Genomic DNA, 69,984 nt, shown 5'->3' with positions numbered 1-69,984 from the left:
CCCCGCCCCCCCAGCTTCGGAGCAGCTGGAGTGGTGAGACGCACGTCCCACGGTCCCATCCACGCGGACGGGCCATGTTTTGAGGAGAACTCTGTCTCCTGCTCAGAAGGGATGTAGAAAAAACATCCCCAGCCCAGGCCAGATCCTTCATTACAGTCAGTGTTTGATGATAATTCTCTCCCCGAAGATTGGGGGGTGCTATGCTGAGTGGCGTTTGTTCGTGATACCTAAGGCTGGGACAAGTATTGAGTGACTTGGGAGGTAAAAGCTGGTCCTGAGGCCTACTCGGGGGTCACCTGGCTGGTTTTGCTGCTTTTCTGGGCCTGGGGCTGAAATGCAACTGAGGCCTGGCTGTTATGTCTAGCCAGCAGCCCTCCTGAACCCCGGGAGGGCTCGCACTCCCTCCCCTGCTGAGGAATCCAGCTCCCTCCAGCCCAGGGCTGTCCTCCCAGCCCAGTCTGGCAGGCTGGACAGATGGCCTAACTCCATGTTCAAAAGGAGAAAGCGAAGGCCCAGAGAGGGCAAGGGACTTGGCCAGACCACACAGCATCAGGGGCGGGACTTGGACCCAGCTCCTGAGGCTGAGGATAGAGAGATGTTGGCTCAGGTGGACCCGGGGACTGGGCAGGGAGGCAACGGCACCCCTACCAGGCATGGGGGTGGGAAGGGTCAGCCTCTTGGCCTAGAAGGCTGGGGAGGGTGCACAGGCAGCTCCGGGAGCAGACGGGTCCGGGGAGCAAGTCCCCGAAGCTGTGGGGGGCAGGCAGTGAGGCCGGGGGTGGGCAGGGACCACAGGAGGCCACAGGCGTCTGACCTTCGCAGTTTGCTGAAAACATACCTGGGTTTCAACTATTTGTACTTATTCTGCTCAGTAGATGTTGTGTTGCCTATATTTGTAGATTGAGGACTTGCACCGTTTCCGGAAAATTCTCTTCATTGGCCACCTCTCCTGCACCCCTGCCTTCTGGTTCTGCCCTCCGTCTCGGGGCCGCTCACTGCCGGGAGCCGGTCCATCCTTGCTGTTTCAAGGGACCTGGCATATATGGCATACTGTTCTTAATATGTTTGCTCACCTTCTTGGCACTATGTGTTTTAACCAAGGTCACCTCTCTGAGAAAGGTTGTTCCCCCAGGTAGGGATTTTCCCCTGAAGTTAGGGAGGGAATAAAACCCCTTAACTAAGTGCCAGGCGGGTAATTAATCACTTTAACTACGAACAATGATGCTTAAGCTACATAATCTTTACTCCCTGGAATGGAGATAAGAAACGCCCTAACCTTTGGAATAGAGATTGATAGGATTGGAATCAACTTGTATAAATACAGATGTAACAAGACAACAGGACACAGAACCTAGATACAGAACCTACACAGAACCTAGAGACAGAAGAACTTCGCTGGAGAGAACATGGCAAAAGATCCTGGACAGAAACTGGCAACAGAACCTAGAGACAGAACCTGGCTACAGAACCTGGATAGAACATGGCAAGAGAACCTGATTAGAACCTGGTGACTGAACCTGGCTGGAGAACCTGGACAGAACCTGGCTGGAGAACCTAGCGAGGGAACATGGCTACAGAACCTGGCTGGAGAACCTGGCTGGAGAACCTGGCTGGAGATCCTAAACAGAACTTCGCTGGAGATCCTGACCAGAACTTGGCTGGAGATCCTGGCTAGAGATCCTGGCTAGGCTGCTGATCAACTGAACGCTGTCTCCGTGTCATTCCTTCTTCGCCGACTCCGTCCACACCTTTGGGGACCCCTGGACCTGCTGGGGTTGGACCCCAGCAGCTCACATGTTCAGGGTCTACTCCCCGGGCCCCATGCCTGCAGTCTCCACGCGTCTCTTCCAGCTGACTCTCCATCGCGTCTCATCTGCTGTGCGGGCCCCTCTCCAGCGAGAATGTTATTTTAAAAATCATATTCATAATACAAACAAGTCCTGTTTGGTTTAATTTCTAATCAGCCTGGCCATTTTTTAGGGTCTCTTGTCCTCTGGTCACTATTTTTATTTCATCCCGTATGTTTCTAAACATTTGAAAGTGGTTGTTGTTTTATATTCTACTAGAGGCCCCGGTGCATGAATTTGTGCACGGGTGGGGTCCAGCTGGCCCGGCCTATGGGGGCCAATCAGGGGGCGGGGATGGCCAGGGGGAGGGCCCGCGGGTGGTTGGGGGGCCTGTTGGCCGCCACAGTGCGTGTCACAGTGACAGGTCATTCTGGTCGTTCTGGTGTTCCGGGCGCTTGGCTTTTATATAGAGAGATATCTTGTCAACGTAGGAACATCCACAGCTGTAGGGGATTTTCCTAGGGGTTTATTTGAGCCCCAAATGACAATTGTCGGGAAGCAAGACCTCCAATGGCCCTGGAGAGGAGTGTGCGGTCTCTTTTATGCATGTGGGATGGAGGAGGGAAGGCAAGGGAGAAGGAATGTGCTCCCTGAGGCGGTCAGTCCACCTAGACGCACAGAAGCCCTGGGCAGGCTGCTCCAGGCAAAGGTAAGCTAAGGAAGTTATACATCTGGGTCGTGACTGTCCACCAGGACCTGCCCCGACAGGAATTGAAGATCAGATCACCCTGTGAGGTTACTTTCCCTAAAATCCCTTTTTGTCCACAATCTGATATTGACCACCCGTAGGCGTTTCCGGTGGGGGGTGGGGGTGGGGGGACTATGTCTACATTTCTTGTGTCTTATTTCAGCTGACTCACTCACAGTGGCTGGTTTCTGCGTGTGTGTGTGTGTGTGTGTGTGTGTGTGTGTGTGTGTGTACGTGCCGTGCGTGTGCTGTGAGTCCGCACACTGTTGAATTTGATCTGGGAATCAGAGGGGCCTACACCGGGGATGTTTTCCTCCAAAGAGAATTCGCACCTGCTTCTGCCAGGACCCAGCCGCCGGCCGTCGCGGTGGAACTGGAAATGTCAAACCCGCAGAGGAGTTTCCTGAGTTGACTTGAGCCAAACGGAGGACATCGCCAGGAAGCAAGGTCTCAGCTGCTCCAGGGAACGGCCGCTTTGCGATTTCTTTTAAGGCGGGAACATGAGCAGGAGGGAGGACGCCAGGTGGGGGGTGCATCGCAGGGGTTAAGATTACACGCTCTGGAGGGTGATGGGGCAAATTTCAAAGGCGTGTTAACCTAGAGGCGCACTGAGGAAAAAGATAAAGCTTTTGCTAACAAGCTGGATGCCTGGGGCGTGGCTACCCACCATGGCCTGTCGGTTCGGGATGTATGTTGTGTCCCATCGCCCCTTCTGTGTCCACATCACTGGCCTGGGACTTTCGTGGCCCCTGGGAGACCTCGGCTTCATGTGGGGCTGCCGGGGTTCCTCAGCGTCACCCCTTTCTTCCTTGTGCCCTTCTCCCAGCTCTGCTCTGCGGGGACGTCCTCTTCCTGGCCCCTCAGGGCCGTGCTCCGTGGCCCCAGTGTCCCCTCCCCACCCCCCATGCCGCTCTCCACTGTGCCGCACCCTGCTCTGGGCCCCGGTCAGGCCTTGGTCTGTCCCCCAGTTTGAGAATTGCCACCTGCAGGTGCTTCTGGCACACACCTGCGGATTCCCACCTGCGGGCCCTTCCCAGCCAACTCTTTCTCTTCTTTTTTTTTTCTTTAAAAAAATATACATTAAAAAAAAATTGATTTCAGAGAGGAAGGGAGAGAGAGAGAGATAGAAACATCAATGATGAGGGAGAATCATGGATCGGCTGCCTCCTGCAGGCCCCACACTGAGGACTGAGCCCACAACCCAGGCCTGTGCCCTGACCGGGAATCGAACCCTGACCTCCTGGTTCATAGGCCGACGCTCAGCCCCTGAGCCAGGGCGACTTTTCCTCTCCTTGGGCTGAGACTGGCCTCAGGCACCTGGGGAGGCAGTGTGTGCGCGTTGGGGGCGACGGGCAGTCCCTCCCAAGGCCTCCCCTCCCTCCTCTGGCCCTGCTCTTGGTCCTCCCTCCTGACCCTTCCCATCTCTCCTCCTCCCCGCCCGGCCCTGGTCCTCTTTCTGTGTCTCCTTCTCACCGTTTCCTCCTCTTTCTTCCCCCCTCTGATTCTCTCTCCCCATCTCCCTCTCCCTGCCCCTCCCTCTCCCACTGCAGACCCTGCAGCGCCCCCCCAGCCTCCAGGGAGCCCCCCCACACACACACACACACAGCTGCCGCTCCAGGGACGGAGACCGCAGACCAGGGAGCTTTGCGTGTGAGACCAACCAGCTGGAGTCTCCCCCGAAGCTCGTTTCCTAGGAAACTGGGGGCAAACAAGGCCAAACAATGGAGAGGCCCTGGAGGGGTGGCCAGCGGGCTCCTGCGGGGCTGTCCCCAGGGCTGAGCCTGAGCCGATTCCAAACCCCCTCTGATCAGGGCTTCCTGCCCCCAGAGGCGGGGGGCGGGGGGGGGGTCTCAGGCAGGGGACCCCAGAGGTCCCCTCTGACCCCGGGGACCCCAGCAGGTCGGGCAGGCAGGGGCACTGGCCTGATGGAAGAGTCCGGTCTGTCCTCTGGGAGGCCAGCAAGAAGCCCAGGGCAGAGGCCCTCTCCCCCGCATCGGTCTCCCACTTCCTGCCGCGCCGGTGACTGTGGGCCCTGCCGTGCTCCCGGGAGAGGACCCTGGTCAGCCAGCAGAGCGCCTGCCGGAGGTGTGAACGGAACCGGTATCAGGGCCCTCAGCCCGGCCAGGCCAGCCGCCTGGAACGCTCCCTGCGCAGCGGATTGTCCCAGGGGTGCGCCCGGAAGGCCAGTCAGAGCCCAGATCCCAGCTGTGACCTGGAGCTGAGGAAGGGAATGGCGGCCCCAGGTCCCCAGGTCCCCACGGTGGGGACGGTCCCAGGTGAACCTCGGGCGCCTTTGGCCGGGCCATTTCTGGCGCGTGGGATACGCGGCCATCGGAGCTGATCAGCACTCCCCCGAGGAAGAAGATGGGCGCCCTCTCCTCTCCTGGCTGGGGCATTGGAGCCCCCCACTAGGGAGCACCCCAGGGCTTGGTGTTGAGGGGGTTCAGGACACGCCTCCCTGCAGCATGTGCGTTGACTCTGAGCTGAAGGCCCTGGAGAAGCAGCAGGTGCAGGAGGGGCTCTCTGTTTCCTCCGCCCATCACCCCCCCTTCTACCTAAAAGTGGGCGGGGCAACCTCCCCGGAGAAAGAGGCCTCCCTGCCCAGGAGGGGAGCACTCTCGCCAACCGGGACTGGTGCCCAGGACGAGATGGGCCGGTACAGAAGGGGGAACCCTGTCCTATTAGCTCCCCCATGTGCTGGCGAGTCATCGTCCCACAGCTCCCTACCCGGCCCAAGCCCCTGCGTCTGGTCACATCCCCATAAACGCATTGCTCTCTCTGCAAAAGGTACTTGAGCTTGGGGCCTACAGCTTCGGGGGGTCTGCGTTGTCCTTTTGGAGGTCCCCGCGCACAGGAGAACGCGGTGAAAACCCCGTGTGCTTTTCTCCTGCTCGTCGTGCTGCTGCTAATTCCCAGACGCCCGGGCCAGCGGGTCGGGGTTTCCTCCCTGCAGTTTGAGCTCTTCGTGAGGCCCCACCAGCCAATGAGTCCCCTTTGTGTCCAGGCGAGTGGGAACTGGGGTTCCTTTTCTTTTTGAAAAAGAAAAATGTATTTTTATTGATTTCAGAGAGGAAGGAAGAGGGAGCGAGAGATAGAAACATCAATGATGAGAGAGAATCACTGATCGGCTGCCTCCTGCTCGCCCCCCACTGGGTGTTGAGCTCAAAACCAGGACATGTGCCCTGACTGGGAATTGAACCGTGACCTTCTGGTTCACAGGTCGATGCTCAACCACCGAGCCACGGGCAGAGCGGGTTCTGACACTGACAATAAAAGATCCCTTATATGTTCCAAGGCCCCAGTGGGTGCCTGAAGCCAGCGATGGTGCTGCACCCTGTGTTTTCTCCTGTACGCACACACCCGCGATAAAGTGTCACTTGTAATTTAGGGCCAGGAAGAGATCAGCAGCAAGAACAGGTTATAACACGGCCCGAGAACAGCAGTGGCGGCAATCAGGGCATGTGAGTCTGCCCTCCCTCGCAGAGCGGCTCTGGGACCTGGGAGGCGGCCAGTGACTGGCGGGCGGGCGTCTGCAGCCTGGGTGCCCCGGACAAAGGGAGGACTCACCTGCGAGGGGGGGGGGGGTGGGCGGGGGGGGCGCGGCCACAGAGCTGGACGGCCCAGGTTTCATCATGCTCCTCGGAGCGGCAGGCAATTTAAAACATGAATTGCTTATTTCTTGATTTTTCCATTTAATATTTTCAACTGCGGGGGTAACGGCAGAAAGCGAAGCCTTGAGAAAGGGGGGCCACTGTCCTCAGGGCCCCAGGGCTCCCAGCCCTGAGACAAACAGAAACCAAAAGCATGTCCTCCTGCCCTGGGTCCTGGCCGTGGCCTCCTCCTGCACAAACTGCCCAGGAGCTGTGCGTGCCACCCGCCCCGCCCCCTCTGGCCACTGCTCCCTGCAGCCACAGGCGGGCATGCTGGTGGGGTGGGTACCCCAGGGGCCATGACCCACTGCCCCAGAGAGAGTGTAAAGACGGGCCAGGTAGCCTTTGAAGTGAAAGCGCGTTTATCAGTGAAGCAGAGGCAGAGGGGCCGCGCCCAGGCAGAGCAGCCCCCTTTCAGCATTCGCCTCCTTCATGGAGGTGCATTTAAGGGAGGTTGGGGGGAGGGTGTTCAATGAGAGGAGCAATGAGGGTTCTTCCTGGGAAAGGGGTGGAGATTTCCCGGAGTTCGCGGGCCATTTCGTGTCCTTATCTAGATGTCGGATACCCTCCGAGCCCGACAATGCCTCACAGTGAGCCATGGGGAGGCTGGGTGACCTTTAGGTGAAATGAGTCACCATGTTGGATGGAGCTGGTTTTAAGCCATAAACCCAGTGTGTGTGTGGGGGGGGGGGGGGGAGGGGAGGCGGGACGGGGGCGGGGGGGGAGCAGGGGGGTGTCTTACTTCCTGTGGACAGTGCCTGTCGCTTTCATCAGCTGCACCTGTTGCCCACATGCCCCGGCTCTCAGTCATCCCCTGGGCCCTCCCCCAGGCTGCTCCTGCCCCGGCTGGTCCGGGAATGCTGTCCGCCTGGGCTCTGGGCTGGTTCTCATCTCCTCTCCCCTCACCACTCCCAGGGCAGTGTGTCCACCAGCCCGTCGCCAGCCCAGCCCCGTGGGCTCTGTGACCTCTGGGCGACATCCGGAGGCAGAGGAGCCGGCCCAGGGGCGGCCCATCACAGCTGGACTCGCCGGGCTCCCCAGGCCGCTCCGCTCCGCCTGTCCCCTCTGCGGGCTGCGCCCTAGACGCCCTGAGCTGTCAAACCAAGGCCTTCCTGGAGCAGAGCCGGGCACTCCCTCCTGGGTCCTGGATCAGATTTCAGCGCGGCTGACACCCTGACCTGACGGGGACAGCTCAGAGGGCGCCTCTGCCTGAGCTGGGGGGGCAGGCGGCTGGGGCTCACAGCACCCCGGGGCCGGCCTCTCCACTGCAGAGTGGGGGCAGGAACCTCCATCGCACCTGCTTCACGGCCACCTGCAGGCAGAGCAGGACGGGCCTGGCCCTGCCCTCGGGAAGCAAGGTTAGCTTTCTGTCCGTAGAGACCAAAGAGAGGGGCAGGGCGGGGGGAGAACCGGCCAGACCACCTCCTCACAGAAAGGCCCTGGGAGCTGACCCTTTGGGAGAAGCCACCTTCCTTCCTTCCTTCGTTCACTCGGCAGACGCGGGGCTGGAACCGAACCCGGGCAGCCCCCGGGAAGGTCCTGGTCAGTGGGGCCCAGAGGGGAGAAAGCAGGCCATGTCCCCCCTGTAATCGGGGTCCCGGGGGGGGGGGGGGAGGGGCAAGGCGGGCAGACCTCTGCCGCCCCCAAGGAGGGAGGCAGGGCTGGGGCACAAATGGGGTTTTAGCCTCGGCCCAGGATGGCCGCCCCGGCCACCACCTTTCCAGGCAGGCGGGTTCCCGGCAGACGAGGTGCCGACCCGACCGCAGGCTGGGTGGTCTCGCCACGGCTCCCGGGCCACACACCTGTTGGGCATGTGACTGTGCGGAACATGCAGGCAACTGTAACACATGGTGAATGCTCGTGTACCTACGCGTAGAATGGACACAGTGGACGTGATAGAAGCCCTGCCCGGCGGCTCAGTGGTTAGAGCAGCAGCTCTCAGACCGAAGGGTCCCAGGTTCGATGGGTGCCTCCTTGGCAGGCTCCCCAGGAGGGGGATGTGTGGCAGACAGCCCATGGACGCCTGTCTTTCTCTCCCTCCTCCCTCCCTTCCACTCTCCATAGAAACCAATGGGGAAAATGTCCTCGGATGAGGATTTTTTAAAAAGCGCTAGCTCGGCCAGTGTGGCTCAGTGGTTGAGTGTTGACCTACGAACCAAGAGGTCATGGTTTGATTTGAGGTCGGGGCACATGCCCGAGGTTTCAGGCTCGATCCCCAGTGTGGGACGTGCAGGAGGCGGCCGATCCATGATTCTCTCTCATCATGGATGTTTCTATCCTCTCTCCCTCTCCCTTCTTCTCTGAAATAAATAAAAAATATATATTTTAAAAATGGCTCACCTGTGCTGGGCACTTGCCCTGAATGGATCCTGCGGGGCTGGAGGCCGCTCTGGAGTCAGGGATGAGTGTGAAGGCCGAGCCGTCACTGTCCGCGACTGTGGGCTTTGTAAGCACTGGCCACGTAGGCAACACTCAGTTTATTTTTACATTTTAATATATTTTTATGGATTTCAGAGAGGAAGGGAGAGGGAGAGAGATATAGAAACATCAATGATGAGAAAGAATCATGGATCAGCTGCCTCCTGCATGCCCCCCACTGGGGATCGAGCCCGCAACCCAGGCATGTGCCCTGACCGGGAATTGAGCCGTGACCTCCTGGTTCATAGGTCGACGCTCAACCACTGGGCCATGCGGGTTGGGCTGGCACCTTTTTTTGTTTTTTTTAAATATATATTTTATTGATTTTTTACAGAGAGGAAGGGAGAGGGATAGAGTCAGAAACATCAATGAGAGAGAAACATTGATCAGCTGCCTCCTGCACACCCCCCACTGGGGATGTGCCCACAACCAAGGTACATGCCCTTGACTGGAATCGAACCTGGGACCCTTCAGTCCGCAGGCTGATGCTCTATCCAGTGAGCCAGACCAGCCAAGGCTGGGCTGGCACCTTTTAAAAAATTCTCACCCGAGGACATTTTTCCCATTGATTTCTAGAGAGAGTGGAAGGGAGGACAGAGGAGGGGGAGAACAACATATCCATGGGTTGGCTGCGCTGGCCTGGGGGGCAATAGCAGGCACAGAGCGTCTCCCATGGCAACGCCTTCCGAGCATCCCCTGCAGGATGCAGGCCGCGGGCTCTGCCTGAGGAGGTGTCTCTTGGGCAGGATGTCCTGGCATTTGTTGGTCCGTTTCTGGTTCTCATCATGGATTTGCCTTGAGCAGCGAAGGCCTGTGAGCCGCCTCTCTCTGCTGTGGGGAGCCTGCTGGTGCTGGTGCGGCCGTCTGCATGCCCTGGCTGAGGCCCGAGGGCTTCTGCTGCACTTGCCTGGGGACCTCCTCGGGCTTCCCCTTTCTCCTGCGGGTTCCTTTTCTTACTTCTGCTTCAGCTCCACCTTCCTGTTCCCACAGCCCCTCATTGGTCAACTCCTCAGGAACCACCTGTAGGCGTCCTGACATCATCCCCAGGCCTCACACCACTGTCCGCTGAGCCAAACCCGCGAGGGCAATAAAAATACCTTTTAAAATATTGGCCCCCCCAAGATGGCAAACCCAGACTTCATTGCAGTCTCCGCCCTCCTAGGTCTGTGACCTTAAGCCAATCAGCCTGGAATTTCTGGACCAACCCCCGCCCCCCGCCCCAGGTAATCTGCCTGAGACCCCTCATCCTTCCCCGAGATCGGTGCTCCACCTGAGGCACCCCTCTGGATTGGATGAAAAGTAAAGTGATAGACACGTACACCTGCTCCATAGGTGGGTACGGGGTAGTTCGCAGTCAACAAGTAACATGCAACAGGAACCAGGAGGGGATGTAGGTCCCCCACCAGGTGCCCTGGCGCTGTGCTGGGAGGTCTGGAAGGGGGAGCCACCCTGACGTTCCAGAGGAATGTTATCTTAGAAGATAAGAGAAGCTCAGTTCAGGCAAAGATCCACCTTTGTCCTTGTCCAGGACACGACTACCTGACAAGAAGCGCTTTTAGTTAAAAAGCTTTACTATTTGTGGTCACTTCAGGTCTGAGTTTGCGAGGCTGCCACACAGGCCCTCCCCGAGCTGGTCAGTTAGCCTGTGGCAAATTGGGCGCAAATCCCTCCCTCTCTCTTCCTCTCTGAAATCAATAAAAAAATATTTTTTAAAAACCAATGAAAAGATATCCTCAGATGAGGATTAACAAAAAAATAAAACAAATAAATAAAATTACACTTAAACAAAAGAAAGCCAATTTAAAAAAATGATCATAAAGATTAAAAAAACAAAAACAAAACCCCAAGAACCACCTCCCCTTTGTTCCAAAACACAACCTAAGAGGCACAGGAGGAGTTAAAGGCACAAGCCCTCTGGGACAGAGACCCCAGGGGAGGAGGCAGGACGGGACTTGGGAAGCTGGAGGGAGGCGATGGTCCTACCTCTCAAGAAGCTGGAGAGGCCAGTGCTGGCCAGTGCAGGCCGAGTCCCGGGCGCGAGCCCTGGGGGGGCCCCTCCCGTGGGCGTCCAGGGTAAGTGCGTATACATTTTCTCCCCACGACCCGCATGGCTCAGGGTTCAGGATCTGGAAGAGGGGCCGCACATAAATGAGACAAGTAATAATTTGGAAATATTGGGGGGCCAGGCGGGTAAGTCCAACTCAAGGGGAAGGACTTCCTCTGGTGCTCAGGCCTCGCCAACCTTTTATTGGTTTGGGATCCACCCATAGCCCTCAGGCAGGCAATTTCCGGTAACAGGCAGACTAGCCCCTCAGCAAGGATTAACATAATAATAAGTGGGGAAGTTGCTTCCATTGTCTGGACTAACAGTGGGTGCACCGCCCTGACCTTTGCCAGGGCTTCAAGGGCCACCAGCCTTCCGTTCCTTGTCCACACCTCTCTGCTAGTGAGGACAATCGGCGGCTTCCCACAGGTCCCTCTGTCTCTGTCTTCATCGCTTCTTCTGAGAACACCGTCCTATTGGATCAGGGCCCATCCTGTGACTGCATTTTCCTTATCACCTCTTCAAAGGCCCATCTTCAAACGCAGCCACATTCCGGGGGGGCGAGGGCTCCAACACCGACACTGGGGGGACACAAGTCAGCCCCGAGCAGACAGTAAAATAAACCCCCAGGGTTTCTATCACCCAGGAAGCGTCACTCCCTCTTAAACAACCCTTGGGGAGGAAGGAATCACATCCAAGCGGCAGAAGGCCTAGAAGACAGAACCGAAAGGACAGACGCTGTTCACCTAACGCAGCGGTCGGCAAACTCATCCGTCCACAGAGCCAGACATCAACAGCACTTCTTCAACACGGACTCGCCCAGGCCGCAACCCACCTCTGCGCGTGGCCACGAGGTTTCAACCGCACTGTACGCGCCCGCACGCGGCATTTGGTGGAAGAGCCACACTCAAGGGGCCAAAGAGCCGCACGTGGCTCGCGAGCCGCAGTTTGCCCACCAGGGACCTAACAGAACAGGAGGAAGGATGAGAGCAAATCGAGGCTTGAAGAGGTCCGGTTTGTGTCCAGTCTGCTTTATCGGCGCTGTGGCCACACGCTAACTGACCAGCTCGGGGAGGGCCTGTGTGGCAGCCTCGCAAACTCAGACCTGAAGTCGCCACAAACATTAAAGCTTTTTAACTAAAAGCGCTTCTTGTCAGGTAGTCGTGTCCTGGTCTCCTCCCGGACAAGGACAAAGGTGGATCTTTGCCTGAACTGAGCCTCTCTTATCTTCTAAGATAACATTCCTCTGGAACGTCAGGGTGGCTCCCCCTTCCAGACCTCCCAGCACAGCGCCAGGCACCTGGTGGGGGACCTACATCCTCTCCTGTTTCCTGTTGCCGTGTTACTTGTTGACTGCGAACTACCCCGTACCCACCTATGGAGCAGGTGTACGTGTCTGTCACTTTACTTTTCATCCAATCCAGAGGTGACCCCACTTTGCTTTCTCCCGCCTCCCTAATCTATCGCCAATAGATTTCATGAAACCCACTTAACGTATCCTCTTTTGATTATAATGTATAAAATAAGGTGGCTATATTTGCTCCCCCCATCCCCCCCCACACACAATTGATGACAGTTTGGCTCAAATAAACTCACAAAAATACTCTATGGGTTTAAATGTTTCTTATGTTTGACAGCACAAGGATTTAATTGCAACACTGTTCATAATAGCCATCCCTTCCTACACACACGCGCATACACACGCACACACGCACGCACGCACGCACACGTGCACACACACACACACACACACACACACGGAAAGAAACAAGCATTTAAAAGGTGTCCATCAATAAAGCACCATTTAAACAACCACACAGCAGCCACACCCAGAGGCACCAGGCGGCAACACGCAGGGGCACGACCACAGCGCCCACCCGCCGTCCGCTAAGAGCTGCCCCTGAGGGGCATTTGGTAGCTGCGGTTGGGGTGGAAAGGAGGCTCACCACTCCCCTCCAAACGTTTTGCATTCTGTGCCCTATGCACGTATTACCCACCCCAATAAATCACTCTACACTTGTTGTTTTTGAAGTATTTTTAATGAACGCATTTTAATTTTTCTGTTGTTGTTAATCCTCACCTGAGGATACTTTCTCATTGATTTTTTAGAGAGAGTGGAAGGAACGGGCAGAGACGGAGAGAAACATCGGTGTGAGAGAGACACATCAATTGGTTGCCTCCTGCACGTGCCCGACTGGGGCTGGGGATCAAGCCTGCAACCGAGGCACGTGCCGTTGACTAGAATAGAACCTGGGACCCTTCAGTCTGCGGGCCAACGCTCTATCCACTGAGCCAAACTGGCCAGGGCTAATGCACACATTTTAAACGATAGCGCAGTTGTGAGCAGAAAGTTCTTTGTCCAGGGGAGGAGGGCCCTCTTTGCTGGCTGGGGGTTGGGCTTTGGTCCGATGCTTTCTCTGCATCTATGGATGTGATCAGATGCTTTCTCTCTCCTGCCTGTGACGTGCTGGCTTCTAGGAACGGGCTTTTGAATGCTAAACGAGCCTTCGTGACCGGGATACATCCCACTGGCTGTGGCCGGCGACTTTTTATGCATCGTTGGGTCCAGGTTGCTAATCTTTCACTGGAGCTTCTTGCATCTGTGTTCGTTAGAGGCATTGGCCTGTCGTGCCCCTTCCTCCTCCCGTCTGTATCGGGTGTGGGCCTCAGGGGGATGCTGCCTCGCAGACTGTCCGGGAGTGTCCCTCTGCTTCTGTTTCCCGGAAGACATTGTAGAGAGTCACTGTCATTTCTTCCTCGAACGTGTGAACCCGTCTGGGCCTGGTACTTGCTATCTCAGAAGCTCATGAAGGGAAACGTTCTATCATTTTATGATTAAATCTCCATGGGGTTGTTTTTGTGTGTGTGGGGCGGGGGGGGGGGGGGGGGGCGGACTATGATCTGAAGGCATATTTAAAAGCCTCACTCAGGAATTTCTTTTTAAAAAAAATATATTTATATTGATTTCAGAGAGGAAGAGAGAGAGAGATAGAAACATCAATGATGAGAATCATTGATCAGCTGCCTCCTGCAAGGCCTCCACTGGGGATCGAGCCCGCAACCCGGGCACGTGCCCTTGACCGGAATGGAGCCCGGGACCCTTCAGTGCACAGGCCGACACTCTATCCACTGAGCCACACCGGCCAGGGGCGTCGGAGGAGTTTCTTAGCTATTTTTTTTCTTCCTTTTAAGTAGGACCAAAGGGCCAGGGGGCATGGAGTTGGCTGACTCCCTTTTCCCAGTGTTTGCTTTGCCACCTGAGGAGCGTCCCAGGTGAAATCTGAAACCAGCCCCCAGCCTGGAGGTGCGGAGAGGCTGGGGTGGGGGTGCAGGGTTGATAAGCCAGGGGACGCACAGGCCTGTCCTGGGCCGCGTGAGACCCGTAGGTCTCCACACCGTCCACCAGGACCTTCCAAGTTTATGCAGAAGCCTCAGCTGGTTCCGTCCCGTAGGCCGCCCAGATGGTCTCAGCTGCCCCTTGCCCTCCCAGCCGGTCCTGGGAGCCCAGGGAAGGCAGCAGAACACACATCCCCAGGATGGGGAGCCGGCAGAGCCTCCAGCTGCCCAGGTCCAGCTCCCTCAACACTGTCCCCCTTGTGACGGGCTCGTGCTCGGGTGCCCCGGGTGGTCAGTGAGGGGCTTTACTGGCAGCTACCTGGCTGCACCGGAGGCAGTTGCCACAGCAACAGTGTAGACACATGTAAGAGAAAACAGGTTAAGCTAGCGATTCCCAAAATGAGGAATAGTTTCTCCCCCCAAGAGCCCCAGGATCTGAGGCAGTGGTTTAGTAAGTCCCGGGCCCGGGTGGGACTACTCAGGGCGCTCACTCACGTCCGGGTGGTGTCCCGACGAGGACCGGTGAGCAGACACAGCAGTGCACACGCGTTCTGTTTGGACGATGCAGCGAGCGCGTCTGAGGCCTCCCCGTTCGGGAGGCCGGCTTCTCGCATCCGGGACATAGCAGCGTAGGGACGGGCTGTGGCTCTCCTTGGACGGGCTGCGAATGCAGTCAGGGCTGGTCTATGTGTTAGGAATGCCCCCGGCCAATGGAGGGCAAGAACGGCGGACGGATCACTGTCCTGGTGAAGGCAGGAGGTGCCCACCTGGCCTGGAGGAGAGGGGCTGGCAACTACTGTTCCCGTGGGCAGGTTCTCCCTTGTGCCCAGGAAGCCAGGGTGTAGGTGCCCAGCCTCCCAGGTGGAAGCCACAGCCAACGATTTGTGCCACACAAACACCCCACATCTGAGCGTAGCCGCGCGCCCCCCCCCCCCGCCCCTCCCCCCCGGCCGTATGTCACGTCAGCCGTCTGATGGGCTGTGGGGCAGTGTGATGGACAGTGAGTGCCAGGCCAGTGTTGGATGGGTGTGGGGAGGATCCCATGGATTAAACGTACTGGTCCTAGCTGGTTTTTCCTTCACACAAAGGAAGTGCATCACTCCTGCTTGGAGTGGCGATGCCCAGATACCCACCAGGCGATCCTGGCGAGCTAGAGAGGGGCGCCCACACCCCACATTGGTCTGGTTTCTGTGATGGGCGTGCGAGTGGCCCCGCGTGGAAAAGGCAAGGGCAGAACTTACAGCGTAAAAACAACTGGGGCCTCTGAGTGAAGACTCAGTTTTCTTAATCATCAAAGACCCGATGACGGTGGTCGGAAGCACAGGAATTACTCCGATGAAGCGCTGAATCTTTGCTTTCTAGGCAGGTAACTTAGGAGGCAAAGGAGAACTTTCCAAAATCTTATCTGGAACCGACCAATAGCCCAAGAAAGCCTTGTCCTTCCAGCAGGTAGAAGAACATTGTTCGCTGTACGTAAGTGCATTATTGACAGCGAAGCTCAGTTAAAGAGAGCTCTTTTACAAGATAATGTTGGAGGTAGGAAAGCATCACATATACATAACATTTACCCACAGACACACGGACACACAGACACAGACACAGATAAACATGTGGACACACAGACACACAGGCACAGAGAGACACACAGGCATAGACACACACACAGGCACAGACAGACACACAGACACAGACACAGATAGACAGGCACAGACACACACAGATAGACACAGGCACAGACACACACATAGATAGACACACAGATGCTGGGGTCCCACCCCAGCAGGTCCAGGGGTCCCCAAAGGTGTGGACGGAGTCGGCGAAGAAGGAATGACATGGAGACAGCATTCAGTTGATCAGCAGCCTAGCCAGGATCTCTAGCCAAGTTCTGTTCAGGATCTCCAGCGAAGTTCTGGTTAGGATCTCCAGCCAGGTTCTGTGTCCATGTTCTCTTGCTAGGTTCTCCAGGTTCTCCAGCCAGGTTCTGTCCAGGTTCTTTTGCCAGGTTCTGTCTCTAGGTTCTTCAGCCAGGTTCTGTCTCTAGGTTCTGCCTCTAGGTTCTTTGGCCAGTTTCTGTCCAGGATCTTTTGCCATGTTCTGTCTCTAGGTTCTGTGTAGGCTCTGTGTCTAGGTTCTGTGTCCTGTTGTCTTGTTACATCTGTGTTTATACCAGTTGATTCCAATCCTATCAATCTCTATTCCAAAGGTTAGGGCGTTTCTTATCTCCATTCCAGGGAGTAAAGATTATGTAGCTTAAGCATGATTGTTCGTAGTTAAAGTGATTAATTACCCGCCTGGCACTTAGTTAAGGGGTTTTATTCCCTCCCTAACTTCAGGGGAAAATTCCTACCTGGGGAAACAACCTTTCTCAGAGAGGTGACCTTGGTTAAAACACATAGTGCCAAGAAGGTGAGCAAACATATTAAGAACAGTATGCCATATATGCCAGGTCCCTTGAAACAGCAAGGATGGACCAGCTCCCGGCAAATTCCCCCTTTTTTATTTTTTAAAAGCAGGCATTAAAAAGAAAAACCCCAAATGCTCTCTTGTATCCATTTTAAGAGTAAGATTGGTGCTTTCCGCTAGTACCTGAGTCCTGATCTATCACCCCAGGGAGAGCTTGCCAATCCTGCACTTTCCCGGGATGGAAAGACTGCAGTGGGATTAAGGATAAGGCTCCTTGGGCCTACCTCCTCCCATGCCTTTACATTTACCTTTCCTTCCTCAGAAAAGCATGGACATACTTCTTGTATAAAACGTTCTGTCTGACTGGGAGTAACCTTAATTCCTCTGCTAGCAAGCATATGTGTTAAAAGATCAATACAGAGTCTTATTTCTTTAGACTCAGTATGGCACATCTTCTTAATCTAAAGATCAATACAGAGTCTTCTTTCTTTGGACTCAGTATGGCACATCTTCTCAATCTAAGTTCTGTACTATCCACCTTCTTACCCTACTTATCCTCTATAGGGGGGTCTGCAGTACCCTGGTGGAGTCCTATCCGTCCCGAGTGTGGGGTTCTCAATGGGGGGGGCTTACCTAGGGGAATCCTGTTCCAGGGGTTCCCAAAGGTGTGGACGGAGTCGGCGAAGACTATCCACGCTCTTCCTACGGTGGAGCCCTATCCGTCCCGAGTGCGGGGCGCTTACCTAGGGGTCCCTGTTCGGGCGCCAGATGCCGGGGTCCAACCCCAGCAGGTCCAGGGGTCCCCAAAGGTGTGGACGGAGTCGGTAAAGAAGGAATGACATGGAGACAGCGTTCAGTTGATCAGCAGCCTAGCCAGGATCTCTAGCCAAGTTCTGGTCAGGATCTCCAGCGAAGTTCTGGTTAGGATCTCCAGCCAGGTTCTGTGTCCATGTTCTCTTGCTAGGTTCTCCAGCCAGGTTCCCCAGGTTCCCCAGCCAGGTTCGGTCACCAGATTCTGTAGCCAGGTTCTTCAGCCAGGTTCTGGCTAGGTTCTCCAACCAAGTTCTGTAGCCAGGTCCTGTCCAGGATCTTTTGCCAGGTTCAGTCACCAGGTTCTAGTCAGGTTCTCTTGCCATGTTCTATCCAGGTTCTGTAGCCAGGTTCTGTCTCTAGGTTCTTCAGCCAGGTTCTCTTGCTAGGTTCTGTCTCTAGGTTCTTTGGCCAGTTTCTGTCCAGGATCTTTTGCCATGTTCAGTCTCTAGGTTCTGTCTCTAGGTTCTGAGGCCAGTTTCTGTCCAGGATCTTTTGCCATGTTCTCTCCAGCAAAGTCCTTCTGTCTCTAGGTTCTGTGTCTAGGTTCGGTATCCAGTTTCTGTCCAGGATCTTTTGCCATGTTCTCTCCAGCGAAGTTCTTCTGTCTCTAGGTTCTGTCTAGGTTCTGTGTCCAGTTTCTGTCCAGGATCTTTTGCCATGTTCTCTTCAGCGAAGTTCTTCTGTCTCTAGGTTCTGTGTAGGTTCTGTGTCTAGGTTCTGTGTCTAGGTTCTGTGTCTAGGTTCTGTGTCCTGTTGTCTTGTTACATCTGTATTTATACCAGTTGATTCCAATCCTATCAATCTCTATCCCAAAGGTTAGGGCGTTTCTTATCTCCATTCCAGGGAGTAAAGATTATGTAGCTTAAGCATGATTGTTCGTAGTTAAAGTGATTAATTACCCGCCTGGCACTTAGTTAAGGGGTTTTATTCCCTCCCTAACTTCAGGGGAAAATCCCTACCTGGGGAAACAACCTTTCTCAGAGAGGTGACCTTGGTTAAAACACATAGTGCCAAGAAGGTGAGCAAACATATTAAGAACAGTATGCCATATATGCCAAGTCCCTTGAAACAGCAAGGATGGACCGGCTCCCGGCACACAGACACACAGGCACACACAGGCAGAGACAGACACACAGACACAGACACAGACACAGACACACAGACACAGATAGACACACAGGCACAGATAGACACAGGCATGGATAGACACAGGCACGGATAGACACACACAGACACACAGACACACAGACACAGGCACTGACAGACACACACAGACACACAGGCACAGACACACAGGCAGAGACAGACACACAGGCAGAGACAGACACACAGACACAGACACAGATAGACACACAGGCACAGATAGACACACGGACACAGACACACAGACACAATAGACACACAGGCACAGATAGACACAGACAGACACACAGACACACACAGATAGACACAGGCACAGACACACACAGACACACAGACACACAGGCACAGACAGACACACAGGCAGAGACAGACACACAGACACAGACACAGACACAGACACAGACACACAGGCACAGATAGACACACAGACACAGATAGACACAGACAGACACACGGACACAGATAGACACACGGACACAGACACAGATACAGAGATACACATAGACACACAGGCACAGACAGACACACAGACACAGACACACAGACACAGACACAGATAGACACACAGACACAGATAGACACACAGACAGACACACAGACACAGATAGACACACAGGCACAGATAGACACACGGACACAGATAGACACACAGACAGACACACAGACACAGATAGACACACAGGCACAGATAGACACACGGACACAGATAGACACACGGACACAGACACAGACACACACAAGGACACACGGAGACTCCAGAGCTTCCATTTCCAACCTTCAAATCAGGTGCCAACTACTAGTCCCTGCCCCTCAGCCACCTCCCAGCGCCCCGGTGGCTGGCGGCTGGGTGCAGTCCTGGCCCGCGGGGCTGGCCATCAGTGGCCAGTGAGGAAGTCAGGGCATCCCCTGCCCCACGTGCCCCTTTGGCGCGTTGATCACTGAGTGGAAGGCGCCTGTAAAACAGCAAATAGAAGGAGCATCTCCACCAGGGAGAAGGCAGCATTCTGAGCCGAGGCACCGGCAGACAGACCTTGGTACAGTCCCTGCCCGCCTGTGGTCTCGCCCTGCATTTTGTTGCTTTTCCTTCAGCCTGGTGCACACATGGCTTGGCCTCCTCACTCCTCCGGCTGCGTTTCCTGGGGCTCCCCGCGGGGTGAGTGCCCTGTGCGGGCTGCACGGTCAGCCTGCGTCCGTCCGTCAGGCCAGCTGGAGCCCTGAGCGGGCAGAGGGACAGCTCCCCCCTCGCCGCGGAGGACGGGCGCTCGTGGTGTGTCTCAAACGCTGGCTTCGCCCTCTCCCTGCCCACAGCCCACGTGCCTGCGAGCGTGGGGGTCCCTGCAGGCGTTCACTCCGGCTGGTGTGCACCGAGCCCCCACAAGCTGTCAGCCCCGGCCTGGCTGTGCCCCCAGCGCTGGCCCTTCCGGCCGGAGCCGGCCTGTGCCCGGGCAGCCGTGCCGGTCGGCCTCCCTCCGGCTTGGGGGCCACTGGTTTGCCCTGTGACCTCCGTTCTCTCAGTTCTCTGAAAGCTGTTGACTTTCAGCTTATTCTGCTTTTTTCTGGTGAGAATGGGAGTGATGACTTCCGATTCCTACATGCCGGACTGAAAACTGGAAATCCCCATTTTTTTAAGAGAAAACAAACACTTCACCACCCTGACGGGAGCCCCTGCCGATCCTCCAGACCCTGCTCCGCGCCCGCCCCGCCCTGGCCAGGCGTCCATCACTGTAATGCAATGGCCTCCGACTGCGGGTGCCCAGCCCTCGTCCAGTGCTTAGCTCCGATGTCCAGCTGCCTGCGGCCGCCCACCGGGTGTCCCCGCACACCTCCAACTCATGTCCAGCTGGGATTCGCCATCTTTCCCCTCAAAACAGATCCACAGTTCGGTCCCATCTCAAGTGATGGGCACCCAGGTGCCCCAGTCAGAAATCTAAGCTTTCATCTTCTTTTTTTTGTTTTGTTAAAAATACCTTAATTTTTTATTCCTGGTACCACTAGCACAATTTACAGGGCAATATACCTGATGTAATGAAAAGAAACAGAAAAAGACAAAGCTACAACAGATAAAAGACCTCAGGAATGTACATCTAATTGACACTACATTGCATTCATCAATAGCTGCACTTTTTGCAAACTGTGGCTATGCCAGTGCTGAACAAGAAGGGTTTCCTGTTTAAGCTGCAGTAACTTTTCTGACTGTGGATCATCGTTCCTCCTGTGGCAGATTTTTACAGTTCCTCCAATGCATTTGGGGCGACTGTCTCAAAGTAAACTGCAGCTTTCCTGACAATTCCTCTCGCTCTCTCCTGCTAAGAACTGTAGCCCTTTTCTGAGTTTTTAGAACCTTCTGCTACCATATCCACCACTTCCACCACCAGATCCATAACCACCACCATAGGGGCTGCCCAAGCTTCTTCCACCAGAACTGCCCCCCTTCATGGGTCCATAATTTGATTGCTGTTGTCCACTGTAATTTCCAAAATCATTATAGTTTCCGCCTCCACCATAGTTACTGCCAAAACTTCCCCCTTCATTGTAACCATCGTATCCTCCACCACCGCCACCATATCCACCACCTTGGTTTCCATATCCTGGTCCACCACCACCACCATAGCCTCCTCGACTACTATAACCGGGACCACCGCCATAGTTGCCACCATCACCTCCAAATCCATTATAGCCACCGTCACCTCCTCCATAACGACCTCTGCTGCCCCCTCCACCACCGCAGCCTCCTCTTCCACCAAAGTTCCCACCACGGCCAAAGTTCCCTCCCCGACCCATGATATTGCCAGATCCACCTCCGCGGCCGCTGTGACCCAGCAGACTGCATTTCCTGTTTGGAAAGGGCCTTTTTCGCTTCACAATTATGCCCAGTCATAGCGTGGTATTTCTGAACAACAATTTTATCAACTGTATCATGATCATCAAAAGTTACAAAAGCAAACCCTCTTTTTCCCCCGCTCTGCCTGTCCTCCATAACGTCTATGGTTTCAGTCTTGCCATACCTTTCAAAGCAGTCTCTCAAGCTATATTCTTCTGTATCTTCTTCAATGCCACCGACAAAAACTTTCTTCACTGTTCGATGGGCACCAGGCGCTACAGAATCCTCTCTAGAAACAGCTCTCTTTGGCTCTACTGCACGCCCATCAACCTCATGTGGTCAAAACCAAAGCCCCGGGAACGTTTTGTTTGGGGGTCTCTCATCACCACACAATCTGTGAGTGTGCCCCATTTCTCCAAATGTTCTCCTAAACCAGTGATGGCGAACCATTTGAGCTTGGCATGTCAGCATTTCGAAAAACCCTAACTTAACTCCGGTGCCATGTCACACATAGGAATTTTTTGATATTTGCAACCATAGTAAAACAAAGACATATTTTTGATATTTATTTTATATATTTAAATGCCATTTAACAAAGAAAAATCAACCAAAAAAATGAGTTCACGTGTCACCTCCGACACACGTGTCATAGGTTCGCCATCACTGCCCTAAACTGTCATCTGTCGTTTCAAAGCTCAGACCACCAATAAACAGTTTTCTCAACTGCTCTGGTTCCTCAGGGTCATGGCCCTCCACCCCCGGCGGCGGCGGCAGCGGCTGGAGTCGGGCTGGGGCAACCGGGCGGCAGTTTTACCTCCATTTTGAGACCGGACTCGCCTCTTCCAACTCGAGTTCAATCTCAGCTTTCTTCTTGATACTCGCCTCTCCTCGCCCTGTAGCACCTGTCAGTCACCAGGTTCTGTTTTCATTGATGAGGGAGAGAGAGAGAAAAAGAGAGAAAGAAATATCAATTTGTTATTCCAGTTATTTATGCATTCATTTGTTGATTCTTTTTTGTTAACCTTCACCCAAGGATATTTTTCCTTGATTATTTATTATTATTATTATTATTATTATTGTTATTATTATTATTTTAGAGAGAGTGGAAAGGAGGGAGAGAGACAGAGAGAAACATCCGCTTGAGAGACACATCGATTGGTTGCCTCCCACATGTGCCCTGACCGGGGCCGGGGATCGAGCCTGAAACCAAGGTATGTGCCCTTGACTGGAATCAAACCAGACACCCTTCCATCCCACGGCTGATGCTTTAACCACTGAACACCCGGCTAGGGCTCATTGGTTAGTTCTTGTATGTGACTGGGGATTGAACCTACAACCTTGGCATTTCAGGATGATGCTCCAACCAACTGAGCTACCCAGTCAGGGCGGTCACCAGGTTTTATGATGCTCACAGCTGGCCAGTGGGCTCGCAGCTGCCCAGGCGTTGTCCTAGAGCGGCCCTCAGGGCCTCTTCAGCTGATATGACTGGCCTCCTCATAGCCCCTCTCATCCATCTTCTCCTCCCCCCACTGCTACCAGGTCTCCCCCAAAGACATCCATGTGCGCCCCTCCCTGCGTGCAAACCACCACCAGCCCCAGGCTGTGCAGGATAAACTCAAGCCATTTCTCCTGGGGGAGCACAGGGCCAATGACCCTCTCCCTTCTGTCCTCCAAGTAGAGCCCCTTCCGCGTTCCAGCCTCTTCCCCACGGAAACTTCCTTTCTAGAATAGACCATCTACTCTTGCTCCCCCCTCAACACCCCCCGCCCCCCGTGTGAAACTTCAGCAGGCGATAGAATATTCCGGCAACGCTGCTCACCTGGCCACCTCCCGCCCATCCCACCAGGTCCCGTTCAGATGTCACCTCCTCCAGGAGGCTGTCCCTGGCCCCCAGACCAGCGATGCTGGCACACATTTAACCACTTGCTCTCCAGGAAGGAAGCCCTGATTTGTGGCATTTGCCAGTTTCCATGGTGTAAATTCTCCCACCATGGCCACTCTCACCCTCCCAATGTGCCCTCACTGAACGCGAGCTGGGAAGAGGCGCTCACCATCAACTCCCCTCAGCTGATGTGAGTCGGTTCCAGCTCACAGCTGGTGGATGAGCCTCGTCTCGCCTGTGAACTAGAGGGTCGCGGTTCGATTTCCGGTCAAGGGCTTATGCCCGGGTTGCGGGCTTGGTCCCCAGTGTAGGCCGTGCAGGAGGCAGCCGATCAATGATTCTCTCTCATCGATGTTTCCATCTCCTCCCTTCCTCTCTGAAATCAATATATATATATATATTTAAAATGACCAAATGATGGACTGACAGGGGCTGAGGGCTGGTGTGGGGGGACCGAAAGGAGAAGCCGTGTCTGCGAGAGCGAGACTCGCTGGTGGGTGGCTGGGATGTGGGGGAGGTGAGGGCCCAACAGGGTTGATGCCACCGTGGCGAGGGGTTGACATGGGAACCCGCAGCCTCTGGGCGGCTGCACCAGGCTCCGCTCGGAAGGAAGCCAGGCTCCCTGTGCGCGGGGGTGAGGGGAGAGGGCCCCGGGGAGGGGCCTAGCGGAGCCCGAGGGAGGGATCGGTTGAGAACCAGAGTCCCCCTGAGGGTGACCAGTCAGCAGGACAGGAGCCGAGGCCACCTAGGGTTCCTGGTCAGCTGTCTGATGCCGCCAGGAAGTCAGGGGTCAGCCTGCGAACACCGAACACCCACGGCGTTTGCAGGCGGAGCCATTTCTCTCCGGAGATCTCGGTCCCCCGAGGGCGCAGCCACCGCCACCGCCACGGGGCTGCCCTGCAGCTCCTCTGCCTCCTCACGGAGACGCAGGAATCCAGCTTTCCCTGCGCTCCAGCCTCCATCCCAAACTTGGTTACGTGAATTCCTTTCGACAACGTCAACTGTAATTACCGATTTCTGAGGGCTGATCCGAGAACAATGCCTCGGAAAGTTTGTTCTTAAAACTGCTCTGGAATGCCAGGCAGGGCCCCGGTGTCTGCCTGGCAGCCTGGCTCCATTCCTGCTCGGGAGTCTGCTGCGCTGGTTTTGGTTTCTCCCCAGGGCTTTGCTGGTGGAATTTGGAAACCCCCTCCTGTTGGTGATAAATAATCTCCCAAGACAAGCGGATGTTTGACCTCCGTCCTTGGCTGGGACGCAGGGCGTGGCTGCCCCTCCCAGGGGGACACTTCCTAGGTGACGCCTCCCCCTGGGCAACCAAGGTGACCCTGCCCTGGGGCCTGAAGGAGCCTCGTCCGGGCGGTTTTGTGCAGCCACCAGAGGCCACGAGTTTGTCCTTCTTTTCCATGACACAGTTCCTGCCCCAGAGCACCTCCCCCCTCCCCCCCCCCCCCCGCCATTGCCCAGACCCTCAGCACCCCAAGTCCCCAGCCCCCCGCTTCGAATTCATGCTTTTTGATTACATAGAGAAAGCAAACACTCCTCTCTATTTGTGTTTGCCTCTTTGTTAATCCTCACCCCAGGGTATTTTTTCCATTGATTTCTGAGAGAGTGGAAGGGAGCGGGAGGAGGGAGACAGAAACACTGATGTGAGGGAGATACATTGAGTGGTTGCCTCCTGCACCCGCCCTGACCAGACCGGGGATCAAACCTGCAACCCAGGTACATGCCCTTGACCGGGAATCGAACCCGAGACCCTTCGGCGCTGTGTGTGTGTGTGTGGGGGGGGGTGACGCTCTAACCACTGAACACACCAGCCAGGGCTCTAATTTGTTAACGACAATAAAAGAAGCAAAACACACATCCCAACGGATTAAGGTCAATAAAAATTCCAAAGAGTCATAGGACAGTCATCTTTCTTATATTACAACTCTCTTCAAATGCCTTACGCTAACTTTTTGGTGTTTCCTTATAGCCATGACCTTTCACAGGGTGAATTTATTCAAAGCAACTGTCGTTATTTCAGCGATTCATTTTTGATGCTCACATCGTTATAGCTTGGCTGGCATTGGGGAAGCTTCCAGGGCTCCCCTGTCTCTCTTTTGCTCCCCCAAACTTTCTGGGGGTGGCCTCCCTTCCCGGCCTCGTTTTCCTCCTTTGCTCCGAGGAATCCTGGCCTCCTTTCAAGGGAGGAGAAGGCAGTTGGATGCTCCTGAGCCGCGGGTCTCTGTGGCGTTGGGGCCACTCTTGCCAGAAACAACGCCCGGAGCACCTCCATGCTAGTCAGGTCAGAAGTTGACAGTAAGTCCTTTCCGCGGGTGGTTTTGTTAACAATCTTGTCATTAATCCGATATCGACAGGATCTGGCCGCCAGCGGGCGGGTCACTATGACACTGGCCAGGCCCGTGGGCTCAGTCGGAACAGGAAGCAGAGAGCAGGCAGGGGACCAGGAAGGGAAGGATCAGAGCCGAGAGAGGAGGTGACTCCTTCGGGGCGCTGGCTGAGGCGGAGAGAATTCGAGGTCACGAGGTCATGATGTCACGAGGGGGGGTGTTTTTCAATTTTTCTTGTCTTGTCTCCTTTATGAAGATGGGAGGGGCTCCCCCGCTTCTGGGCGGAGCAGAAGGTGCGGGCAGTTGGAAAGTGTCCATTAGGGTTCTTCTGTGGAGGGAAAAGAATCTAGCTCATCTGGTTAAACCGAGCTGTGTAATAGGAAGCCCGGGGGCCCCTGGGGCAGCCCCGCGGGCAGAGGCTCCTGGGGTGCCCAGTTCCCCTCTGGGTGACCCCTGGCCCGGCCTCCCCAGGGTGGGCTTTGTTCTGAGATGGACTGCGCCCCGCCCCCTCGTGTGGTGGTCAGACACCAAGAAGCTCTAGTGTGCACACCCCCCCTCCTAGTCCAGGAGAGAGACCGCGCACCCAGAGCCCATGCGGGAGAAAGGACACATCTGTCCCCCAGACTTCTACGGGAGGCCAGTTTACAGATGGGTAAACTGAGGCCAGAGCAGGGCCTCTTCCTCCATGCCCTCCCTCCCCCACACCGCCCCAAGAGCCAGGCCAGACCAGACTAGAAGGGATTTGGCCTCAGGGTCTGCTGAGGGCTTAGGGCCAGAGAAACTGGAATTCCCATCGCTGCCCACTTTAACATGACCTGGGGGCGTGGGCACGTCCCCATCTTGGCCTCAGTCTCTTTGTCTGTAAAGTAGGAGTGATGACAGCCTGACCTCGGAGTGAGCTTGACAAGCTGCTGGAGGCAGAGCCAGAAAGGGCGTGTGGGGCTGGCGCAGCTCCAGCGGCTCCCAGGAGAAAGCATCTCCTCAGTTTCTTCTCTCCGCGGCTGGATGCGGGTCCGGGGCCAGTGGCTGCCGGTCTGACCTGGGGACCTCTGCCCGCCTGCGACTCTCGCTTTACAGCAAGGAGCGGGCAGGAGGGGCTCGGCCTCAGACAGGCACCGGGACCCCCAGGGCCTGAGAGCATTGCTTTATTCTCATTTCTCCAGGAAAGGAGAGGGAGAGAGAGAGAGATAGAAACATCCCTAATGAGAGAGAATCATGCATCGGCCGCCTCCTGCACACCCCACACTGGGGATCGAGCCCAAACCTGGGGCATGTGCCCTGATTGGGAATCGAACCCTGACCTCCTGGTTCATAGGTCAACCCTCAGCCACTGAGCCACACCGGCCTGGCACTTCATTGTCACTTCTGCTGCTGCCTTCTACGCTAGCTTAGTGTCATGGTGCTCCCTGGAGGGCAGTGATTCAAAGGTTCCTTTTCAAATGCATTCATTGGAACGAAAAAGCCACCATAAAGAAAAGGTATTGTGAACAGAAAGGGCGCATGTTTATTCGTGCCACATGTGTTTGCTGAGTGCCCGCTACTCTGTTCCAGACACTGTTCCAGGAGGGAGACACAGCAGTGAGCATGGAGCAGGAACCCCTGCCCCACGGAGCTCACATTCTAGCGCAGGAGATGGCGAGAAAATAATGTGAAGCATGTCACGCGGGCGACGCATGTGTGGGGACGGCCAGGGCGGGAAGGCAGGCCTGGGGAGTGCAGGGTGGGTGTGTCCGGGTTGAAATGGGGGATCAGAGACGCTGACATTGAGGCTTGAACCTGAAGGAGGTGAGGGAGGGAGGCAGCCAGAGGAGAGGCCCTGGGGAGGGCGAGGCAGAGACAGCGAGGAGGCCGGTGGGGCTGGGAGGGTCGGGGTGGAGAAGAAGGGATGAGGTGGGAGGCATCAGAGGTTGTCTGTGTTCAGGGAGGAGCCGCTGGTGGGGCTGGGGCTGAGGAGGGATGGGATCCGGCCCGGTTCCACCATCACCCGTTGGTGCTGTTAGGACAGGGGCGGGAGAGAGGCAGGAATGCCGTGAGAGCGGTCCCTGCATGCAGCCTGGGGAGAGCCTGAGACGTGGACGAGGGGTGAGGCGAGATGCGTGGCTGCTGGCCACGCGTGGGCATCTCCTGATCGTGTCTCCAAAGCCGGGGACCTCGCGACAGCATCAGGGTCAGAGGAGCCTGGGGGTGGCCAGAGAGGAGGAGGAAGGGGAGGAGCAGAGGCCAGGGTGGTATCTGGAAGCCACGAGAGGAAGGTGCTCCAAGGAGGAAGGGAGCAGCCCGGAAACCCTGGAGGTGTCAGGGGAGGAGGATGGAAACTCACAGGGACCTGGTGACGGGCATCGTGGGACGGATTTGGTGGATTAGTGGGGGGGGGGGGGGGGCTAGTTGAGAGTGGGTATAGGAATGTGGGAGGACAGAGCCTGCAGACGGCTGGAGACCACTCTGGCAGGACGTCGGCTATAAAGAGGAGAAAGTGCCCGTCCTGGGTGGCTCAGTGGTTGGGTGGCCATCTATGAACCAGGAGGTCACTGTTTGATTCCTGGTCAGGACACATGCCGGGGTTGCAGGCTCGAACCCCAGTAAGGGGCGTGCGGGAGGCAGCCGATCCATCAGTGATTCTCACCATTGATGTTTTCTCCCTCTCCTTCTCCCTTTCCTCTCTCTGAAGTAAAAACATATTTTTTAAAAATGAGAAAGTGAGGCAGCAGTAGCTGGGGGGCAGAAGGGTCATAGCGGGGTTTCTGTTTTCCTGTCTTAGTCTTGCGGTGGGAGGGGCGTGAGAATGACTGAGGGCGGATCTGGAGGACCCGCGGGAGGCCTGGGCAGCCTGGTCTTGGGGGGATTCTCTTCTGATTCATTCATTCTCAGGATCATCCCGGGCGCCCCTCGTTGCCAGGCCGCTCCGGGGCTGGGATGGCGTGTCTCCGTGAGCTCAGGGGCCTGGGCACCCGGTCACCGCCTGAGCGAGAGGACGGGCGGGAGGAACGGACCGGGGGAGAGCGAGGGAAAGGACCGGCGGGCGCAGGCGGCAGGGGCGCAGGCGGGGAGTTCAGGGATGGACCCAGGGGAGGCCCAACACTGACACTGCCCTGCCTCAGTTTCCTTATCTGTTAAACGGGGAGAATGGGGTTATACACCCACAGAGCAGGCGGCTGGAGGCACGGGAGCGCTCCCTGCTTCTGGCCCGGGGGCCGCGGCCGGTGCCGGTCCAGCCCCGCGCGCGCCGGGGCGCCGGGAACCAGCGGGGACGACTGCGGGCGGGCGGGGCGGCGCTGACCACGCCCCGGGCCGGAGGGGCGGCGCTCGGCCGGCGGGGCTCGGGGCAGCCTTGGCCGCCGCGGGAGCCGGAGGTACGGGGGCCGCGCGGAGGGTGCGCGGCCGGGGGTCGGGACGCCGGCCGGGGTGGGCCCGGCCCAGGTGGGGAGGGATGGGAGGGCTCGGCCGCTGGCGGGCCACCTGCTCGGGGACCTGTGAGTGCGCACCGATGGGCGCGGCGGCCCCTCTGCCGCTGCCGCCTCCACCCACTGCGCCCCGAAGTTGAGCGCGGCGCGCGGCTGCACCGGGAGCCCCAGCCCTTCTGCGGAGCGCGCCGCGCCCGAGCCCTCGGGTATTGACACACGGCCGGGGGCCGCGGGGGGAGAGGGGCCGGGGGCTGCCGGGGGAGAGGGGGGGAGGGGTCTAGGGAGAGGGGCTGGTGTGGGGGAGGGGCCGAGGGCGAGGGGCCGGGGTCCCAGCGCGGGCCCCGCCCGCCCAGCGCGCCGACCTGGGTGAGCCGCGCCGCGGCGTCTGGGGCGCAGGAGGCGGGGGAAGCCTGGCCCCGCGGTGCCCGCCTCCAGGTCCCGTAAGTGCGGCGGGGGGCGCCGGCCCGAGGCCGCTGGGGCGGGAGATGCCGCGGCCTCGGGCGCACGGAGCCGGGAAGGCAGGGCTCTCCAGGTGGGGGACCGGCCTGGGGAGGAGCTGGGAAGTCGGGAAGTCGGGAAGTCAGGCCTCCGCGGTGCCTCTCGGACCCGGATCCGCGGGGACCTTCCCTTCCGGCGGCTCCTCTCCCTCGAAGCCCCCAGAGGGAACTGGGAGTGGGATGTGCGCGGCGAGGTCCGGTCTCCGTTCGGGAGTCCACCCCTCTTCACTGCCGGGCAGTGCCCTGGCCTCAGCTTCCCCATCTGATCCCTGGGGTGGCAGTTCCCACCGCCTTGCCAGGCTCCGCTGAGCCTCTGGCTCCGAGAGGGTTAAAAGCCACCTCCCTGCCGCTCTCAGGGGACACTCATCTCCCCCAGATACTGATCAGTCCATCCTCTGTGCAGGCCCTGTAGTCACCAAAGCCACTTACCGGTCACTCACTGAACGCCCTGGAGCACCTGGCGGGACCCCACCCAACCGGCCCCACCTGGCCTGGCCTTCCTGTTCTCTCCTCCGGGTGCCCCAGGGCTTCCCTTTAGTCACCTCCTCCCAAAGAAGGGGGACCACCCTGCCCAGGCCACGAAGCAGGGCCCGGGCTGGCCGGGACTGCACCCCCCCCTGCTCACGCCGGCACTCTGGTTCCCACTGCGGAGATCCCCCAAGAGGAAGCCCCGATCAGGCCCCAACACAAAGGGAAAGAAAAGGGGAGTCCAGCTGGAACCCTCTCTGTGGTTCTTTTCCTCTTGGGCCTGGGCGCCTGTCCCTGCCTGTCTGCGGGACATCTCAGGGTCAGAGGACAAACTCCCAAATGAAACTTCTTCTTTCTTTTTCATAAAGCCCATAATATATTTTTATGGGTTTCAGAGAAGAAGGGAGAGGGAGAGACAGAAACAGCCATGATGAGAGAGAACCACTGATGGGCTGCCTCCTGCACGCCCCCCACTGGGGATCGAGCCCCCAACCCAGGTATGTGCTCTTGACCAGAATCAAACCCAGGACCCTTCATTCCACAGTCCGGCGACGCTCTATCCACTGAGCCAAACCAGCCAGGGCCCAGATGAAACTTCTTAAAAGCGTGTTTTGTTTCCTCGTACCCATCGAAGCCTGCTAGCTACCTACCTGGGTGAGCGGGGTTGTGCGGAAGTGTGTGTGAGGGACCCGACCCCACTGTGGCAGGGTCTGCAGTCTCTCCTGTTACTGGCAACATCAGGGAGTGGTGACCCACAACCAGCACATCAGCCCTGCCCAGCAGCTCAGCTCCAGACACCCAGGCCTCACAGGAGGTAAGCCCCCCCAACCAAGGTCTGTGTTGGGACCAGGGCGGGTGAGAGGAGTTGGCTGTCTGGGACTGAGAGAAGGGGCAGACGAGAAAGGGAAGCATGGCCCGTGGTCCGCAAACTGCTGCTCGAGAGCCACACGCGGCTCTTTGGCCCCTTGAGGGTGGCTCTTCCTAAGCCTTAGGAGTCCCCTAATTAAGTTAATAACAATGTACCTACCTATATAGTTTAAGTTTAAAAAATTTGGCTCTCCAAAGAAATTTCAATCGTTGTACTGTTGATATTTGGCTCTGTTGACTAATGAGTTTGCCGACCACTGCCCTAGCCAGTTGGCTCAGTGGATAGAGCGTTGACCTGCAGACTGGAAGGTCCCAGGTTCGATTCTGGTCGAGGGCACATGCCCGGGGTTGCGAGCTCGATCCCCAGTAGGGGGCGTGCAGGAGGAAGCCGATCCATGATTCTCTCTCTACATTGATGTTTTTCTCTCTCCCCCTCTCCCTTCCTTCTGAAATCAATAAAAATATATTTTTTTAAAAAAGGAAGCTTGAAATGTGGAAACAGCTCTTCCCCTCCCGCCCCCCCTGCCCTCCCCACCAGCGGCTGCCCCTCTGGGTTCTGTCTCCTGCGGGTGGGGTGGAGGGCTATGCTTGCAACCTGTCCCCGGAGCTTTGCCCCCTGTGCCCTCTGGAATGCACTTCCTCCTGCCTGGCTCGGTGCTGCCGGCGCCCATCCCAGCCCATCGGAGGTGCTCGGTGCCGCCGGCGCCCAGCCCAGCCCACCGGAGGTGCTCGCCAAATGTGCTTGAAGGAATGAAGTAACAGAAGTCGGACGACAACCTCATAGTTGCGTCAGTTGGAGATAGTGGATAATGATTGTTACAATTTGCGCCTTGTGCCAGGCATATTGGCCTGTCTGGGCTCTATAAATGTTTCAAACTCCTCCCCGCTCTCAGCATTGTTTTTTATGTTTTCAACACTTACATATTGTTACGTTATATCCAGTTAATGGGTCTCAGGACATGTGGAGTGTTTATATGTGGTGCTTGCCCTGAATGCATGCGTAAATGCATATGCCGCTGGCTGTCCCGGCGTTCCGTCCGTCCGTCCGTCCATCCAGGGCATAGGAGCCTCCAGGAGGGCCGCCCCTAGAGCAGCTGGCTCTCTGGCGGGACCGAGCTTCCGGGGCCGCGGTGTGCGTCTCGTTACTTCCTAGGAACGGAATCCCTGCGTCAGAGGCTATGCAGGACCGTGGTCTCTGGGTGTTTGCGAGTCCCTTGTTTGGGCTCATCGGTGAGCTCCTTGCCTCTTGTCTCTCTGGCCGACTTCTCCCAGGTTCTGGTTCGGCGTTGATTTGTGCTGCTGCCTGTGTGTTTAAAGAACATGTTTTCTTGCTTGTTCTGCTCGATCTGTGTGTGCGCTTTGTGATAAAGGAGACATTCATGAGCTGGTGGGAAAGAGCCAGGAGAGGGGTCGGTGGAGAAGGAGGGCGGGTACATGGACCAAGGTCCCAGGGGATGCGGGGAGGGGGAGGGGCTGGCCCTGGTCCGGAGGGACCTGAGCTGGTGAGGCCCGGAGGCAGGGGCTGGAGGACACCTTATGAAATGGCTTTGATCTTCCTAGAGAGGCGGAAAGCGTCAAGAGAGGGGGTTCTGGGCCTGAGTCCCAGCTCCCCTTGCCGTGTGCTGGCCCGCTCCCCTCGGGCCCTCCCTGCTCCCCTGGGAAGAGCAGGTGTTATCACCCCTTTGACAGATTCCCGGGGGGGAGGGGAGCACCGTGTTCAGGGCCAGTCAGGTGATGCGTGGCAGGGCTGGGTGCCCTTGAGAACCCTTCCTCTGGCCCCGGTGCCTCGTGGCTGTCGGGACGCGCACCCGCCTTCCCCTGTCCGCATCTGGGTGAGCCTGTCCCTTCCTCTCTTTCTGCCTTTGTCTTCTTTCTGGACAGACCCCCGTGGGTCCAGGGGCTTCCAGCAGAAGCCGAGTGGACCCCAGGCCTAGCACAGCCCCCATCCTTTCCAGGCGGGCGCCCACAGGGCGCTCCAGAAGCCACACAGCCTCTGCATGTCACACCTGGGCAACGTCTGAGCTGGCGAACATGGAGCCCGTGGACAGGCTCCCATGGTGGGGGAACTGGCTGGATTAGAAACAGCAGGAGCCACTGGCCTGGATGGAGACACAGCGGGGAGAGGCCCCCCACCTCCGGGTGTCTCCTGGCTTCATTTGCTCCCTCCCACGGTCTCCAAGGCAACCCCGTGAGCTGAGGGCAGGCTTCCACCAACTGCGCCCCCAGCTCGGTGCCGGACACTTCGCTACCTGATCTCATTTCACCCTCTCAGCCACCCTGAGCTGCCGTTCCCATTCTATAGATGAGAAAGCTGAGGCTTGGAGTCAAGCGCCTGTTAACGTAAAAAACCATTGAAACCTGTAAAGAATTTTTGTGAGTTTATTTGAGCCAAACTGTCGACATATGCCGGGAAGCAGAACCGCAAGGAATCGAGATAGTGCTCCGGAGAATGGCAGGGTTACATCCGTATTTATACGTGAAATTCATTGGTGACACATTTAAGGAGGTGGGATTAAGCGAAGTGGGGAAACCTCTGTGATAGGATAAAAAGTAAAATGATGGACACATACTTAGGTGGGTGCAGGAACAATTAACATGATGATGAAGGAATCTGTGGTATCTGTCCTGGGACCCAGCACACCTGGTTGTGCCCCAGGGGCTCCAGAAAAAGGGAAGTCACAAGTTACCCAGACATCCTAGGGACATGTTATCACAGATGCAAAAAGACAGATAGGCTCAGTTACGGTAAAGGTTGACCTGATCAGTGAAGATATCGGCTTAGGACGTAACTGCCCACCATAACTGCTTTAGTTAAGGTTTAATTTCAGACCATCCTGTGTGGTGACTTTAGGTCTGCAGAACTGCCATGCAGGCCTCTCCTGAGCTTGTCGGGTCAGCATGCGGCCCCTTTCTTTCACACGCCTTCTTGGTCACAGTGAGACTTGGGCCTCCAGCCCCAGGGCGGTCCCAGGTGAACTGGGCTGGGTCACAGGCAGACTCCTCTTACCTGCAAAGGGGGTTCGAATCCCAGTGGTGCCTCGGTTTCCTCGGGACAGTTGGGACAATTAAGCACGTTTTTGCATGAAAACCACGCTGACCAGTGGCGGTGCCGTAAGCCCGCCAGGAGCACAGTGTTGTTGGATCACGTAGCTCCTCACCTGCCGGGAGATTTCCATGTGTGTTAACTTGGCCACCTGCCTCCTCCCGGGGTGAGAGGATGGGGCACCCGAGACTGGAGAGAACGTGGATGTTTTGTTGTTCTTGTTAATCCCAACCTGATACGTTTCCATTGATTTTGAGAGAGAGCGGAAGGGAGAGGGAGAGCCAGAGAGAAACATCGATGGGAGAGAAACACATGGATTGGTTGCCTCCTGCACGAGCCCCAACCAGGGGCCCGGGCCGGGGAGGAGCCTGCAACCGAGGTACGTGCCCTTGACCGGAATGGAACCCGGGACCTTTCAGTCCACAGGCCGACGCTCTATCCACTGAGCCACACCGGCCAGGGCGCCAGCATCTTGTTAAATGAAACATAAGGTGTAGAAGGCACGTGTACCGGTCACCTTCTGTGGGTCACCTGTGTGGGCTCTGGGTGAGCGCGGCTCCGTGTCAGGCATCGAGAAAGAGCCAGAGAGACTACAACAAAGGCCACAGGAAGACGGGCTGTCACATGCCCTCCCTCCAGGCTCCGTGGCTCCAAGTGCCTTCAAGATACAGAGCGAAGCAGGAGGTGTCACGCAGGGCGGTGCCTGGACCCCCCACCCCACACTCACACGCACCTCTCTATTAAGACCGGGCACAGGCAGCCCCACCGGCTGTGCTGAAAGTTGGGGTGTTCACGTTGTGCAAATACAGACAAGAATCGAAGGTCTGAAGACAGAGCGAAAGCCGCCCATTATCCTCAGAGCCAGGAGGAAAACCAGCATCGCATTTTAGTGGATTCTTGGCAAATGGCAGCTCTTCTTACCTATTATGGTTGGGAGGCAGCTGGGCGGAGGGAGGGACGCGGGGAAGGGGACACTGCTCGTTGCAGACGCGGAGAATTCCTAGAAGCTGGTGGCTCTGAGCCGGGAGCAGAGCTGGTTTTCCTTTCACGGTTTTGCCGTCATTGTCAGAGGTACCGAGAGTGTCAGGACGGTTTTCCTTTATCCCCCCTCGCTCGGGCATGGGGTGCCCGCCGTGTGCCAGGACCTCCCCGGTTCAGCGTCATTTAGTCTTCGGCTGGGTGGGCAGCATCGGGCTCAGCGGCCGCTTTCCGCTGCTGCCAGTTCACTCCAAGGCCAGGCTCACCCTGGTCATTCCCTCAGGACCCACCCAGCGGCTTTGAGGGTCTGCCCCTGGTCTAGGCTGTGGGTGAGGCTCAGGGTTTAGGGGTCGTGCTGCTCACTCACCCACTCATTTAAAAAATATATATATTTTTATTGATCTCAGAGAGGAAGGGAAGGGAGAGAAAGATAGAAACATCAGGGATGAGAGAGAATCATCGATGGGCTGCCTCCTGCACAGCCCCCTACTGGGGATCGAGCCTGCAACCCAGGCATGTGCCCAGTCCACAGCCTTGGTGGGAGCTGTGCTGCAATCCAGGTGGCTTCCTGGAGGTGGCTGCTCTGCGCACACAGGTCAGGAGAGACTCCTGGAGAAGGGGGGTCTGAGACTTGGGAGCAGACAACCCTGCCTCTCACAGATTAGCTACGCGGCCTTGCGACGGTCCCCTTCTCTGCGCCTTTGCCTTCCCATTTGTAGAATGAGGCTGCAGTGCTAGCGGTGTGGTGGGCCGGGGTGCCTGCTTGGTTCTTGGCCGATGGCAAGCACTTCCTCTGGACTGTGGTTGGATGGTCCTGGGCAGGGGGGAGGGGGTGGGCGGGGGGGAGAGGTATTTTGGGAAGAGGGAGGAGCTTATTGCAAAAACCTGGAATTCCCAGAGCCTGGTGGTTTGAGCAGCAAAGCAGAGGTCAGGGTGGCTGGTCAGGAAGCCGTGGGCTGGCGGAGAGGGAGAGGTGCGGGGGGGGGGGGGGGTGTCTGTGTGATGAGAGGTCCTTCCCCTTCCCCCCTCCCTGCGCCTCGCGCTCCTGGTTTATCACAGTGGCCTCGTGACTGCTTTCTTGTTGCCACATGTCTTCTGTGGTGAGTCTCAAATGGCAGCCAGGCAGGAAAGATCTCTGAGATCTAAATCACACTACGGCCTTTCCTCCTCAGGGTCTCCCAGCGGCACCTCCTCCCAATCAGAGAGGCAAGTCCTTCCAGTGGCCCCAGGGCCCCCAAGGCCCGGCTTCCCTGTTATCTCTCTGCCCTCCTCTCCTGGTATCCCCCTTCCCTGCCTTGCTCACCCTGATGTTCCATCAACACCTTCTGGGCACATGGCCCCAGGGCCTTTGCACCCACCGTTTCCCTTCCTGGACACTTCTCCCCAGGCACCCCCAAGGTTTGCACAAATGTCAGCTTTTCAGAGAGACTATCCCTGACCGTTCTGTATAAAGCCCTCCTCACCCCCGCCCACAGTCCTCCCAGCCCAGTTTCCCTGCTGCTGTTTTCTCTGTAGCATGTCTCACCACCTGAGATATTTCTTCACTTGTTCTCCCACTACAATGTCAGCTCCGTGAACGAAGCCAAAGACTGTCCGATTTGTTCCCTGCTGTGTGTGTTTCCATTTGTTCACTTGGTGCGGGGCCTGGCGCATAGTAGGTGGTCAAGCATTTGCTGCGTGAATGACCGAGGTGCTGGGAGCGATGCCAAGGGCTTGAGCAATCTCTTTCCAAGATGATGTGTTGTGGGTTTTTTTGTTTGTTTTTTTTAAATTTTGTTTTATTGCTTAAAGTATTACAAAGAGTATTACATATGTCTCCCTTTTTTTCCCCCATTGACCTTCCCCCGGCCTCCCCTACCCCCCAGTGTCTTGTGTCCATTGGTTATGCTTATATGCATGCATACAAGTCCTTCGGTTGATCTCTTGCCTGCCCCTGCCCGCCCCCCCCCCCCCCCGCAAGATGATGTTTTATATCAGGTCGAGCAAGGATGCTCGTATCCGTGTGTGACCGTCCCCCTGGCCTCATCATCTGTCTGTGCTGTTCGCCTGGCCCCCGGGGCAGGTGGCCCTGAGGTACCCTGTCCAAAGATGCCAGGGGTGACGGGCTCTGGCGGGATGGACAGAGCCGGGGCCAGAGACCAGATCCGGAAAGTCTTCCTAGAGGAGTCCGTAGGCACTGTCCTTTCCAAGCTCTTATGTCACCGATGAGGAACTTGAGGCTCAGAATTGGGGGGGAGGGGTCAGACTCCGAGGTCGCAGAGCGAGTGTGGACAGACAGAAGCCAGGCCCCTCGCTCAGCTTGCAAGACCCAGTGAGCAGGACAGTTCACAGTAAGCACAGCCTCCTTTGCAAAGGAGGCGGCCACGTGGACGCACTCACTTCCCATTTATAGAGCAGTCAGCACCGAAACAAGAAATTGTTTTTTTAAATTAAAAAAATAAAAATAAAAAGCCTGGCCAGTGTGGCTCAGGGGTTGAGCATCTACCTATGAACCAGGAGGTCACTGGTTTGATTCTGGTCAGGGCACGCGCCCAGGTTGCAGGCTCAGTCCCCAGTAGGGGGCGTGCAGGAGGCCGCCGACCAGTGGTTCTCATTATTAATGTTTCTATCTCCCTCTCCCTTCCTCTCTGAAAACAATTTAAAATATATATGTAATGAGTCCCCCCTATTGGCAGTGCTGTGCATGTGTGTGTGGGGTGGGAGGTGGGGTGGCCCTCTCTTTGGCTGCCCATTGCTTTTTGCTTTAATACTTACAGGAAAACAGGAGAAGGCGAGGCAGCCTGGGAACTTGCTCCCCAGGGGCGTGAACTGGGGACTCCTGGTTCAGGCCAGAATGTCCAGGTGCCTCTGCCATGGCGTTTCATTGGCCAAACACGATTTTATCTGATCTGGAGTTCTCCCTGCTAGAGCGCTCTGTGATCTGGGCACAGCAAGTGACCGGTCCGGGAAGCCCGGCCCCACTGGCCACCCTGGCACGCCAGGAGGTCCCGGTGTGTGTGTGTGTGTGTGTGTGTGTGTGTGCACATGCCCTGAGCAAGCAGTGGGAGTCCGGGCTCACCGTGACCTACTGCCCCCTGAAGCTCAGGGAGGGTGATGTCCTGCTGACCCCGAGAAGCCCACCCCAGGCAGCGGACCGGCAGTCCAGCCTCCAGGGCAGAGCTGGAGTGAGCAGGGAGGGGATGGCCTCGGGGGAGGGCAGAGGGTCTGAGACCTGGTGGGCGGACCTGGGTGCCGTCTTGCCTCCTGTCACTGCCTGTGCAGCCTGGGAAGGCGGGAAGGTCACCTTTCTCTCTTGGGGCCCGTGAGTCCGCAGGTGCTTTCATAGGAAGAGTCCAAGGTCAGACCGTGAGGCAGGACAAGCCAGTGACACAGCTGTGACCCAGGTTCCCAAAGGCCTCCCCCAGGTCAGTGGCCACAGTGGATCCTGGCATTGGGGGCAGTTTCGGGGTCATGTCCTTATTCATTTAGAAAATATGTATGTGAGCTCTAGGTTTGGCTCAGTGGATAGAGCATCGGCCCATGAACTGAAGGGTCCCGGGTTCGATTCTGGTCAAGGGCACGTACCTCAGTAGCAGGCTCAATCCCCGTCCCTGGTCAGGGCATGAGCAGGAGGCAACCCATCGATGTGTCTCTCTCACATTGATGTTTCTCTCCCTCTCCCTCCCACTTTCTCTAAAAATCAATAGGAAAACATCCTCAGGTGAGAATGGACAAAATGAGTGCGTGTGCGTGTGCGTGTGCTGGGCCTGTGCTGGCCACGGGGGACTAAGAGCAGCCTTGGGCCCTGCCCGCTGGCACTGTGTCCCGGGCGATCAGTGTGTCCCTGTGTGTTTGTTTAGTCAGTCCCCTCAGGAAAGACCTTGAGGTAGTTTCTAGTCGTTGGCAATTGCAAACAAATCTGTGACCTGCACAAACATCACTCCTCCGCCGGCTCAGGTCACGGAGCAGGATTGCGTGATGAAGGGCGGCTGCGGGTGACTTTGATCGGTGGGGTTCCCGTGCCCTCGCCCTCGCCGCCGGAGCGGTGCCGAGCTGCCCACCAGCCGGGTGTGGGGCCCGGCTCCCTCCCTGCGGGGAGAACGTGCCAAGGTTCTGGCCTTCGGCCGAGCCCGCAGGTGAGCGATGCTGCCTGCGTGGCCGTTTGCCCGTCTCCTGCCCACAAAAAGATCCTCGGTCCTGCTTGCGGGTGTGAGGGCCATGTTTTGCGTGGGGGGGTTTTACTTCCGTGCTGGTATCTTGGGGGGCAGGACGAGGAGAAGTTTGTTTTTTCAAGGAGTCAAGTTTATTCATGTTTTCTTTCATGGCTCCTGGATTTCATACATAATTCAGAAATCTTTGCCAACTCTAAGGTTATAAAGGAATTCACCCGTCTTTTGTTCTAAAGTTCTATGGGTTTTATTGGGATTTTATCCTGGGGCGTGTTCTGAGGTATGAACTTGGCTTGTGCTTTTTTGTGGGGGGGAATATGAGTGGAGGTTTTAATTTTTTTTTTTAAATCTTCGTGGCTGAAAGTACTACATATGTCCCCCTTTTCTCCCCACTGACCCCCTCTAGCCCACCCCGCCCCAGGCCTTCACCACCCCGTTGTCTGGGTCCGTGGGTTATGTTTATATGCACACAACGTCTTTGGTTGACTACCTCCCACCCACCCTCCCCCGCCTTCCCTCCTCGGAACTCAACTTGTTCCCTCTAGAACAGGCATGACAAACTCAAAGGCTAACTCGGGCCAAATAAACAAGGTTTAAGTGTATGTGGGACACACACACAAAAAAAACCTTTAATTTTCATAGAAACATAGGTTTATTTTGACAGAGACATGCTGAATACAAAGGGCTGAAATAAGTGAGTCATCATTAACATAAAATAATAGAACGTTTTAATACAAATTAATATTTTTTTCTTGAACATGAACTTACCAGACACTGAATAGCTGCACAAATGAATACGCGTCACGCAAATAAACCTATTTTTCTTGTTCTCTGAAAGCGAAATGTTTCCTGTTGTGCACACCAAAGTCAGTCCAAGACTAATGACGTGGCCGTCGGCTGCTAAAATATTCGCTGCTGGTATTAGTGGAGAGACATGGTGCGCCTGCGCGTGAGGCGTGTAAGGGAAATGAAGCGACACGATTAATCAGTCATTAGCGAATGTTGTAGTTTGTTATTAATAATTATATACAACAGGATACTGTAAAAATTAAGTTATGAAATTTTTATTAAAATGTTTCTTACATACCGCTGTATTGGCTGGGCTGCAAAAATATTTGCGGGCCGTGAGTTTGACGTGCTTGCTCTAGAAATGAATAAAACTATTGAAATAAAAGACTGTACCCTTTTATGTAATGATGTTTATTTTGAATTTATATTAGTTCACACAAACACTCCATCCATGCTTTTGTTCCGGCCCTCCCGTCCAGTTTAAGAACCCATTGTGGCCCTCGAGTCAAAAAGTTTGCCCACCCCTGCTCTAGAAGCTACTGCAGTTGCCAACGTCTGTATGGAAAGCTCCGCCTGCCGTACGGATGGGAGACGCTGCCTGGCTGGCCGGGCTAGTGCCGCGTGATGGCTGTGATTTCTTTGGTTCCACCGCCCCATTTGGCGGTTCTGGTGACGCTGTTGTGTGAATCACTGAGGCTGTACAGGACGATTCTCAATCTAGAAGGCCGGTCCTTCCTCGCTTGTGCCTCCTTCTCAGGCTTTTCCTGCACGTTCTCGCTTGCTCACTTTTCTGCATGAACTCTCGATCGCGTACAGTTTATACGGTGGCTTAGAGACACGCGGCATCGTTCTGAAGCTGAGTCATCCGCCCCAGAACCGTGGTTTGCCTTTCCACTCGTGCGAGTTTATTTTGTGCCTTTCGGGGACTTCCCATGTTTGCGCGCAGATTTTGAACATCTTTTGTGAAGTTGAACCCTGAGTACTGTAGTGATGGTTGTCATCAGTCGGGTCTTCTCTATCATTACAACTTCTGTTTCTGCTTGTTTATATTTAAGTGTGTGTGTGTGTTACCACGTTTTAGCATTCTTTTTTTTTTTAATGTATTTTTATTGATTTCAGAGAAGAAGGGAGGGAGAGAAGCATCAATGATGAGAGAGAATCATTGATTGGCTGCCTCCTGTGTGCTCCCTACTAGGGATCGAGCCCCCAACCCCGGCATGTGCCCTTGACCAGAATCAAACCCGGGACCCTTCAGTCCGCAGGCTGACGCTCTGTCCACTGAGCCAAACAGCCAGGGCAGTTTTGATATTTTATTATTTTAACATGCTGCTGAATTTTATTCAATGTGTTTTATTTAGGATTATTACAGTAATATAAGTGATATTGGGCAATAGGGTACCTTATGAAATCTTTTTCGGGTTTTCATATCTGTTATACTTCAAACGTTTTTTGAAGTTTTCTCTCGTATTTTGCTGCGGAACACTGTAAAAAAAACATTGGGTTTCTGTCCTTTAAGAGTTTGCTAGAAATTTTCTCTAAAAATATCTTGCTTTGGTGCTTTTGTTTTTTTTATATGTTTTTATTGATTTTAGAGAGGGAAAGACGGGGCGGGGGGGGGGGCGGAGAGAGAGAGATAGATGGATCAGCTGCCTCCTGCACGCCTTCTACTGAGGATTGAGACTGCAACCCGGGCATGTGCCCTGACCAGGAATAGAACCAGTGGCCTCTTGGTGCATGGAAGGGTGCCCAACCAACTTAGCCACACCAGTCAGGGCTGGTGCTTTTGGTTTTAATGCTCTTTTATAATTCGATTTCTTATGTTCAAGTTGGTCTGTCTGGATGATCTATCTCTTCCAGGAACAGCCCTGATTTATTATATTTGTCTAGAAATTGTTTTTTTTTCAGGTTTTAATTTTTATTTGCAAAGTACTATCCTGATTACAGTGTTTTTCTCTCCCTCTTTGGCTGCTTTCCCAAGTGGCTTTCCTCCCCATTCCTTGTTTTTTCAATTAGGTTTAATGGTGGTTTATATATTTTATTGAACTTTGTCCCAAAGAGCCAGCTTTTTGCCATATTTCTTCGGAGGCTTATCTGTTTTTCAAATTTATTTCTGCTTTAATCTTCACTAATTCCTCCCTCATTCTTTCTGTTCATTTTATGATTCTTTTTCTAATATTTTTATCTGTTCTGTTGTAATTATTACATGTGTTGGGAACTATAAACACCTATCTGACTGCTCAGCTGTGTCCCGTAGAATAAGAGTCATGCTGTTTTGATTGTCATTATTTTATGGAAATCCGACAGATTCAGTTCGTATTTCCCTTTTGATTTAAGAATTGTTCAAGAGAGGCTGTTGTTTTTCCCCCAGTTTCTGGACTTTTAAATTAATGTCCAGTCATTTATGACCTTGTGATCATAAAATAATCTGTCTTTTTTTGTACTTTTGGATGTTCTTGAGTTTTTCGGTTTTCATGAATGTCCTATCGGTTCCTAAAAAGTGCATTATCTATTATTATTAGCATAGAGAGTTTGATATGTGGTTGTATTTGACTGATTGTTTTATTGAGGCCTTTTGAACTCGTATTTATGTTTGATCTACTTTCCGTTCCTTGGGCTGAGAGGCGAATTGAAATCTCTTACGAGCGTGTTTTGTCTGTCTGTCCTAGAACCCCGCCACATCCTCCTGAACGTGGCTGCCCTGTTGTTTGGTGCCTTGTCCGTTGTACCAATGGCCCTTCTTTGGCTCCCTTGGTGATGTTTGGCTTGAATTCTCATTGTCTGGCATTAAGATTACGGCCCTAGATGTTTTAAAAAATGTTTTAAAATTGATTTTGAGAAAGAGGAAGAGAGAGAGAGACGCAGCAAGTGTTGTTGCTCCCCTTACTTGTGCATTCCTGGCTTGATGCTTGTTTGTGCCCTGACCTGGGACCGAACCCACAACCTTGGGGTATTGGGACGACGCGCTAACCAAACGAGCCGCCCAGCCAGGGCCACTCTGTTTTTGTTTGTATTTGTCTATATGCCTTTGCTCATTCTTTTCCCTTTAACCATTCCAAAGCGCTTGGTTTGGTGGTTGTCTCTTGAATGCAGGATCCAGTTGGGTTTTGCTTGGGATCTTCACTAAAAAAACTTTCTTAAAGATCAGTGGGTTACTTACTGATATGGCAGATGTCTTCGGCCTTCTTCCTGGCATCTATCTATTGCTTCTCTTCTGTGAGCAGTACTGTGTTTTAAATATGTTTTTATTGACTTTTAGAGAGAAAGGAAGGGAGATGGGAGACAGATGGGAACATCAATGGTGAGAGAGAATCATTGACCGGCTGCCTCCTGCACGCCCCCCACCGGGGACGGGGCCCCCATGCCAGCATGTGCCCCGACCGGAAACCACACCGTGACCTCCTGGCTCATAGGTCGATGCTCAGCCGCGGAGCCACGCCCGCTGGTGTCCCATTTCACCTCATGAACTCAGACTTCCGCATGTCAGGAAAGCTTTCCTGCGTTACAGTTTTAAATATTTCTTCTGTTCAGTTGAGTTTTCTTCCTTATGCCAGGCCGGCGTGGCCCAGTGGTTGAGCATTGACCTATGAACCAGGAGATCAGGGTTTGATTCCCAGTCGGGGCACATGCCCAGGTTCTGGTCTTGATCCCCAGTGTGGGGCGTGCAGGAGGCAGCCGATCAATGGTTCTCTCTCATCATGGATGTTTCTTTTTTTTTTTTTTAATTGATTTTTGACAGAAAGGAAAGGAGAGGGATAGAGAGTCAGAAACATCGATGAGAGAGAAACATCGATCAGCTGCCTCCTGCACACCCCCTACTGGGGATGTGCCCGCAACCCAGGTACATGCCCTTGACCGGAATCGAACCTGGGACCTTTCAGTCCGCAGGCTGACGCTCTATCCACTGAGCCACACCGGTTAGGGCAACATCATTGATGTTTCTACCTCCCTCTCCCTCTTCCCTCTCCCTTCCTCTCTGAAATCAATAAAAATATTTTTTAAAGAGTTTTCTTCTCTGGAAACTCCAGTTACGCCACCGTGGCCTCTCCGATCTGTCCTTTTTTCTTATCGAATTCTTTGATCTCCGTGACTATTTCTGCTCGGTTTCCGTTCAGTTTTCCTACGTTCCTCTCTACGGTTTCTTGCTCTACTTCGCACGGAGTGCGCTCTCCCTTGCGTTTCTCGCAGTTTGGCCTTCACTTCTGAAGTGCACTTGTCCTTTCCTCCCGGTTCCTTCCTGAGACCTGTCAGTCCTCACCGTCGTCCTCATGGCTCACGTGGCCTCTCCATTTCGTCTCCAGTTCTTGTAGTTCTGCCCTTTGGTCTTCCTTCGAGGTTTTTTTTTAATTCATGTTGTGATTATGGGTTAGAATTTTATTTGTCGTGCGCCAATATGGCGCCTCTGCATGGATGCTGTGTTTGTTCCTTAACAGTTTTTTCTTCTGTATCTGAATCGGTTGAATTTCCCTGGAGCAGCTGTCAACAGGAAGTCTTGGTGGAAACTGGGAGAGAGGTTTCTCTGCTGAAAGGCTCTTCCTCTGTTTTTATGGGAATGAATTGTTCCTTTAAAAGGTGACCCTTTAAAAAAAAAAAAGAGAAAGAAATAAAAGATGGGCCTCTGGATCCACTCCCCTTTGGCCTCTCAGAGCCCCACGGTTCAGGGGGCAGGCTGCCCTGGCCGGTGTGGCTCAGTGGGTAGAGCATTGGCCCCAGGACTGAAGGGCCCCAGGTTTGGTTCCCGTCGAGGGCACATACCTTGGTTGTGGGCTCAGTCCCTGGCCCTGGTTCAGGTGCGTGTGGGAGGCAACCGATCGATGTGTCTCTCTCGCGTTGAGGCTTCTGTCTCTCTCTCCCTCTCCCTTCCTCTCTGAAATCAATAAAAATATATGGTACTGAACCCAGTGGACACCACTGTCCCCTCTGCCCCTGTGATCCTGGCCGCAGCCGTGCCGGGCACTCCTGCCAGTGGGGGGGTGAGGCGTTTGTCTCCCTGGCAGGGCCAGCCAGCACCTTCCAGGGGGGCACTTGTCCCCCGTGGGGAACTGCCCTTGGCTGGAGGGAGGCCCACCCAGTTCAGGCCCCCATCCTGGGAACAGCCGTGTCCAGTGGGTCAGGGTGGGAAACCGACACCTGAAGCCGTGCGGGCGCCAGGGCTCCCGTGGGACCGGCTCTTCTCCAGCAGGTCCTGTGTGTCGTCCCCCCCCCCCCCGCCCCCCCAGGCCCTGCAGGTGGCTCTCCCACAGGGACAGGCCTGTGACTGGGCCCTGGCAGGAGCTCTGGCAATGTGACCGAGAGTGAGGGGCACAGAGGGAGCGCCCTGCAGAGGGGACCCTTGAAGCCGAGACACCTCCCCCCTCCCCCCCAGATGTCCACGCACAGCGGGTGAGACCACAAACCTCAGACCCCGGGTCAGACCCAGGGTCCGCTCACGCCTCCTTGTGGGCCGCTCCCCCGTCCTCGACTGTGATTGAGAACAAAGCTTCCTTCTTCTTTTTCTTTTTAAAAATATATCTTTATTGATTTCAGAGAGGAAGGGAGAGGGAGAGGGAGAAAGAAACATGTGCCCTGATGGGAATCGAGCCCTGACCTCCTGGCTCACAGGTCGGTGCTCAACCGCTGAGCCACGCCGGCCAGGCCCCGGCTTCCTTCGTCACAGGCGCCCGGAGGCGCCGGAGGGCACAGAGGGGCGCAGGGGGCGGCCCGTGGCCTCCTGTCCTGTCCTAACCCCAGCACCCTGGATGCCACCTGTTGGGGGAAGGGGTCTTTGCAGCTGGTGCCTTAAAGATGAGGACTGAGCCGGGTCGCCCAGGTGGGCCATGCACCCAGCGACAGAGACAGGAGGGAGACGGGGACGCGGCGAGGCCGCGTGGGGACAGGCGGAGGCTGGAGGGACCAGGCTATGAGCTCAGGAGCCGAGGGCCCCCAGACACCGCAAGTGGCGGGCACCGCTCTCCCCGCCCCCGCAAGGTGAGAGACAGCAGGGCCTGCCCACACCTTGACCTCAGGCGTGGGTCCTGCGATGAGAAAACAGGCGCCTGAGCTGAGCCCCAGACTCCACCCAGGAAGCTGTCCCCGGAGCCGACCAGGGTCTGTCCCTGCACTGGCACGGTTTTCTGGTTGAGACGTCCGAGCTGTCTGCCTCCTGCCGCCTCTCGGAAGCCCCCGAGGGTGCGGGTCAGCCGAGGAGGGACAGGAGGCGCCGCCTCCGCTGCTGGGGGCCTTGGCTGAGCCCCTTCCCTTCCCTTCCCTTCCCTGGGCCTCCGTCCCCATCTGAGCATCGGGATCCCTGGCGTTCAGCGCCCAGCGTGGCAGCACGCGGGTTCGGAGCCCAGGGAGGGCCGGAGGGGGCGCGCCCACTGCGGGGCCGAGCTGGGTGTGGGCCATGCCAGGTGCCAGGTGCCAGGTAGGGAGCCTTTCCCAGCCACTTACACCTGGACGCTGATGCCGATGCCCCCGAGGTGGGAGGCCAGGGGGGTGTGGCCAGGCCCGTGCCCTCTGTCTCCACCAGCCGTCCCTTCTCACTCCCACTTCCTGCCGAGAAAGATGGGGTGGGGGTGACGATGACGATGGGAGCCACGGGATGCCCCACAGCGAACTGCTAACTGCAATACCTCCCAGCGCAGGGCTGAAGGGGAGGCGGGAGGCAGGAGGGGGCGGTGGCAGCGATGTGCCAGGCTGTTTGATGAGGGCCAGGACTTCGGCCTCAGCTGCCAGGCCCATCCAGGGGGCCAGGAGCGTGCCTGGGGCCTGAGGTCACACGGGGATTGGGCTGCGGCCAACTTGGCCCATGAGCAGTTTCTATTCCTGGGCCCTGGGCTCCGGCACCAAATACGGTGCTGCCTGCCTCTGGCACCCTCGGCTATGGCAGGCCTGGCTCCAGGGGCACAGCCCGCCTCCCCTAAAAGCCCGGTACTTGCCCCACCCTGTGGCAGAACCCCACCCCCAGGGCCCCAGGGCCCCAAGCAGCCAGGGCCTCGCTCCATCCCTCTGTCTGTGGGCCCACTCCTCGGTATGGTTCCCGCTGGGTTAAGAGGCCTCAGGACCAGAATAGCCTCTCCCTGCGGGGGAAACTGGGGCGGGAGCACGTGGCTCTTGGTTTATATCAGGGCTCTGCCATTCAGGAACCCGTGGGGGATCCCAGGCAGCTCACCCGACCCCTGACCCCTGGTCTCCTCACTCACATGCTCACTGGTTCATTTGCTCACTCACTGATTGGCTAACTCACTGACTGACTCACTCGTTAATCCACTCACTGATCACCCATTGATCCACTCACTCACTGATTGCTCCGTCCACTCACTTCTCACTTACAGTATTCACTGACCCCGTGGGGTTATGTTCCAAATAAATAGCTAACACAAGCAAGTACAAAAATGTACACTACGTTCGCAGACTACACCAGGAGGCTACGAAGTGATGGGGGAGTTGGAATTTTAGGGAAGGTGCCTTCTGAGTGAGGGTGAGAGGGTGGTGAGGGAACGAGCTATGGGAACCGTGTTCCAAGCAGGAGGAGCAGCCGCTGCAAAGGCCCCGAGACGGCAGCAGGCGGGGGAGGGGTTGAGAAAGAGCAAGGAGGCCTGATGTGGCTGGGGCAGAGCAGGTGATGGGGAGGGAAGTGGGGGACGCGGTCAGGGGCTGGGGGACGCGGTCAGGGGCTGGGGGACGCGGTCAGGGGCTGGGGGACGCGGTCAGGGGCTGGGGGACGCGGTCAGGGGCCGGGGGACGCGCGGGACCCGGTGGACCGCCCACGCTCAGGGCTGAGCCGAGGAATGACCGGCCACCACGTGCTCTCAGTGTCCCTCTGGCTGCCGAGTGAGTGCGTCCGCGCGTGAGCGAGTGGAGGAGACGGGCATTTTCCTGTGTGACTGTGCACGGGGCTCAGGGGAGAGGAGGTGTGCAGGCCCGATGGCACTTGGGGCGGTCCCTCCGGCCAGCTCCCTTCTCGTCCAGTGTCACCTCCCTCTGGCTGCATCTCCGCCATCATCTAGTTTATTATCCTCGGCTCCTTTCCAGTGCTCTCCCTCAGGCTGAGCGCCCCTCCAGGGCAGGGCTGCGCCAGCCGGCCCCTTCCCGCTGGGGGCCGAGCGAGGGCGAGGTCAGTGAGCATGGCAGCCCAGGCCCCGGAGAGCCCGCGGCCGCCTCCCTCACTCTCTCTCATCTTTTGCAGATGGATTTGCGGGCACAGAGAGCGGGTGGAAGGGCCGCGTTCCTCTTGGCGGAGGAGGCTGACTGCTGAGCCAGGGCGTGTCTACAGGAGGCTGCCAGCTGCCCGGATCCCCGCCTCGCCGCCATGGGCCGCCCAGGCTGGTCAGTTCCAGCTCTTGATGTTGTCTCGGTTCCCTGCCCCGGGCCCTGGGGGAGGGCCGGCCCACTGCTCACATCCTAGGCGCCTGGCACCGCTCTCTGGCCACAAGACCCAACTGTCCTGGGAGGGGTTGTCTCCAGCCCCCTGGGGTCCCCAGACTGTGTCTGGCCCCTCCACCCCTGTCAGGCCAAGTTTCCCAGCCTTCTACAGTAGAAATGATGCAACTGCCCCCTGGGGTTGCTGAGAGCCCGAGGGGAGTGGCTTTGTCTCTGAGCAAATGGTGGCGGGTTCTGCTAACAGTGAGCAGAGTCCAGGCCCGTGAGCTCGGTCTCCCCCAGCGCCAGGCACGGCTGTGCCTTGGCTGCGCTGACTCGCTCCCAGGCAGGATGGTGCAGTGGTGAGAGCAGCCTCTGGAGCCAAGTGGCCAGGGTTCACACCCAGGTCCTGCCACTTGCCGGCTGTGGGATTCTGCGTGAGTTCTCAGACTTCTCTGCGCCTCGTTTTCCTCACCGGTAAAGTGGGGGTGATGCTTGCCAGCCGATAGGGTAGCGTTAGGATTTAACGAGTGAATATCTGCTAAATGCTGACAAGGTCGCCTGGCATGCGCATGGTAGACAGGCAATATTTATTGAATACTAGTAAGCCCTGCACACGAATCCGTGTGCCAGTAGCTTGCCAGTAGCTCGCTGCCGCCCTCCTGTAGCTCTCTGCCTACTGCCCCGCCCTCCTGTAGCTCCCCACTGCCACCCCCATAGCTTGCTGCCCTGCCCGCTCCTGTAGCTCCCCCCCCCCCCCCGCCCGCTTGTAGCTCGCTGCCCCGCCCTCCTGCTGACCCGTGATCCAGCCGTCATGCGGTCGGTCGTTACGCTTCATGGCGTGATGACCATTTGCATATCACATCTTTATTATGTAGGATGTGAGTGAATGAATGAATGAATGCATCCACCCCATCAGTGGGTGCTAGTGTTCCTGTCCTGCAGGTGGGAAGGTTGAGGCTCAGACAGCTGAGTGACTTGCCCCAGGTCTCGCCTGCTGCTTCAGACAGACTTGGGGTCACCCTTGGGGATGAAGTCCAAGCCTATCCCGTTCCTCCCAGCCACCTGCAGGGCACCCAGGAATGTGCTGGCTGCCGGCCCAGTGGGCACTACCCAGAGAGTGAGGGCCCAAGGGCAGCGGTGCCAGCAAACGCCCCTGGCCCTTCCAGGGAAAGCACCGCCCAGGGCCGGGCTGGGGAAGCCAGGGGCCCAGGAGACCCCCGTGTGTCTGAGCCGGGGCCTCGGACCTGGCGAGCATCCCCACGTGCCTACAGTTCACCCGTCCTGCCCATGAGCGAGCATGCATGCCAGCGCCGGGCCGGCCAGGCCCAGGCTCCTGCCGCAAGTCCCCGGGGCTACTCGACAGCCTGCCCTCTTGGAGCAGCTCCAGGCCTGCTTTGCGGAGCTGAGGGGCCGGACAGGGCCTGGCAGAGAGGCCTGTGGCAAAGGCATGACTTCTGACAGCTCCTGCGCCTGCCGGACCCCGCCCTGGCCACCGATGGCCACAGGTTGTAGGTGGCACTGGCCCCGTGCTCGGGGAGTTCACTGGTGTGTCACAGAGCGTGAAAGGGACCAGCCCTCAGTCCACGGCCCACCGCGCCCAGGTGAGGAGGGAGAGGGGCAGTGAGCAGCTGGCAGGCCGGCGGGCTCCGGAAGCCGGCGCTGGCCTCGGCGCTGGCCGCTGTGTGTAGGAAGCGTATTCTCGGGTCAGGGGTGCCCGCAGCCCGCCCGAATGTGGTGTCATCTCTTGCAGACCAGCCAGTTCCTGCTGGAGGCTCCTGGCGGCACCGGGGAGACCATGCCCAGGCCCCCGGACTGCCTGCTGGGGCTGCTCCGGGGCACCCCGAGCCAGCGGGGCTGCACCCTCTTCCTCATCAGCTTCAACTTCATGTGCTTGGTCTCCGTCATGATCTACTGGCACATCGCGGGGGAGCCCGGGAGCCCCGCACAGCTCTCTAACCTGCCGGTCGACATCCCCTGCCCCCACCGGGAGCCCCCCCGGCGGCCCTCCGGCACCCCACCTCCGGGCAACATCTTCTTCCTGGAGACCTCCGACCGGACCAACCCCAACTTCCTGTTCATGTGCTCGGTGGAGTCGGCCGCCCGGGCGCACCCCGAGCGGCAGGTGACGGTGCTGATGAAGGGGCTGCGCGGCCGCAACGGCTCCCTCCCGCGCCACCTGGGCCTGTCGCTGCTGCGCTGCTTCCCCAACGTGCGGGTGCTGCCGCTGGACCTGCGGGAGCTGTTCCGGGGCACGCCGCTGGCCGCCTGGCACGCAGCCAGGCAGGGGCGCTGGGAGCCCTACCCGCTGCCCGTGCTGTCCGACGCCGCCCGGCTGGCGCTCATGTGGAAGTTCGGGGGCATCTACCTGGACACGGACTTCATCGTCCTCCAGAACCTGGGGAACCTGACCAACACGCTGGGCACCCAGTCCCGCTACGTCCTCAACGGCGCCTTCCTGGCCTTCGAGCGCCACCATGAGTTCGTGGCGCTGTGCATGCGGGACTTCGTGGCCCACTACAACGGCTGGATCTGGGGCCACCAGGGCCCGCAGCTCCTCACGCGGGTCTTCAAGAAGTGGTGCTCCATCCGCAGCCTGGGCGAGAGCCACGCCTGCCGCGGCGTGCGCGCCCTGCCCTGCGAGGCCTTCTACCCCATCCCCTGGCAGGACTGGAAGAAGTACTTCGAGGAGATCAGCCCCGAGGAGCTGCCCCGGCTGCTCAACGCCACCTACGCCGTCCACGTGTGGAACAAGAAGAGCCAGGGCACGCGCCTCGAGGCCACGTCCCGGGCGCTGCTGGCCCAGCTGCACGCCCGCTACTGCCCCACGACGCACGAGGCCATGAAGATGTACTTGTGAGGGGCCTGCCGGGCTGGAGAAGGGCCCCAGCCTCCCTTCCTGGGGGGAGGGGCCGAGATGAGGGGTGAAGGGTTATTGCAGGACTTGCTGCAAGCCCCGAGGTGTGCTCCCTCCAAGCCAGCGTGGGGCTGGGGGGACACCCCTCGGCCGGCCCGAGTGCTGTCTCAGGGTCCAGGCGACAAGTGGTGGGGAAGGGCCCCGGCCAGAATCAGCTGGAGAGAGCGGGGCGGGGGTGAGGGGCACCCCAGGCCTGTTGGATCGCCCGTGGGCGCTATGAACATCACAGCATCTTCCTCCAGGCATCCCAGGGAAGACAGGCCGGTTGGGCCGAGGTGCCGTGAGGGGAGCAGCCTGAGAGGAGTCCAGGGAACGGGGGAGGAAGGCGGCCGTGTGGGAGAGCAGTGTGCAAACCCGGCCTGGCGGGCCAGAACCTGAGCCTGAGCCTGAGCCCGAGCCGGGCGGCGCTTTGCTCCTTCCTGGTTTTGTGTTTTTGTTCTCAGAGAGGCCGAGGCTGGCAGAGGCCTGGGGAGCCTGTGGGGGGAGGCCCTGCCTGCCGCCCATCCTGTATTCCTTCCACAGATGTTGCAAGGGGACAGCTGCCCACTCCAGGGGCACCGGGGGTGGGGTATTTTTGGCTCGGGCACAGCATTTTAAAGGAAACACTCCCACCCTGCTGGTCATAAACACAGGCAAACAATAAACATAACAAAAGTGATCGCCCACAGCCAGTGCTTTGTGGTCGATGAAACACACTCGCTGGAACTGCGGGCGGTCGGGCGGGAGGAGATGTCCCTGAGGTCATGCAACCTGCCTGGATCGGAGGCCTGTGCCAGAGGGAGATCTGCTCTGGAAGGGCGGAAGGGCGAGGCGGCAGCTGGTGGGTTTTGAGGAAGCTGCTGGGAGCTGGGCGGCCCAGCACAGGCCCCGGCGGGAGGGGGGAGTTGCTGCCAGGAACTCGGGGGCTCTGCGCGCTGCTCTTTGCCAGCGGAGGGGGGAGTGTTTCGAGGCCTCTGGGTTCTGCCTGCAGACTCTTGGGCAGGGGGTAAGCTCTCTGGCTCTAGAAGCAGGTGATGTTTTCGATGCAAACAGTGGATTCCATGTCAGTTTATTTCCCCAACCACATTTCACCTATCTTAATTTCCTTTAGAATAAGCAGGTTTTACTTTAATAATTCAAATTACACACACACTTAACAAGTGAGATGACCTCGTAGGGCCAAGCATCGTTCAGTTAGCCATTTGGTCGTCATGTAGGGAGTGACTACCTCCTGGGCCCAGCATTCAAGGCTCTCCATGATCTGGCCCCGCCTCCCTATTGAGCTTTGTCCTCCATCCGGACTAAACTGTATATTCTGGGTTTTTTTTTAACTGAATGTTCTTGACTCCCTTCCCCACCTCACGTCCACATGTTGATACTCTCTGTGCCTTCGCTGCTGCCTGCAGTGCCCTTCTCAACCATCTTCATCTTCACCCACAAACGCTTGCTCCTTCCATGAGACTGATTGATGTCCCCTCTGGGAGGCCTTCCCCGATTGCCCCTCCTCCAGCCCCACAGCCCCCGGCACCCTCCATGACCTTTGGGTTCTTGGTCCATTCCTCTAAACTTTTTTTTTTTAAATGTTTTTACTGATTTCACAGAGAGGAAGGGAGAGGGAGAGAGAAACAGCAACATCAACGATGAGAATCATTAATCCGCTGCCTCCTGCACGTCCCCTACTGGGGATCGAGCCCACAACCTGTGCCCTGACTGGGAATCAAGCCGTGACCTCCTGGTTCATGGGCTGATGCTCAACCACTGAGCCACACCGGCTGGGCCATCCACATCTTGAAGGGCAGAGCCGTGTCAAGGCCCCCTCAGGGCCACTCCTGGGGTGGGACTCGGGCTCCCCGTGGGGGACACCCATGTTGCTTTGCCAGGGCCTCCAGAAGTTCCTATAGGTCCAGGCAGCAGCTTTGGACCCCACTTCCCTGGGGACAGCAGGAAGAGAGCCTTGGGCCCTCAGCTCCCCGGACACTAACCCAGAGGCCGGGCCGGGCCGGGCCGGGCCGGGAGCAGCCGCAGCCGGCTCTGCAGGACGCAAGCCCCTGCATGTTTCCAGGCCTTCGCAGGGGACGCGGTCCAGGAGGCAGCCTGGGCCCAGCCTCCTCCCGTCATGCCAGGCGGCCAAGCGGGGAGAACTCAGATGTTCCTGGCGTCTGGTCTCTGTGGGCATGGCCTACCGCAGAGGTTTGGGGTTGACTTTCCATCCATCCATCCATCCGTCGGGACAGTGGGGGGCGGGGCGGGGGGGTGGGGCGGGAGGGGCTGTGCCAGCTGAGCCAGCCCGTTAATGCAGCAGCTGAACACCTCGCCCAGCTGCCAGGAATAACAGCAGCATCCTGGCCTGGAGCGAAGGCCGGGGCGGGTGTGGGCGGGGCGAGACCCAGGACCCGAGGCAGGAAGGTGACTTCTGCTGCCCTGGCCAACCAGCCTCGGGAGCCCTTGCCTCCCCCACCCCAGTACTAGGTTCCTACCCTCCTCTGGGCTTGGAGCAACTGTCCTAATGCCCAGGGCAGGGTCTGGGAGCCCAAAGCCCCCTTTCCCTGCCTCCTGGCCTCCTGCCCCAGCCAGAGCTCTGCAGAGATGGATGGTACCTACCTCCTAGCAAGGTTGTGGCCATCACATGAGCCAGCGCGGCCCCTGGCGTGGAGCACATTATTACAACACACCTCCACCCTCTGCGTGGGGAACTGGGGCTCAGCAGGGAGGCCGCAGCGCTGGGGTTAGGACCGGGGCGTGGCCACCCTGAGGACTAGCTAGGGCAGGAAGGAGGCCAGCCGGGGGAGCTGGAGAGGGCTCCTCACCTCCCTGTGGGGCGCCCACAGAACAGAGCCCAGAGCCCTCCTCCAGCCCCTCTGCTTGGCTCTGACTCCAGGGAGGCCCTGCGCTTTGTTCCGTCCCATCCCAAACCCAGTGCCGGGTGCCTGGCAGCCTTAGGCAGCCCCCCGCCTCCCTCCCCCTTGGAGTAGGAGTCAGCTCAGTCCTCAGCCTTAGGCGGCCCCCCGCCCCCCTCCCCCTTGGAGTAGGAGTCAGAGCTCAGTCCTCAGCCTTAGGCGGTCCCCCGCCCCCCTCCCCCTTGGAGTAGGAGTCAGAGCTCAGTCCTCAGCCTTAGGCGGCCCCCCGCCCCCCTCCCCCTTGGAGTAGGAGTCAGAGCTCAGTCCTCAGCCTTAGGCGGCCCCCCGCTCCCCTCCCCCTTGGAATAGGAGTCAGAGCTCTGTCCTCAGCCTTAGGCGGCCCCCGCCTCCCCCCCACCCTGCCCCCCAGTAGGAGTCAGAGCTCAGTCCTCAGTTCTCGGAAGGAGCGGGAGGGGCAGACTGGGGTGGAAGCCTGCCCTGGGGACAGTAATCAGATCCAGGAGCCCCAGGCTGGCTTCCCGCTGAGCGCGCGGCTGCTGTTTTGGTCTGGGGGTTGGGGAAGATGAGGACCCATCCCTTTGTTGCGGGGCTGGAGGGGAGAGGCCCGCTGGGCGAGGCGGGCAAGCTTAGTCAGTCATTTAAGGAACCTTCCCCAGCTGGCGAGCACAGCCAGGTGAGAGGCAGCCTTCCCAGCAGCTCTGGGTAAGGGGCGAAACCCTCGTTGCTGAGTCAATATTCAGCTTCTTGTTAAATATTAAATGCAATGTCCTCCGTCTGAGTGCCCGCGGGAAGCCGGGCTGAGTGAGGAACTCAGGGCTGCGTTCCTGGAAGTGAGGTTTCACAGCTCACTTGTTCCTCAGTCTCTGCTCATCCCAACCAGGGCCAGCCGTGCCAGGCGCTGGGAATCCTGCTGGCCGGCTGGGGGCAGGACTGGACACAGCACACTGGACACCTGAGAGCAGGTGGAGGACTCAGGTTTGATCTGGGCTACCGGGTGGGGTGGGGTGGGGTGGGGGAGCACCCACTCGCCGGGCAGGGACAGCAGCAGGAAGGAACCCAGGTGGTGGGTGAGACTGCACCTGGGGGGCGGGGACAGGGCATCTCTAAATCAGAAGACATTCCTCACCACCTTCATCCACCATCACCACCTTCATCCACCATCACCACCTTCATCCACCATCATCACCTTCATCCACCATCACCACCTTCATCCACCATCACCTTCATCCACCATCACCACCTTCATCCACCATCACCACCTTCGTCCACCATCACCTTCATCCACCATCACCACCTTCATCCACCATCACCACCTTCATCCACCATCACCTTCGTCCACCATCACCACCTTCATCCACCATCACCACCTTCATCCACAATAACCACCTTCATCCACCATCACCACCTTCATCCACCATCACCACCTTCATCCACCATCACCTTCATCCACCATCACCACCTTCATCATCACCACCTTCATCCACCATCACCACCTTCATCCACTATCACCACCTTCATCATCACCACCTTCATCCACCATCACCACCTTTGTCCACCATCATCACCTTCATCCACCATCACCACCTTCATCCACCATCACCACCTTCATCCACCATCACCACCTTCATCCACCATCACCACCTTCATCCACCATCACCTTCGTCCACCATCACCACCTTCATCCACCATCACCACCTTCGTCCACCACCGAGAAACACTGGGCCCCAGCCCCAGTCCCCACCAACCTCCAAGGAGAGAAAAAAGATCAGAGAGGTCGCCAGTGACAGAAACAATTCTGGCGGCTGATTCCTTGGGGACAGTATTATCGGCTAAGGCTCTGGGGAAGCTGCTGTAACAAAAGACTCCAAAATAGAGCCACGTAAACAGGGAGATGTTTCTCTCCCATCACAGCCCAAGGCCAGTGCTCCGAGACCCATGGGACTACTCTGCCACCCCCCACAGGCTTCCCCAGGGCGCCAGCTGCTGCTATTTTCCAGCTCATGAGAACTTTGTTCAAGGTTTTGTTTTATATTTTTATTGATTTTTTACAGAGAGGAAGGGAGAGAGACAGAGAGTCAGAAATATCGATGAGAGAGAAACATCGATCAGCTGCCTCCTGCACATCTCCCACTGGGGATGTGCCCGCAACCCTGGTACATGCCCTTGACCGGAATCGAACCCGGGACACTTCAGTCCTCAGGCTGACGCTCTATCCACTGAGCCAAACCGGTTTCGGCATGGCAAATGTTTTTAAGGAGATAATCCTAAAGTTGTGAGCCCCACTTCTGCTCACATCCCATTGGCCTGGACTTAGTCACGTGGCCACGCCCCGCTGCCAAGCGTGTTGGGAAGGGTAGTGTGCATCTAGGGGCCAATACCCAGCCAGAACTCAGTGTGCTCCGTTACCAAGTGGATGACGGGAAGCGTGGGCACTGGAGGACTGTTAGCAGTGTCTGCCGCACATAACAGGGACCTGGGGCAGGGGCCTCCAGGGCTGTTTAATTCAGCGCCCGTCAACGTTTCTGTACCCTCAGGGATCCGGTGTGTGGACTGGGCTTATCCTCATGGCCTCAGGGTGGCAGCCACTGCCCCTGCCATCACCCCCGCATGCTCTAGCGCCCAAAGACAGAAAAGAGAATGTTTCTGCCCTGTGTCTGGGAAACGTTTATTTCTTTCTTAAAAAAAAAGAAAAGAAAAGAAAAGAAACTGTTTTTTACTGAATATCTTCCCTGGTTTCATTACTTTTTTTTTTTTTATTTCAGAGAGGAAGGGAGAGGGAGAGAGAGATGGAAACATCAATGATGAGAGAGAATCATTGAGGTGCTGGGGATCAAGCCCGAAACCTGGGCATGTGCCCTTGACTGGAATTGAACCCAGGACCCTTCAGTCCGCAGGCCGACGCTCTATCCACTGAGCCAGACCGGCCGGGGCTAGGACACGTTTCTGAGAAGCCCCTGGTTCAGCCGACTTCTAACTCACTGGCCCCTTCAATTACCAGCCACGGGACTGGGATGCGGGACTGGCTTACACCCACTGAGGTTGGTCTGATTCAGGAGCTGCGGAGGCCCCCCTTCCTGGACGGCACCCCTCGTCTGAGGGCCGAGGGAAACCAGGCCTCCTTCGCCAGCAGGAAGGAGGGTGGGATGCGGCGGGGAAGGAGCCCCTGTGCGCCCTGGCACTCCCTGCCGCCTGCTCTGCCCCCGCCCAGCGTCCATCTTCCCTGCGCACGATTTCATTCCCCCGCCCTGTGACGAGGACGCCGTCTGCCCTTTACACATGAGGACACAGGCTCAGGGCGGCCCAGGCAGGGACCTGCCTAAAGCCACACAGCCGGCACCTGGCAGGTGAGCCGGACTCTCCGACAGGCTCCTTCCCACCGCAGGCGTCCTGTGCGCTTCCTTCCCAGACCGGCAGGAAGAGCCCTGGGAGCTAGCTCACGATGGCGTCGCCGGCTGTCTCTTTGGAGAAACACGAGTGTTCCCCGACATGGAAACTGCTTGCACGGCTCGCTGTGCCCTGAGGCTCTTTGCAGAGCCACCCTTTACATCCGTTTCACTAGACGAGGGCGGTTTCATTGTTTTGGCCTCTGGCTCATCCGGGGCTGGTTGTGCTGCCCCATTTCTGGTGAGGACCACCGGTCGGGATTTATCTCAGCTGCAAAGAGGGAAGAGTGGCTTGAGCCAGGCCGGAGTTCATCCCTCGCTTGGGCAGCTGGGGCGGGTGTGGCAGCTCCACAGCATGGGGACCAGGGTTCCCATTAGCTTGTGGCTGCACCACCCCAGGTCCTGGCGCCCACCTTATGGCCCCAGCTGGCTGCCCCAGGGCCAGCGTCACATTTGCATTCCAGCCAGAAGGAAGAAGGCAGGAGGAAGGGGCAGCGTGCCCTGCCGGTTGGCGAGGGCACCCATAACTGCACTGCACGCCATTTGCAGGAAGTTGGTCAGAGGACCGCGTAGCTGCGGAGGCGTCACCCTGACGCGGCCCCTTCCCGGCCCACAGCCCGCAGGGCCTGCGGAGCTGCTCTGAGTTGCGCAAGGGGCAGGGCCTGTATAGCCCACTGATTAGTCACGGTGCAGGCTGTCCCTGGAAGAAGACGTGACCTCGGGCAAGGCCGCTCTCCGGCCAGGCGGCCCTGAAGAATGGAGGGCAGCATTCCCAGCGGCCGGGAACACACGCCTCCCCCAGGAGGGGGCCTGGGTTGCGCATCGCAGCATCCACCCCGCCCACCACCACGAGGTCCGTCTGTGTGCAGTTCGAAGGCAGCACGGGAACGCCCCGTGTTGGAGGTCAGGCCGCGGCTGCCCTGGAAAGGGCCTCCGGCTGTTGTTTCTCCATCTGGTGCTGGACACACGGGGGTGTTGCTTTGTGGATCTTGCTGGTCTTACACTGAGGGTCCGTGCGCTTCAATAACACGTACACAAAACAACAAGTAAGACAGACCGTGAGGGTGGAGGGACAGGGCTAGGGGCGCGGTCAGGGAGCCTGCAGGACTGGACGTCGGGGAGCGGGGGGCACGGGCTTCAGGCCTGGGGGTGGGGGGACGAGCAGCTGAGAAGCTCAATTGAGGCTCCACGGAGCCTGGACTGAGGCGCTGACGCCAAGGCCGTGGCCAGCGATGCCTCAGGAAGGATGGCCGGCTCTGGGAAGGTGCAGAAGAGAGGGTGCCTGCCCCCAGAGAGTGGGCGCTGGAGAAGCAGCTGGCGGAGGGGGAGAGAGGGCCAGGGGCCAGGGGTGTCCGAGAAAGGAGCCAGTGGGGAAAGAGGCCTCACAGGGGCCTTGGGAGGAGAGCCAGAAGCTGGGCCCCCCGAGCCCCCGTCAGCGGCCCAGGCCCTCTCCTTGGGCTCAGGCAGCCAGCAGGCCACACCTGCCTATTTATAGAAGGGGCTGCGGCAATCAGGGGGGCCTGGCAGGGATTCCAGGCGGAAGCAGTGCTGGCGGGGCTGCTAGAGGCTCTGCAGGCTCCTTGCCAGCCCCATCCTCGCCCTCAGAGGGGAGGACAGGCAGGGGCCACTGTGACTGGGCCAGAGGCAGGGCTGGCCTGAAGGCAGTGGCCCGGGCGAGGGAGCTCTTTTCCTCTCTGGGCCTCCAAGTCCTTACCCCGGGGGCGCAAGAGCCTGCCTGCCCGGCCCCCAGACTCTGAGCTCCTCGGAGGCCTGGGCCCGGACCGGTCTCGGCCCCACCCAGTGCGGGGCCGGGCGGGACATGCGTGTTTGCCCGGTGCGGGGCTGGGCGGGACATGCGTGTTTGCCCGGTGAGGGGCTGGGCGGGACATGCGTGTTTGTCCGGTGCGGGGCTGAGCGGGACATGCGTGTTTGTCCGGTGCAGGGCTGGGCGGGACATGCGTGTTTGCCCGGTGCGGGGCCGGGCGGGACATGCGTGTTTGCCCGGTGCGGGGCTGGGCGGGACATGCGTGTTTGCCCGGTGCAGGGCTGGGCGGGACATGCGTGTTTGCCCGGTGCGGGGCCGGGCGGGACATGCGTGTTTGCCCGGTGCGGGGCCGGGCGGGACATGCGTGTTTGCCCGGTGCGGGGCTGGGTGGGACATGCGTGTTTGCCCGGTGCGGGGCTGAGTGGGGCATGCGTGTTTGCCCGGTGCGGGGCCCGGCGGGACATGCGTGTTTGCCCGGTGCGGGGCTGGGCGGGACATGCGTGTTTGCCCGGTGCGGGGCCCGGCGGGACATGCTCGCTTGCCAAGAGTTGAGTGACGGAGGAAGCCTTGTCCCCCAAAGGCCCAGGGACCCGGCAGCAGGGGCTGCTCTGCAACCCCCACCAGCCTCGGGTGCCCCCCTGGCTCCTCGGGGCCCAGCAGTGTTGCCTGAAAGACCTCAGCGCCCCCACAGAGGGCTGAGGGGTGGGGTGGCCTCCAGCCCAGCCGGGAGGGGAAGGACCACGTCAGGCCCAGGGCCTGGGGCTGTTGGCATAGTCACCTCAAATGTTACCTTGGGAAGTCGAGAGTTCCTTGGGGGTGTGCAGGTCGTGCTCAGTGGAGACGCTGGAGGGCTGCCCTGCGTGGACTGCAGGAAGGAGTGCTCTAGGGCCCCAGTTCCCCGCGAGACTCCAGCAAATCACATCCGCTCTGAGCCTCAGTTTTTTTCATCTGCAAAATGGGGGCAGTGAACCATGCATGGTGTCTTTAAGCAGCTGCTGGCCCTGACATCCCCAATGAGGGAGGATCTTCCGGGCTGTGGGAGCTAGAGCTGGGAGGTAGCCACGGGTCTGTGTGAGGCCCGCTGAGGCTGCAGGCTCTGCCCCTGCTGCCTCGAGGGGTGGCGGTGGGTGCATCAGCCCCTGGGCGGCAGCCACGGAGCCATTAGGGTCCCCCCACTCCCCCCCCACAAAGAGCCAGGAGACCATACGCCTCCAAGTCCCGAGGCAGCGGAGGCCTGAGTGACGTCCCAGCGGCAGGCACAGTGCACGTGTCACCTCACCCAGCCCTCGGGGATGGCTCTCACGATTGTCATTTTGCCAAAGAGGAGATAGGTACCCAGAGAGGGCAGATGTGTTCCCGCGGTCACACAGCCAACTCCGGCCACCAGAACAGCGCAATCTTGAGCACAGAAACGCCCCACCTCCGGCCTATTCCTTCCGTCCACCGTGGCCCAGGCCCTCCATGCACAGAGCCCTCGGACTCCCCTTGGGCCGGAGAGCCTCAGGGACCAGGACAGAGGGAGGTCACCCTTCCCCGGGCGCAGGGGCTTCCGCCTCACGAGGGTCCGTCTGCTCATCTGCACAAGCACAGGTAGCACCTCCGCTCGCCCAGGAGACATCTGATGCCCGACGTCCGGGCTGGCGGAGGCCGGGCCAGAACGCCGTTCAGATTGTGGGACCGCGAGCCCAGGCCCGGCGCTGCTGCGCCACCCTCCGCCTCCTTCCGGGGGGGCTGCAGGGAGGCTCGCAGGACCCCTCCTTCCACCGCCAGGTGCATCCCGGCCGGTAAGCCACAGGGCACTGGGAGCCAGTGGAAAGGGAGGGTCCCGGCAGAGTGAAGCCCCTTCTCAGATGGCAGCCTGGCCCCGCCCCCAGCTCCTCGGAGAGGCCTCAGCCGGGCTCTGCAGGTGCCAGCACATCTGGATCCCATAAGCCTGCGGGGGGCTGCCTAGCGCTGAGCCGCCCAGACAGCCCCAGAGGACCGCAGGCTGGGCTGACGCGGCTCCCCCAGCTCCGAGGGGTGGAGAGCCCCGAGTCCCCGGACAGGGAGGGGGAAGGAAGCTCACGGCTCCCGTGGCCCTTGGAGGTGTGGCCCCGATTGCCCTCCGCAGCTACCCTGGCTCCTCACTCTGTGTCTGTGAGTGCCTCCCCCCTCGGACTGTGAGCTCCTCCAGGGGACAGTCGACCCACGTCTGGTTCATCCTTCTATGAGCCCCCAGCGCCAGCCTGCCTGGGCCCTGTCGCAACTATTGTCTCAGGTGTCAGGCGACTCTGTGAAATGAATGAGTGAGTGAATGAATGAATGAGAGAAAGGAAGCAGCGTCTCCATGCACCTCCCAGGTCCAGTCAGGAAAAGAGGAACCTTACCAGCTGTTTTCTCGTAAAGGATTTTATACCAGGAGTTGGCTAAAGAGGAACTGGAAAGTCACAAAGGGAGCCCTGAGGTCAGCAGAGACAGCCCTACCCCGCACCCGCCGCCCCGAAGCAGCTACCACAGCTAGCGCTGGGGACCACGTGGCAAAGGTGGGGTCCCTGGAACCTAGAAGCTTGGAGGAGATGCCCCAGGCCCTGGAAGCCCACCTCGGCCAGGAGGCTGCCCCGCGGAGGCGATGCCACCCGGCTGGCCTGCTGCCCCTGGGGCTTGCAGGATGGTCCCTCCGAGCCAGCCAGGCCGCTGAGGAGGGGTGCAGCTTGTTCTGCGTGGGGAGGAGAGTTTGAAACTGGGACCAAGTGCCACCGCTGCCTGAAGAGCCCAGAAATAAACACTTGCAGTCAACTGATGCTTTTGACCAGGGGGCCAAGACAGTCCGGTGGGGAAAAGCATTTTTTCCACATACGGTGGTGGAAAGACAACTGGATATCCAGATGCAAAAGAATGAGATTGGCCCTCCCTCCTCACACCATACACCAAAATCAGTTCAACGAGTATCAGAGAGCTTAATGCAAAATGTATGCAAGAGCGAAAACTATAAAACTCTTAGAAGAAAAGATAGGAATTAATTTTTATAATTTTAGGTTAGGTAATGGTTTCTTAAATATGACACCAAAAGCACAAATCAGGCCCTGGCTGGTTTGGCTCAGTGGATAGAGCATCGGCCTGCGGACTGAAAGGTACCGGTTCGATTCCAGTCAAGCCACATGCCCGGGTTGCGGGCTCGATCCCCAGTGGAGGGAATTGAACCATGACCATCAACCTATAAACCAGGAGGTCACGGTTTGATTCCCGTCAGTGTGAGCTCAATCCCCAGTAGGGGGCGTGCGGGAGGCAGCTGATCAATGATTCTCATCATTGATGTTTCTATCTCTCTCTCCCTCTCCCTTCCGCTCTGAAATCAATAAAAATAAAATAAAACAGTGAGTCACCACTTCATACCCATTAGGATGGCCATCATAAAGAAGACGGGCAATGACAAGTGTCAGGAAAGATGTCAGAAACTCTAAGCCTCACACCTGGCTGGAGGGAATGTGCAGCCAGTTGCCGAAACCAGTGTGGCTCAGTGGATAGAGCATCGGCCTGTGGACTGAAAGGTCCCACGTTCGATTCCGGTCAAGGGCGTGTACCTGGGTTGCGGGCACATCCCCAGTAGGAGATGTGCAGAAGGCAGCTGATGGATGTTTCTCTCTCATCGATGTTTCTAACTCTCTATCTCTCTCCCTTCCTCTCTAAAAAATCAACAAAATATATTTTTTAAAAAACACAAAAAACAGTGTAGCCACTTGGGGAGATTGTTTGGCAGTTCCTCAAAAAGCTAAGCATAAAATTACCAAGTGACCCAGAAATTCCCTTCCTAGGTAAAACCCAAGAGAACCGAAAACACGTATCCACACAAAAGCATGTACATAAATGTTCATACTATTGTTTAGGAAGCCAATGCCTTATCCATTAGGCCACTGCATACTATCTATAATAATAAAAGCATAATATGCTAATTAGACCAGGCATCCTTCCAGGCGACCTTCCGGAAGAAGCCAGGGCTGTGAGGGAAGACTGGGTCCCGGGTGCCGGAGGGAAGCCGGTACTGGCAGCTGGGGGAAGGAAGGCCTACTCTTGCATGAATTTCGTGCATCGGGCGTCTAGTTGTTTATAATAGCCAAAAGGTGGAAACGACCCAGGTATCCAACAACACAACAGCAATGGAATAGTATTCACGAATGAAAAGGAAGGGAGTGCAGATATACATTACCACATGGATGAACCTTGAAAACATGCTCAGTGAGAAAGCTGGACAGAAAAATGCCATGTACTGTATGATTCCATTGATGTGAAATGTTCTGAATAGACAACTCCATGGAGACAGGAAGTAGGCCTGGTTGCCAAGGCAGTGCTTGCTAGTGGGTACAGAGTTTCCTTTGGGGAAGATGAAGAGGTTCTGAATTTAGTGGCGATGATTGCACAACTCTGTGAGTACATGGAAAAACCCCTGGGCAGACGTTACGGCATCTCACTAATGTTATTGTTTTTTAAATATCGTATATGCTGCTCTTTTTTGGCTCAGTGGACGAGGAGCCCAGCGTGGCTAGGAGGCCGGCTCCGGCTCGGCGTTCAGCTCAGTGGAGCCATTGTTCTGGGCACGGTGGATGCCCTCCCCACTTTGAGGTTCGGGAATCGGAAAGAAAAACTCCGTGCGTGGCTGCACAGGGTGTCGTCATGGCTCCTGGCTATGTGCTCTGCTCTGAGGCATGCTGGTCCCTGACTCTGTGCAGACACTGCACCCACCATGGCAGAACCCCATCTTTCCAAGTGTGGCCTCCCACGGAGTCGTCAGGGGGTCCTGCCACTGCTTCTGGGCACCTTTGCGCTCATATAGGCCCGCTCTGCCCTGGGAGAGTCCCCGCGGGGCTGTGGGTAAAGTCCACACTACATGCCCTCCAGCTGCAGAGCAGAGCCGGGGGCGGGGATGGGGTGGGGGGTGGGGGCATCAGGTTTGACCCCAGCTTGGTCTAAAGGCCCAAGATGTGACCCTCTCTAAGCTCAATACAGCATGGGGCAAAAGTAGGTGTATAGTGAAACACAGAGCATATTCTTATGTTGTTATTTATTAATTATCCTATTTTCCATACAAGCAACTGTAAGCCTACTTTTGCCCACCCCTGTATTCAGGAAGAGTTCATTCTCCTGGAGTCTGGGAGGAAACAACAGGGAGGAAATGATGATGGTGACGATGATGATGGTGATGACGATGATGAAAATGATGATGATGATGGTGATGATGATGGTGATGACGATGATGGTGGTGACGATGATGATGGTGGTGACAATGATGATGGTGGTGATGATGGTGGTGACGATGATGATGATGATGGTGATGATGATGATGATGGCAGTAGCGACTAATTTTTTGAGCCCTTCCTCTCAGCCAGGCACTACTGTAAGCACTTTACATATATGTTTAACTCAATTTCCACACTCACCCTTTGAGGAAGGGGCTTTGTTGACTCTGCAAGATTTTGAAGCAACGTCTCCATCAGGATGATCCCTTTATGGTTAATGTCGCTCTGACATCGGCTTTTTTGTGGTTGTTGTTCATCCTCACCAGAGGATACTTTCTCCGCTGATCTTCAGAGAGAGTGGAAAGGAGGGGGAGAGAGAGACAGAGAGAAACATCGATGTGAGAGAGACACATCGATTGTTGCCTCCCACACCTGCCCCAACCGGGGCCAGGGATCGAGTCTGCAACTGAGGTATGTGCCCTTGACCGGAATTGAACCCACAACCCCTCTGTCTGTGGGCCTGTGCTCTATCCACTGAGCCCAGCTGGCCAGGACTGGCACTGGCCTTTAACCGATTTCCGCTTTTCCTGTTTGGCCGCTCTGACTCCTGACTCCTCTGCTGAAGCACACTAGGCGTGTGCCCGGACAACAATGCCCCATCCGAGAGCGGCCCAGGTCTCAAGGCTGTGTCCCTGGAGCCTGCTCCCTGGCCTCGGCCCTCAGACCTCTGTCCTGAGCCGATTCTGCCCTGCCACCCGCTCTTCTCCTTCTGCCTCTGCCCGAGCCTCGCCTGGGCCAGGTCAGGCCCATCCCCTGGCAACCCTCCCACATCTCAATTCTGCTTTGTCTCCCCCAGCCCGTGAGGCTCCCCTTCCTGTTCCCTGTCCCTGAGACGTCCCCACGTGCCCAGTGGGTCCCAGAGAAGCCAAATAAACTTGAACATTTTTCCATCAGGAAACGCCACACCCTAGCTATGCCAGGAAAACAAAGCTGCTTAAAAAAAAAAAAAATCAGAGTCGGGAAAAATACACACAAATGACTCCATGATGTTTTGGTAAAGGCGGAAAAAAAACACCCACACACGCACAAAAAGCATTTCACAAAATGGATTTCTGGCCTTTGCAAAATGATCATAAAATGTCCCAATTTCCAGAGCATCCGAAAGGGAAGCTCATCTGCAAACAGCTTCTTACTTTCCATTTGGGTTTGAGCTGCGGTCCCACCCCCGGCTCTGTTACAGAAGGTCAGAGCTGAGGGTGAGGGAAAATAGTCCACGTGAAGAGAGGGAGAAACAGAGCAGCATTCGGTCCAGAGCCTAGAAACGGCTGGGAGCCCTCCACCCAGCCACCCCTTTCCCACCACAGAGTCCTGGAATTTCAGGACTGGGAGGGACCCTAGGGACTGGCCCAGCCGCTACGTCCCTGGACAAGCACCCCTCTTCTATTTTAAGATAGTCTGTAAGTTATGGAAAACACTGACATTAACACTGGCTTAAAGAGGGTAGAAGTTTTGACCAGCAGGTTTGGCTCAGGGGGTAGAGCGTCGGCCTGTGGACTAAAGGGTCCTGGGTTCGATTCCCGTTAAGGGCACATGCCCGGGTTTCAGGTTTGAGCCCCAGTAAGGGGTGTGCATGAGGCAGCTGATCAATGATTCTCTCTCATCACTGATGTTTCTATCTTTCTCGCTCTCCCTTTCTCTCTGAAATCAATTTTTTTTAAAAAAAATTTTTTTTTAAAGAAGTGCCCTGACTGGTTTGGCTCAGTGGATAGAGCATCAGCTTGTGGACCAAAGGGTCCCGGATTTGATTCCAGTCAAGGGCATGTACCTCAGTTGCAGGGTCCTCCCCAGCCCGGGCCCTGGTTGGGGCTCATGCAGGAGGCAACCAATCAATGTGTTTCTCTCACATCTATATTTCTCTGTCTTTCCCTCTCTCTTTCATTTTCTCTAAAAAAAACAATGGAAAAAATATCCTCGGGTGAGGAGAAGGAGGAGGAAGAGGAGGAGGTAGAATTTTGCCCAGCCAGCGTGGCTCAGTGGTTGAGCGTGGACCTAGGAACCAGGAGGTCACAGTTCAATTCCTGATCAGGGCACATGCCTGGGTTGTGGGCTTGATCCCCACCAGTAGGGGGCGTGCAGGAGGCAGCTGATCAATGATTCTCTCTCATCATTGATGTTTCAATCTCTCCCTCTCCCTTCCCGCCGAAATAAAATATATATATATATATTTTAAAGGCAGAATTTTATTCTTCCCCTCAGGCAAGAGGCAGAGGCAGATAGTCAGGGCTCAGGGATTTAGCTGCTCCCCAAAGTCATCCGAACACCTCAGGCTCCTGCTCCCCTGCTCTGCTCCTCGACACTTTTCATCTCATGGCCCAGAGCAGCCGCTGCAGCTCCTGCCATGGCACCACACGCGGCACCACGCGCGGCCAGCAGACCTGGCGCGGAGGGCGCGCTCATCACTTTTGCTATGACCCCACCGGCTGGACCTCACTCCCCTTCGCTGGAAGCGGAGCTGTGAAAAGCAATCGTTGCTCATATAGGGTGACAGGAAAAGACTTGACTTTTGGTGGTGGGCACACGGCACAATATACAGATCTTATAGAAACCCACCCACACCTGAAATCTATATGTTCATGTTGACCCATGTCACCCCAATCAATTTAATACATATTAAAAGAAGAGGAAGGAGGAGGAGGAGGAGGAGGAGGAGGAAGAAAGTGCTGGCTGGTGTGGAGCATTGACCCATGAACCAGAAGGTTGTGGTCTGATTCCCATCAAAGCACACGCCTGGGTTTGGGGCTGGATCCCCAGTAGGGGGCGTGCAGGAGGCAGATGATCAATGATTCTCACTCCCTCTCCCTTCCTCTCTGAAATCAATAAAAATATATTGAGAAAGAGAAATAATTGTTGGGTGGGGAGTCAGGTACCCAGCTATAAAGTCTGTTGCTGTATGAGCAGAGGTGGATGTTGGGGGGAAACCCGCATGTCTCCACAGAGGGTTCCTGTGGGAAAATGCAGGCCATTCCATGGCAAAATTTCCCAGAACGCACTGTGCCGAATGATGAGGAATGTCGCATTTTGTTTTGTTTGGAACTCGCAAGCATCTTGGGCACGGTGCCACCTCCTTGTTGGTCCAAAACCACGTCCCGAGACAAAAATGTAATGGTTTTTGGATTCCGCCTCTAGTTCCGAGGGTAGACTCTGTAGCCAGAGGGCTCAGGTTTGACTCTGGGCGCCCTTCCTACATACAAGCCACATGGCTTTGGGCGAGTTACGTACCTATTCGTGCCTCCATTTCCTCATCTGTGAAATGGGGATAATAACTCTTCCTGCCTCATATGACTTATGGGATTGCATGCGGAGGCGCCCAGCACAGTACTGGGCACGTGGGGAAAGCTCCATAGACACTGTTAAGTCTGTTTCCGCTCTGCCCCTGAGCCTGCAGTCCCATCTCTGAGACTCAGTTTCCTCATATGTAAAGTCAGGGGTGTGTGGCTGCGAACGACCCCGCCCCTCTCTGTATACACACGCCACCCTCCTATCAAGGGCTGGAGCTTAGCTCTAACCCCGAGAGTTCGGTCTGCACCGAGGGCAAAGTGGCAGAGAACAGGCAGCTTCCACTTCCTCCCTCTCGGGCCAGCGCCATGTTGTGAGGAATCCCACGCTGCGGCCTGGACAGGCCCACGTGGAGGACGGGCGAGGCTCCCCGTGCGTGAGTGAGCCATCTGGGAACTGGTCATACCGGCAGCCACTGTCTCAGCTGATGCCACGTGGAGTTGAGGGACGATCCTGCCCAGCCCACGAAATTGTGAACTGGGAGCCCCAGCTGGTTTGGCTCAGTGGATAGCGCATCAGCCTGCGGGACTGAAGGGTCCCAGGTTTGGTTCCAGCCAAGGGCACATGCCTAGGGTGCAGGCCCAATCCCCAGCCCTGGTCAGGGCACATGCGGGAGGCACCAGTCAATGTGCATCTCTCACATCGATGTTTCTCTCTGCTCTCCCCTTTCTCCCACTCTCTAAAAAAATCCATGGAAGAGTCTGTTTGGAGTGGATTCAAACGCTGTTTTGGAATCTTCTAGTCCCTTGGTCTTCGGTTTAATTTGCAAACCGACTGACTGCTTCGAAATCAGTGGGAAGAAAAGAATGACAAAATTCTAGGCCAGTGGTTCCCATGGTCCCAGGACCAGCAGGTTAGGATTATCCGGGAATTTGTTAAAAATACAAAATACAGCCCTAACCGGTTTGGCTCAGTGGATAGAGCGTCGGCCTGTGGACTGAAGGGTCCCAGGTTCCATTCTGGTCAAGGGCATGTACCTTGGTTGCGGGCACATCCCTAGTAGGGAGTGTGCAGGAGGCAGCTGATCGATGTTTCTAACTCTCTATCCCTCTCCCTTCCTCTCTGTAAAAAATCAATAAAAAATATATTTTAAAAAAATACAAAATACAAAAAAAAAAAAATCCATGGAAGACTGTCCTCCGGTGAGGATTAACAAAACAAAGCAAAAAAAAAAAGAGAGAGAGAGACAAAAATTTGGAACCGTGAGCAAGTGCATGGTCTCTGTGTTAAGCTGCCGCATTTGAGGGGGTTTGGCATGCAGAGACGCTGCCCACAAGACCATTGGATTTGCAGAAGTGGGGTGCCGGGGACCAAACGCGGCAGACACGTGGCCTGGGTCAGGTCGTCGCGGAAACCGTGAGTGCAAGGCCCGGGCTGGCAGAGCGGTGGGGAGCTCGGTGCCGGCTGCGGCGGAAAACGTCACCCGGTTAGAATGAAGCTGACACTTGTTTTACTCTCACTGGCGAGGAAAGAATCCCCACGCTTGGGTCGCGGGAGTGGCCGAAGCATGACACGCAACAGCGGACAGATGTCACGGAAGCAGTTAAGGAGGCCCCTAGACTCAGAGCTCGGGGAGAGAGGACACCGCGGCCACAGGGGCTGCGCTGGGGAGCGGCGTGGGGCTGGGAGGCCGGCTGTGTGCCGTGGAGAGGGCGTGGCGCCCCTGGTTCCTTTGGGCGGATGCGATGGGCTTGTCTGGCTATTCCACGGGCTGGCGGCGAACAGAACCGACACGCAGAGGTAAACAGGGACGGCCCCTTGTCCTGCGATGAGCAGGGCTGGTGAGCGGGGGGGGGGGGGGGGGGGGGGGCCGACCACAGGAGTAGAGCTGGAGTCCCTGGGACTCCCCTGAGGCCGTCTGAGGGCCTCCAGGTTTCACCAAAGTCAAGTGAAGATTCCAAAACAGCGTTTGAATCCACTCCAAACAGACTCTTCCATGGATTTTTTTAGAGAGTGGGAGAGAGGGGAGAGCAGAGAGAAACATCGATGTGAGAGACGCACATTGACTGGTGCCTCCCGCATGTGCCCCGACCAGGGCTGGGGATTGAGCCTGCACCCTAGGCATGTGCCCAAGGGCTGGAACCTCACATGGGGCGGCAACTTTCGTGTTGCCGGGGTGAGCGAGCGAGCGAGCGAGGGAGCGAGGGAAGGGTGTGCAGAGAACGCGGAGATCTAGTTACCGTGGTTTCCAAGCAAAGCCGGCTGTGCTCAGCTGCCGGCCACCAAACCCAGAGGCGGGAGGAGCTAACGGGGAACTGCTCAGGCTTTCAGGGGAATGAAGCGGAAATAGAAAGGAGCGGAGACGTGCTGGCTTCAAACCCAAACTATTATGTGATTTCATGTTTTAAACGATGGGGTCGATTTCTTTTATAATTGATACTGGAATGAAAGCTTTAAACAAATCGTTGTGGCTGGGACAGAGCCTGGCGTGCGGCTCTTCTGCATCGATATTTAAACAAGTGCCATCCGACGCCTCTGCCTGCCAGGGCCCTGGGTCAGTTAAGCAGGTTCTTTACTTGCAAATTTTTTAAAATATATTTTTATTGATTTTAGAGAGAAAGGGAGGAGAGACAGAAACATCAATGATGAGAGAGAATCATTGATTGGCTGCCTCCTGCGCGCCCCCTACTGGA

The 69,984-nt window shown here is 56.9% G+C and overlaps 1 protein-coding gene and 1 pseudogene across 3 annotated transcripts; one reads left to right on the top strand and one right to left on the bottom strand.

Annotated features, from left to right (window-relative positions):
- Positions 1-20,676: 20,676 nt before the first annotated feature.
- Positions 20,677-21,983, bottom strand: LOC308513639 (heterogeneous nuclear ribonucleoprotein A3-like; annotated as a pseudogene). Its single transcript has 2 exons — positions 21,838-21,983; positions 20,677-21,590 (listed from the first exon to the last, which is right to left on the bottom strand). The product of its transcript is annotated as a heterogeneous nuclear ribonucleoprotein A3-like (transcript).
- A 6,677-nt stretch (positions 21,984-28,660) lies between these two features.
- A4GALT (alpha 1,4-galactosyltransferase (P1PK blood group)) lies at positions 28,661-51,486 on the top strand. Of its 2 annotated transcripts, XM_081083786.1 has the most exons (3): positions 28,661-28,725; positions 47,731-47,870; positions 49,657-51,486. In XM_081083786.1, the coding sequence occupies exon 3, from the start codon at positions 49,702-49,704 to the stop codon at positions 50,761-50,763; it is 1,062 nt and encodes a 353-aa protein (XP_080939912.1). In that variant the 5' UTR covers positions 28,661-28,725; positions 47,731-47,870; positions 49,657-49,701; the 3' UTR covers positions 50,764-51,486. The 2 variants fall into 2 exon arrangements, with proteins under 2 accessions (XP_080939912.1, XP_080939913.1); XM_081083787.1 differs by lacking the exons at positions 28,661-28,725; positions 47,731-47,870 and adding an exon at positions 48,791-49,507.
- The last annotated feature ends 18,498 nt before the right edge of the window (positions 51,487-69,984 follow it).

This window comes from Myotis nattereri, assembly GCF_964212035.1.
Source record: "Myotis nattereri genome assembly, chromosome: 2".
NCBI classification, from domain to species: Eukaryota; Metazoa; Chordata; class Mammalia; order Chiroptera; family Vespertilionidae; genus Myotis; species Myotis nattereri.
The sequence above is the reverse complement of the archived record's forward strand: the minus strand, read 5'-3'. Positions and strand labels throughout refer to the sequence as shown.

Excerpts from the sequence above, each read along its gene's own strand:
- A4GALT (XM_081083786.1), top strand. The coding sequence starts at position 49,702 with ATGCCCAGGCCCCCGGACTGCCTGCTGGGGCTGCTCCGGGGCACCCCG.